At 45.6% G+C, this 70491-nt stretch overlaps 2 protein-coding genes and 1 non-coding gene across 3 annotated transcripts in view; all 3 read left to right on the top strand.

The window, feature by feature from the left end:
* CLSPN (claspin) overlaps nucleotides 1-22668 on the top strand; it is a 28044-nt gene extending 5376 nt beyond the window's left edge. Inside the window, exons 4-25 of the mRNA XM_055401988.2 lie at nucleotides 111-272; nucleotides 1502-1579; nucleotides 1914-1986; nucleotides 2615-2723; nucleotides 2911-3491; nucleotides 8355-8546; nucleotides 10224-10465; nucleotides 11389-11567; nucleotides 11677-11741; nucleotides 12460-12659; nucleotides 12991-13145; nucleotides 13929-14155; nucleotides 14731-14842; nucleotides 15825-15900; nucleotides 16123-16226; nucleotides 18354-18518; nucleotides 18626-18747; nucleotides 19138-19265; nucleotides 19593-19698; nucleotides 20475-20557; nucleotides 20816-20977; nucleotides 21304-22668. Of these exons, the coding sequence (XP_055257963.2) occupies nucleotides 111-272; nucleotides 1502-1579; nucleotides 1914-1986; nucleotides 2615-2723; nucleotides 2911-3491; nucleotides 8355-8546; nucleotides 10224-10465; nucleotides 11389-11567; nucleotides 11677-11741; nucleotides 12460-12659; nucleotides 12991-13145; nucleotides 13929-14155; nucleotides 14731-14842; nucleotides 15825-15900; nucleotides 16123-16226; nucleotides 18354-18518; nucleotides 18626-18747; nucleotides 19138-19265; nucleotides 19593-19698; nucleotides 20475-20557; nucleotides 20816-20977; nucleotides 21304-21414 (3432 nt within the window). The 3' untranslated portion in view covers nucleotides 21415-22668. The remainder of the gene's footprint in view (nucleotides 1-110; nucleotides 273-1501; nucleotides 1580-1913; nucleotides 1987-2614; nucleotides 2724-2910; nucleotides 3492-8354; nucleotides 8547-10223; nucleotides 10466-11388; nucleotides 11568-11676; nucleotides 11742-12459; nucleotides 12660-12990; nucleotides 13146-13928; nucleotides 14156-14730; nucleotides 14843-15824; nucleotides 15901-16122; nucleotides 16227-18353; nucleotides 18519-18625; nucleotides 18748-19137; nucleotides 19266-19592; nucleotides 19699-20474; nucleotides 20558-20815; nucleotides 20978-21303) is intronic.
* Nucleotides 11918-11990, top strand: TRNAE-UUC (transfer RNA glutamic acid (anticodon UUC)). The gene has a single exon. It is a non-coding gene; the product is annotated as a tRNA-Glu (tRNA).
* A 14836-nt stretch (nucleotides 22669-37504) lies between the features above and the next one.
* C4H1orf216 (chromosome 4 C1orf216 homolog) lies at nucleotides 37505-44655 on the top strand. The gene is made up of 2 exons (XM_055403484.2): nucleotides 37505-37714; nucleotides 39909-44655. The coding sequence occupies exon 2, from the start codon at nucleotides 39914-39916 to the stop codon at nucleotides 40595-40597; it is 684 nt and encodes a 227-aa protein (XP_055259459.2). The 5' UTR covers nucleotides 37505-37714; nucleotides 39909-39913; the 3' UTR covers nucleotides 40598-44655.
* Nucleotides 44656-70491: the final 25836 nt, after the last annotated feature.

Genomic DNA, 70491 nt, shown 5'->3' with positions numbered 1-70491 from the left:
GTCTGCTTATGAAGTGTGGACTTTTCTGTTCTGATGCAAATTTCTGTATGATGTGTAAAATGCTGGATTTAAAATGATTGCATCTTGTTTTTTCCTTATGTGTTATCCAGGAAGATGATGTGAAACAGCCACTTAACGACAGTGGCTGTCTACTTGTGGATAAAGACCTTTTTGAAACTGGATTGGAGGAGGAAAATCACTCTCCATTAGAAGATGAAGAGTCGTTAGAATCAATAAGGGCGGCTGTGAAAAACAAAGTAAAAAAGCACAAGGCAAGTAAACAATGATTGCAATAACAGCTAACCCACTGCTTCGAACCTTTGCTTTGTGTTCTGATTTACTGATGGAACCTTAAGTTTTTTAACTGAAGAAAAACACATGTCAATTGATATAAATTTTTCAGCTGTTAGTTTTGGAACCATGTAGTAAAATAGACATGCTAACTTGTTTGGAACCTAGTATTTTGATTGTCGTGATCAACTCAAAGCTATATTCTGAGTGCAGAAACAATCTCCAAGAACTGAAAGCAACTCTTTTTTCCTAAAACATTAATCTTCCTTGGAAACAGCAAATTATTCTTTCAAATGTACCTTATTTTTTTGTTTCCTTCTTTTTCAGCTGCATAATTTTTTCCATCTTTCGCTCTTCTTTCTCACGTTTTGGCTTTGATTTTACTTCTGCTTTTCTCCAATTCCTTGTTTATCACAAACTAGTATTTTCATTACTTTTTGAGACAAAAAGTAAGGTACTTTATTTATTTAGTTTGGCTGCGCTGGGTCTTCATTGCTGTGCGTGCGTTTTCTCTAATTGCGGTGACCGGGGGCTCCTCTAGTTGTGGTGCATGAGCTTCTCGTTGCGGTGGCTTCTCTTGTTGCGGAGCACAGGCTCTCGGCCTGAGGGCTTGGTAGTTGCTGCTCGCAGGCTCTGGAGCACAGGCTCAATAGTTGTGGTGTGTGGGTTAGTTGCTCTGTGGCACCAGACCAGGGATCAAACCCACGTCACCTGCGTTGGCAGGTGGATTCTTAACACGAGACCACCAAGGAAGTCCCATAAGACGCTTTATGTTGTACAAAAAACAGGTGAAAAAGGAGAAGAGATGTAAATTTTATAATTTAATGACCTCTTGGAAATGAACCTATAGGGTTTCAGGAAGGCTATGAAAGAGAAGCATCAGTCAAAGCATCCTTGTCCTGAGTGCTTGGAAGCATAATTGTTCTTCCTAAGATTATCTTTTTACCTCCCTGAGGGGTTATTGTCCCTCCTTAGGAAAATACAGAGGTGTAAGAAATGAGGCCCCAAGCTCCATTGGAGACATCTAATTTATTTTCTAGACATTATAGGATGTTGTGTGTCTAACATTTTGTGTTTAATAATTATTGATTTATTATTAATGTAGCATGATGTGATGTTGGAGTGCAAAAATAGTCTTTACATAAGCAACATCCTCTTGTGTCGGTTTAATTTTTGTCTCTATTACTCCATTTGCAACCTTCTCTTTTAGAAAAAAGAACTGTCTTTGGAGAGTGGGGTGTATTCATTTGAAGAAGAAACTGAGTTGTCAAAAGGCACCACGAGGAAGGTGAGGTAGACCCCTGTATGTTAATATTTGTCATGTTGAGCTCTTTTCCGAGGAGATTGTGGATTTCTCAGGCATTTTATTGTGTCTGTTGTATTTTCCTGATTCCCAGGATATTGCTTTGTACATAGTAGGAACACAGATACGAATTAGGTTGAATCAGTTCTAAGAGACTTGCAAATAAATAAGCTCTTGAAGTTTATATTGTATTGAGTTTATTTGAGATGACTATTTCTTCTCTATCCTCTTTTCTTGGGGAGAGTAGACTCTTAAGGGGTATCTATCTATCTTTCTTGGTAAAAGCGTTAATGTAGTCTCACTTTTTGTTTTCTTTAAGGAAAGAAAGGCAGCCAAGTTAAGTAAGGAAGCATTAAAAAAATTGCATAGTGAGACTCAGCGCCTTATTCGAGGTAAAGAAACCTATATGGTAAACATTGAAGTTTAGAATTTATCTTGATGAATGGCCTTGGTTCTAAAGCCTCTGGAACATTAATATAAACTAAGAAAATTTCCAGAATTAGTGGTGGTAAGAAGGGAATTTTTCATTTTTAAAATTTATTTAAAACCTTTTTAAAATGTTTTGGCCACGCAGCATTTGGGATCTTAGTTCCTCAACCAGGAATCGGACCCGAGCCCCCTGCCTTAGCAGTGCAGAGTTTTAACCAATGAACCACCAGGGAAGTCCTGGGAGGGGTTTTTTTAAAGGGTTATCTATGGTCTGGCTGCATCAGGATCTCTTTTACAAACCAAATTTATAAATTCTTAGGCCCCACAAAAATTCTGACTCAGTAGACCTGAAATGGGGTTCAAGAATTTGTATTTTTAAAAAACTTCTTGGATCAGTTGATTTCACAGATAGTTTTAAAAGCCACTGGTCTTCATGGAATTCTCTTGTACTTAGATCCTGTCTTATGTTAAAGGCAGGATTGTTTTCTATTTCTGGTGATGGTTTTGGTTGTACTGTTTAATTAACTGAATGTAAAGCAACATTTCAGACTATATAGTATATGCATTTGCTTGTTCTCTTCCGTTTTATAGAGTCTGCACTTAATCTTCCATATCACATGCCTGAGAATAAAACTGTTCATGAATTCTTCAAACGTAAACCCCGGCCCACTTGCCAGGGAAATGCCATGGCGCTCCTGAAGTAAGAACCTTCTTTCCATGTGATTATAATTTTCATAAACATTCAGTTTTAAGGCAAACACCTGGTGTAAAGAGTTCAGATTCCTTGCTCCTGTAAAACTGATCTAACCAATTCATTATGTGCAAAGGGTTGGGAATGTTTCTCTTATAGGAGAATGTTTAACTCCAGCTTGTTTTCTCTTCTCCAGGTCCACTAAGTATCAGGCAAGCCATCACAAAGAAACCATAGACACTGAAAATACAACTGAGATGAATGGTGACCACCACAGCAAAGACCCTGAGCAGACAACAGGTGCAGGATATGAAATGGAAATCAATGCGCTTCCTGCAGTTTCAAAGGAACCCCAGATCACTGCTGAATCCGCTGAGCCTTGTGGTGAAGATTTGACAGGAAATGAAGAGCTAGAAATTCCCAAGAAACAGGAGCAAAGTGATGCTAGACCTTCACCTGGGGACGTCTCGGTGGCACATCAAGAATGCAGTGTCTTGGGGAACAAGGACAGTGAAGAGCATCAGACTAAAGGGCTTGTGGCACCTGAACCTCATGCCCTCGAGAAAGAAAAAGGCCTGAGAAAAACAGAAGCAGCTGATGAGAAGGCGGAAGAGCCCAGCCAGCAAAATGAATCAGCAACAGTGGTGCCACCTGAAAAAGCAAGGAGGTTCACTGTGGATAGACTTAAGCAACTGGGAGTAGATGTTTTCGGTAAACCTCAGCTGGGTGCTGACAGAGATTCCTTTGTGATACTTGAAGAACCTGAAACCAACAGAGGTAATTCTTTGAGTTGTGGGGAGCTTCTCTAGAATGATTTGTTCTGGCAGCTTCTATTATTTGCCACTGTGGAGGACAGGGAACACAGGAGAAACAAATAACCACACATGGTCTTAATACTGATGTACCGGAAATGGATAAAAATCATTAGGTACATTTGGCAAGGTATCAGAACATCCTGAACCTCGTTTAAAAGGGAAACCTGTTGATAGTTAATGTACAAAGGAGGGTACATTGCTGTTGTTTTGTGGTATGACATTGATGAAAGCATTATTCAATTCAGTTTTTCACAGTTAGAAACATCAGCAAATTGCCTGCAAAACTGAATTTCTTTTTTTTTTTTTTCCACTCATTCAACAAATATTAAACTACCCACTTCATGCAAGATGCTGTAAGGCATACTTGAGAAATCTGACATTTATCCTATACTTAAGCTGCTTAGACTCTAGCAGGGGAGATAAGAAGTAGGCAAATAGCAGTAATACAGGAAAGTGGCATCTTCTATCAGGAACATGTGTCACTGATAATTGGAAAAAATTAACATGGGAAAAAAGGTAGCGTATTCTTTGCTGAAAGAAATATTTAGAATAAAGCATGGAAGTTCAGAGAAGGGATGTTTCTTACAATAGGTGGTTAAAGGAAGGCTTGAAGAATAATCAGATGTAATTACTTGTTCACTTTCTTCCCCTTTATACTTCAGTGAGGATCTTCTGGCTTGTTCATCCTCTGTCCCCTGTGCTTCCACAGATGATGACACATTAGGCAGCCATGTTTACTGAATGAATTAAGGAGTGAGTGAATGATTCTTCAAGAGAGAGCCCAAGGGACTTGCCTGGAGGTCCAGTGGTTAAGACTTCATACTTCCACCTTAGGGGGCACAGGTTCTATTTCTAGTCAGGGAACTAAAATCCCACATGCTGCATGGTGTGGCCAGAAATAAAGGGAACTTAGGTATTCCCCGCTTTGGGTAGATTTCCTGATTTGTAGGTAAAATTGGGTTTCCCTCCTCTACTTCGAGGCAGTGTCGTTTGATAAGTAAGAGCTTAGGCTTGGTAGCAGGATCAGAATTTGAATCTGGACGACATTACTCACTGTTTAAACTTGAGTATGCTATTTGATCTCTCCAAGGCAACTTTAAAAAAGAAATGAAATAACACTTCTGGTTCACAGTGCAGCACTCTAGTGAAGATATGTTAATAATGCCTAAAGAAACACTCAAATGGTAGCTGTTCTTTTTATTATTAGTGAAATTATTTACGTCGAGATGCTGCTTCATTAAATATCTTATGGTTGGCAGGTGCTCGGTCAGCCACAGTATCAGTTAAGTCATTGTTGGTTGAGTGGGTGGATTTTGTGGAAGTGGAGAGAAGGACATCCTTGGGAGGGACAGAAAGAGCTGTGTGTGGTACATATTGGGAGGACGTGTAAGCCAGTTTGACCAGAGCAGGTGGTGGGATGGAAGAGCTGTGCAACAGAACTAGCATAGCTCCATTAGCAAAGAAGCGTGGGAATAAGCTGGTGCCCAGAATGGGGAGAGAAAGTTTTATTGTGTGGGACTAGAAGTTACCTAAATAGCCTCAGACTAACAGGTGAGGAAGAAACTTTTTTTGAGTACTTATACTGGACACTATGAAATTTTGTTATATGGAAATAGAAGTTTTCTTTATCATCTCAGACTGAGAAACGGGAAAGGGAAGAAACCTCCTTTTTGCGTACATGGGGTTGCAAAGAGTCGAACACGACTGAGCGACTGAACTGAACTGAATGTATTAGATACTGGTTGGTTTTTTTTTTTTTTTTTAGTAGTTATCTTTCTTAATTCTCATAACCCCAAGTATTATTTTGCAAATGAAGAAAATGAGGTTTGGAGAGGTTGGGTAATTTTTCCAACATTGCATTTGGCTTATACAGGGAGCTAGCACAATGCCTGGCTGACAATAGGCACTTATTTTTAACTCAGGATATGTTTTCCTTCAGAACTAATATTTGACATGAATGTCGGGTTTCCAGATCACTCTGTTTCATAATATATATGACATTAGTTCATTTATGTAGTAAACTTTTACTTAGCATGGTGTTGCTTGCTGTATGTACCAGTAAGATGTAGTTCCTGCTCTCAAGGAATTTAAAATCTAATAGGAGTCACAGGCAGGAAAATTGGATATTAAGTGCTATGCATACTTTGTAGAGAAAGAGTTCCTCACATGGAGTCAGGGAAGCTTCTAGAAGGAGTTGATACCTGAGCTGAATCCCGAAGCCTGAGTAGGAGATACAAGACAGAGAGGTGAGGGAGGGCTTTCTTGGTGAAGGGGACAGACCTGCAAAAGACACAGGGACAAGAGAAAGCAGAGGATGCTCTGGTTAGCTGAAGTGAAGATTGCACAGTGGTTGGTGACCAGAGGCCAGAGGGTGCAGGGCTTTTAGGTGGAGACATGAGCTGGAGCGGAGACATTTCACTTAAAGAGGAGATGAAAACTGGGAGAAGACTGAAGGAGGGAGAGGAGCTTGAACAGGGGTTCTGTGATGAGGAGGGTGGTGATTGAGTTGCGTAGTAAAGGACAAGGGAAGTGGGTGCTTCACTGGGTTGGGGGATGAAGAGTTTTGAGGGGCCTGGCTTTCGCCAGAAGAATGAAAGCTACTCCTGCCTCACTCCTATTTTAGGTCCTGAGTAATCTTCCTCCCCGTCCACTTGTTTTATTCTCTTGGCACCAATGATGACCTTCCTACTTCTGTTCCCTTCCCACTGCCTGCTGTTTCCAACTTACTAAACTAATCAGAAATGGGATGCACACTTACAGCTTCTCTCCCTACTCTTTGGTTTACAGTGTAAACATGGCATCCCTTTGGAGTTGGATTTTTGCAGCTAAATAAATGATGTTGTTGTTGTTTAGTCACTTAAGTCATGTCTGACTCTTTGTGACCCCATGGACTGTAGCCCACCAGGCTCCTCTGTCCATGGGATTTTCCTGGCAAGAGTCCTGGAGTGGGTTGCCATTTCATTTATCCAGGGGCTCTTCCAGACCCAGGGATTGAACCCACTTCTGCATCTCCTCCATTACAGGTGGATTCTTTACCACTGTGCCACTTGGGAAGCCCAATAAATGATGTCAGGGACTCATTGAAAAAGGTTTCTTTCCAGTTCTTCTCTTTTTCTACTAAGACCCTGTTCAGTTCAGTTCAGTTCAATCACTCAGTCATGTCCGACTCTCCGCGACCCCATGAATCACAGCACGCCAGGCCTCCCTGTCCATCACCAACTCCCAGAGTTCACTCAAACTCATGTCCACAGAGTCGGTGATGCCATCCAGCCATCTCATTCTCTGTTGTCCCCTTCTCCTCCCGCCCCCAACCTTTCCCAGCATCAGAGTCTTTTCCAGGGAGTCAACTTTTTGCATGAGGTGGCCAAAGTATTGCAGTTTCAGCTTTAGCATCAGTCCTTCCAATGAACACCCAGGATTGATCTCCTTTAGAATGGACTGGTTGGATCTCCTTGCAGTCCAAGGAACTCTCAAGAGTCTTCTCCAACACCACAGTTCAAAAGCATCAATTCTTCGGCGATCAGCTTTCTTCACAGTCCAACTCTAGGGAGGGAAAAACCACGTCTGGATGCTAACCCCAAAACTACCGAAGTATGAGTTGAGTGAATTTTAGAAAAAAGAACCAAACTTGGAGTATCCTGGACATATTATCATGGAAGAGAAGGCACAGCGTATGAGAATAGCCAGCATCCCCGAACCCAAAGAAACTGTTCTTTTCCATTCTTTTCTCTTTATAACCGTCAGCTCTCTTACAACAGATCCCATTATGGTATGATTGGCTTGTTATACAGTGAGTAGGGAATGGTAGGTGACAGCTGGCTGAGGGAGAAAGGAAAGAAAGTTCTGAGCAAAGGCGGTGGGGAAGAAAGGAAAGGCCATATTGCGGTTAGACCACTGCACTCACACTACCTGTGTGTGTTCCCATTTGTATATAAGTTGGTGTGTGGTGAAAGTCGCTCAGTCATATCTGACTCTTTACAGCCACATGGACTGTAGCCCGCCAGGCTTCCCGGTCCATGGAATTCTCCAGGCAAGAACATGGGAGTGGGTAGCCATTCCCTTCTCCAGGTGATCTTCCCAACCCAGGGATCGAACCCAGGGCTCCCACATTGCAGTTGAATTCTTTACCACCTGAGCCACCAGGGAAGCCCAGGGACCACCTCTCAATGGGATTTCCTTTCTCATTGTACTGATTATATCCATGTAAAAGTTTCATGAACAAACTTCCAGCCCTGCCGCCAAATTACATCACTAATTGCATTGATTATTATTTTCTTGTTTTTGGCCACACCACATGGCTTTGGGATTTTAGTTCCCGCCCCCCCAGGGATTGAATCTGGGCCCTCAGCAATGAAAGCTCAGAGTCTTAACCAGTGGATTACCAGGGAGTTTCCTCTTTTTCCATTGTTTAAATAGACCTTGCTTGTATTTAGAGAGATTGCTAATAAACAGTGAGATGTTCAAAATACGGAATATTTTAAAAGGAGACTGAAACCTGTGACAAATTAAGCCCTTGCATAATTAAGGAGTATGGTATTTTTCTACCAGCTTAATGCTTTTTTAAAAAGAATTGCACATATTTAGAAACTTCAGTTGTAAATTTCTACCCTAAAATGAGTTTTAAGAAACTCATTGAGGAAGAACAGTTGCAGTAGAACATTAGTTTGGGTTAAGTTATATGAATTGAACACAGGTGTTGGTAGCAAAGGAGTTTTTGGTGTCTCTCTGCGTATTTTTTTTTCCTTACAAGTTTGTTGAACCTAGCTTGTACTTCTTAACTGGAATCTAAAAGACAAACTGACATACTGGTTGGTGCTTGGTTTAGAGCTGGAAGCCTTGAAGCAGCGTTTCTGGAAGCATGCTAATCCAGCAGCCAAACCCAGGACTGGTCAGAAGGTGAATGTGGACATCATAGTGAAAGATGTGGGCGCTGACGGGAAAGAAGAGCTCAGGGCAGACGTGGTGCCCGTGACTCTGGCAGCTGAGCAGTTGGATGGGGCCGGCCACACAAAACCAGGTATTTGAGTTCATGGCGTTGTTTTATTTGTATATTTCTTCTGACCATGCGTGGGGTGGGGTGCCTGGCTTTTGTACTCTGGCTGCCCTTTATGGCTGCTGAAGACCCTATAGTGAGAAGTTATAAAATCGTTTTCCTTGGAGACTCTGGAGATTGGATATGGCCTACTTGTATGGGGTGGGTAAGATGACTTTATTTCTTAAAATAGTTTTTGTCTTATTGTTTAAAAAAATACCCATTGTAGAAAATAAATGGAATGAACAACAAATTTCTGTAGTAAACAAAATTTCTGGAATAAACAAAAAGATTTTTCTGTCAGAGACATCTTCTGTAACCATGTTGTATGTCCCTTGAAACTTTTTGCGTGCATGTGCATGTCTGTTTGAAAAACAAAATAATAATGCAGTCATACATCATGCATTCTGCTTTGTAATCTGTATTAGGGACAGGTCTGTTGTTCCCACTTCCACTTTGAAAATACGAGCAATTTATCATGTAGAAAAAAATTAAACACTTAGGAAAAGGTATAAAATGAAACATTAGGGAGGGGACCTATGTACACCTATGGCTGATTAATGTTGATGTTTGACAGAAAACAACAAAATTTTGTAAAGCGATTATCCTTCAATTAAAAGATAAATTAAAAAAAATTAGTCTTCCCAGAGGCAGTTTAACAATTTCTTGTTTGTCCTAGGAAAATTCATATGCATATGCTTTTGTGTGAGTGTGTGCAAGACACACTGAACACTCCCTGTCTGCCAGACACTGCTCAGGTGCTTTACAGCAAATGATATTAGAAACTGACATACAAAGCATCGAAACAACTTGCTCAAACCTATATGACTAGTAAGTAAGAGAGCGAGTAGCCTGACCAGACCATCTAATTCAAGAGTTCAGATATACATGTTGCTTCTGAGGTGTTTTTTTAACATCACATGGTATTCCGTCGTACAGGTATAACATGATTTGTTTAACGATCCTTCTGTAAGGGACATCATGTTTGTTTCAGTTTTAGTATTTCACACAATACTGCACCCTAGTATCATATATGTGTTAGTAAATCTTGACGCAGAATTCCTTACGGTGGAATCAGTGAGTCCTAGTCACATTGTCCGTCAAAATAAGTTGCACTAATTTTCACTCTGAATCACAGTGTGTAAGAGTTCCTGTTTCTTCCTGTAATAATGGGTATTATCAAACCTTCAAATGTTTGCCAAATGTATAAAAAATGGTATCATTATTTTGATTTGTATTGCTAGCAAGAAGTGAAGTTAAGCATTATTTTTAATACCAGTTCATATTTTGCTTGTTTTTACTCTTGAGTTGTTTCTCTTTTTCTTCAGTGTGGGTACATTTATCAATATTTTCCTTCATGGCTTCTGAGCCAGAGATTTTTGAAGGTCCACTTACCCCCGTTCCTTCTTTTTTTTTTTTGGCTTTTTTAAATAATAATAATCTGTGTAATATCCCAGGGTATAGAACATAATTATGGGAGTTATCTCCTACACTCAATTCCTAATAGTCCCCATTTGTTAAGATAACAAAAGCCTAAAACACGAAGGTCTCTCATTTTCCTTTTGTGATGTGCCTGGAACACTTCTGGAGTTGCCTAAAATGGACACTTGTTGTGTGTAGTCGGTCATTGCATCTAAAGCATCTCTTCATACTTTTGTTCAGGGGAAAAGCTTCAGGTGCTGAAAGCTAAACTTCAAGAAGCAATGAAACTCCGAAGGTTGGAGGAGCGTCAAAAACGCCAGGCATTACTCAAGTTAGATAATGAGGATGGATTTGAGGAGGAAGAGGAGGAGGAGGAAGAGATGACAGATGAGTCTGAGGAAGATGGCGAAGAGGAGGGAGAGGAAGCCTTGGAGGAGGAAGAGGAGGAAGAAGAGGAAGAGGAGGAAGAAGGCAACGAGCAGGTTGCTGGCAATTACGTGCTTTTGTTACTAGGTCACGATGAGTAAGGGAAAGAGAAAATCAGGTCTGAGTAAGAGGATGATGAGCACGTTCGACTGTGGAAGAGCTCTCAGGGTCAGAGAGGAGGGTGGCTCAGGTGTACTAAATCTTAGTGCATTCACTTCTTTCAGCCCCATGGAACACCTGCAGTTCGGTCATGCCCTGGCTTCTACCTGTTGGTTCACATATTGTACTATAATGCTGATATCGAAATGGCTTTCTATTAAAGACTTTTATCTTTGTTGTTCATGTAGATTTCTCTATTTAGAAAAAAAAAAGCACTTTTAACCTTGGCCAGGTTGAGGTCTGGAATAAATTCTCAGGCCAAGACCTTCCCAAGTTAATTGTTGAAGAAGGTTTTTGTAGATGGGCCTCTTGCCCTTGTTCTAAGGTAGTTTTCCACCTAGAGAAGACAGGTGATGATAGGATTTTTGGTATTAGGAGAAAGAAAAGTGTCCTTGTTTGAACAGTGGAGTCATTTGAAAGAGCTGGTTAATGTTTAGCCCTGGGTAAAGGAAGAGGAAAGCCATGGCTGAACTGAGCAGGGTGTCACAGTTTGTGGTTGGAGGCCAGGAGTTGTCCTGCAACCTTAGGCTAATCATGCAGTCTCTCATTAACTCAGTTAAATGATAATCCAGTTCATTCAGAATCTTGTAGCAGTTTTGAAAGGGTGAAAGATAAAGTAACAAAGTATAAAAGAGCTCTGGAAGTGTCTACAACTAATAAATTGTGTTAATGATAATGGTTGTAGTGAGCTTCCTTCAGGTTTACCTTTTCAGGTTTAAGATGTGACTTGTAACTAAGCAGCCGTATTTCAGGCTAGTATGTTTGCTTTTAAAATTTTTGACTTGTACTATTTTGTTTTGGGGTGGCATGATTGGTAAAGACTGCAGAATTCCTTCTCCGTGGTGAAGAAATAGAAACCAAAGATGAGAAAGAAATAGACAAAGAAAACAATGATGATGGCAGTGGTGAAATTGGCAAGTCAGTTGGCCTCTCTGTCCCCAAGCCTCTCTCATCTGATTCTACCTTCCTTCTATTCAAGGATAGCTCTTCCAAGATGGGGTAAGTAATTCTCTCTAAGGAAAGATAAGATTCCCTGGTAAATACCAGGGAATTTGCCCCTCTTGGAAGAAGTAGAAACAGATATTTAATTTACCTACTTATTTTGTAGTTACTCTCCTACTGAAGAAAAATCAGAAATAGATGAAAACTCAGGCAAAAAACCTAGCAAATTAGGTAAGTAGTGACTCTTATGTGGAACTTGAAACTTGATTTTTCTCTAATCCTCCAGCTTTAACATTTAAGGACTACAATTCCATAAGGTTCCATTTTTCTGAACCTTGGTGAACTTTTCCCAGTCTTACCTGTGACAGTGATAGGAATTTAGGAACTGTATTGTTTTTCTTGGGAATTCCCTTGTGGTCCAGTGGTTAGGACTCCATGCTCTCACTGTTGAGGGCCCAGGTTCAATTCCTGGTCGGGGAACTAAGATCTCACAAGTTGCATGGTGCAGCCAATATAAGAAACAAAAAAAATCCCAAATATTTTTCTTGGTCCAGTTTTTGAAATCTTACATGCAGTTTCTTTACAGTTGACCCTGAGCATTTAATAGGTCGTTAGTGAATATGTGTTGATTGAGTGAAACATGAAACATTTCTATCATGTAGATCAAAGGAAGATACATAAGTGACTAGATAATGGAAAGGGTAATCATAGGCCTTAGGGAAGGTGAAAGAAAGACAGGAACTTTGAGGTGTCACTTAGCTCAGAGTGATAAACCCTGATTGTATGATGCTATCTTAGTACCATAGTTAACCTTTAATGTAATGTTTTGGAACATGTAACTTCAGAGGTTTACCAGTGGATCTTACCAGACAGTTTCATTCTCATCTCTTTCCTAAACAAGTCTGACTTATTTCTGGGAATCATGCACTTAAAAGTTGTCTTTCTTTAGATGAAGATGATTCATGCTCATTCCTGACAAAGGAGAGCAGCCACAATAGCAGCTTTGAGCTGATAGGCTCCACACTTCCATCCTATCAGCCTTGTAACAGACACACAGGCCGTGGGACCGGTCTTTTCCCTACAGCAGGAGGATTCAGATCTCCTTCCCCCGGGCTATTTCGAGCCAGTTTGGTCAGTTCAGCCTCTAAGGTGAGATGGTAATGGTTTTCTAATCTCCTCCCTCTTTTGCTTCCCACATTGCTAAATAAAGTGTGTCCAAGCCAAAAACTCCCACCACATTATGTATGTTCAGTTTAAAAAATCCACCCCCTTTATATTTTATTAAAAACAAACCTCATCCAGGGTTCTTTCTTTCTTGAGGATGTTTTTTTCATGCTTCCCTTGGCTATGCATTGTCCTCCCCAACTGCAATTGCCTGAGAGTAGATTAAATTTTACAAATAGCAGCTTCTGTTGTTGTCATGACAGTGAATGACATTTGTAAAATGTTTTGTTTTTGTTTGGTTTTGTTTTGGTGCCAGAGTTCAGGAAAGCTGTCTGAGCCTTCACTTCCCATAGAGGATTCCCAAGATCTGTATAACGCCTCCCCAGAACCTAAGACACTTTTCCTAGGAGCAGGAGACTTCCAGTTCTGCTTAGAAGATGACACTCAGAGCCAACTGTTGGATGCAGATGGGTAGGTAGTTTTATGTTTCTGTGGGTGGGATGGTGCTGGGTACTGCTTAATTTTGTTTAAAAATAAAGCGAGCTTCTGTCACTCCATCTGTGCTTTCTCTTCTGAGAAAGAGAGGTGTGCAGATCATTAGTATTATATCCTACAAGTTTGAAGAAAGTCTATCTAGAAAATAAAAAGTAAATAGCCTTGCTAGCATTCTGATCCTTTAATTTCTACCTTATTAGAACTGCATAACCCTTTTGAGGTCATCAAATTTCCCTGTATCCATATCCCTGGGGGCTCAAATGGTAAAGAATCTGCCTGCAGTGTGGGAGACCTGGGTTCAACCCCTGGGTCGGGAAGATCCCCTGGAGAAGGAAATGGCAACCCGCTCCAGTATTCTTGCCTGGAGAGTTCCATGGCCAGAGGAGCCTGGTGGGTCCCAGTCCACGGCATTGCAGAGAGTCGGACACGCCTGAGTGACTGACACTTTCACTTTCATCCCACTGTGTTAGGATTTTTGGGTGGCATTGAGAATTGACAGCTCTGTGGCACAGTACATGGCCATACCACCAGGCCCTACTCTAGCACCATCTGAAGCCCCAAATCAGCCTTTACCATTTGTCTTATTCTTTCATAAACATCCCCCTCCCTCTTAAGGTTATCACAGGCTAAAGTCTGACACTCTTATCTTCTGGTTCAGAATTCAGATTCCAACTTTGCTATTGGAAATGAGTTCAGGCTTTTCCCCCACTACTTTTTTTTTTCCTGGAGCATTTCTTACACTCTTCATTGGGCTTGTAGGTTCTTAAATGTTAGAAACCACAGGAATCAGTACCAAGATTTGAAGCCTCGGTTGCCATTGGCCAGTATGGATGAGAACGCCATGGATGCCAACATGGATGAATTGTTGGATTTGTGTACCGGAAAGTTTGCATCTCAGGCTGAAAAGCCTCTGCCTGGGAAGAGTGACAAGAAAGAGAACATGGAGGAACTTCTGGATCTTTGTTCAGGAAAATTTACTTCTCAGGGTAATTATCCAACAGAGCAGCAAGGCTCACCCACCCAAATATCTTAAGTCAGTGTCCATATGAAGAAGTCCTTTAGTCTCAGGTGAAAAGTTCACAGAAAACAGAGCCATGGTGGATTCTTGAACCTAGGTTGAATTCACTGCTTAGCTCCTAACGTTTAGAGCTCTTAGTTTTTTAGGATGGTGAAGTATCACCTTAAGACTGCTTTAACTTTGGCCATATGACTTGTCATTTATGGCTAGAATATGTGCAAAGCTTAGAACAGTGTCTGCTACATAGTAAATTTCATATAAATGCTAAGTTATTACTTCCACCTGCGCACCCCTTTCTCCTCACACCCCTGCTAGAATGTAAGCTCTTTGGGAGCTGGGATCTTTGTTTTATTCACTGCTGTCTCCCTGGTGCCTGGCACATAGTAAGCACTAAATAAGGATTTGTTGAATGAATGGATGGTGAGCTCTTTTTGGCAAGCTTACCTTAGAACTGTGCTGAGCCGGCATGTCTTCAGATGGCTGGGGAAAGAGGATAAAGCTATCAGTTCTTGGTGACAAATCTTTTTCTTTGTTGTAATGTAGATGTCTCTACTCTGGATCCATCAGAGTTAAATAAGCAGGAGAAGGATAGTAGCCTGGGTGATCCAATGGAAGAAGCCCTCGCTCTTTGTTCAGGCTCTTTCCCAACAGACCGGTGAGTCTCAGTGACCTGAGGGAATTTAGCAAGTTCCGTCTTCTGATGAACTACAGGGGTAGCTTCTCTGGGCTTAGCAGTAAATGGTCTTCATTTACTACTTCAATAAGTAGGGGCTTCGTATCCTGTCTGAGAGTCTTGCAGTGGGTTTGAGTCTCATATTTGCATAGTGAAGAAATTATTTATTATAATGCTTTCATTTAGTTGATTGGGAACAGGGTAAAAAAGGCAAGAAAAAGCACATGGAAGTTCTCAACATCACCAGTGATGAAGGAAATACAAATCAAAACCCCATTTTTTAAATACCTCCTCGCTCCCAGCAGTTATTCCACTTTTGGGTATATACACAAGAGAACTGAGAACACGATTTCTTAGTAGATATTTGTACACCCATGTTCATAGCAGCATTATCCATAATAGTCAAAAGGTGGAAGCATCCCAAGAGGATGCATACATAGTGGAATATTATTCAGCCTTTAAAAGGGAAGGAGATTGTGATACATGCTAAGACATGGATGAACTGTGAGGAGATTATGCTAAGTGAAGTGAGCCATTCATAAATATGCAAATACTATATGATTCCATTTATATGAGGTACTTAGTGTAGTCAAATTCATACAGACAGGAAGTAGGAAGGTGGTTGCCAGGGGCTGTGGGGCAGTAAAATTGGGGAGTTGGTATTGAAAGGGTATAGAGTTTTAGTTTTTTAAGATGAAAAGTGTTCTAGAGCTTGGTTGGATAACACTGTGAAAGTACTTAACACTAATGAACTGTACACTTAAAATGGTTAAGATAGTAAACTTTATGTTGTATGTATTTTATCACAATTTAAAAAAAAATTTTTGTTTTGAAAGGCAAGATATCTTGTTTCCTGTTTCTTAAAGAGATTGTTGGGGATATAAGATATTTGCAGTCCCTAAATTGGCTGACTGCTTATAGTTGGCTTTCAACTTGTTTATGGATTTGTTGATTTGCATCTTAGGGAAGAAGAAGGTGAAGAGGAGGAATTTGGAGACTTTCGACTTGTCCCAAATGATAATGAGTTTGATAGTGATGAGGTGAGTTTGAAGGGAACAAAGTAATCATAACTGAACTCCATGTACAGCTGCTGGGGATTTTGTTTATTCTGTAGTTTGAATTCTTGAGAAGTCTGTTTGGCATGTTATCAGAAGCAATTTCCTAGAATGAAAATGTTTGGGCAGAAGTTTCTGAATCCTGTCTTAGCTGAGGACACATTTTATTCTGATTAACTTGGCATGTGATACTGTATGATTTTGCAGGATAAACACAGTGATTCTGACAAGGAGGACCTGACACTGGAAGACCACAAAGATGATGATGAGGAAGACCTCCTGCAGCAATCGGAGAAGTTGAAAAGGCAAATGTAGGTGTTACATCCCTTCTTTCTGTTGCAAGAAATTTCTCCTGACAGTTGAGCTGTAGCTTGCCACCACCATTTTACCTACATTTACTGGTTCTGTTTTTGCTTTTTGTGGTTAACACAGATTGAATAACATCCATTTACATGATATCTTTTGAGTATTCAAAGATAGTCACATCCTCTTCAAGTGATTTCTGTACTAAACATCCCTAGTTCTTCAGCTGTTTCTCACGTGACATTGCTTCCAGACTCTTCACATATGTGGATTCTCTTTTTATCTTCAGGTGTGGTCTGACTACTGCCCTGTGTGGTGGTGCAACCACATCCCTTGCTCTGGTTGCCTACTACTTGTAAAGTAACCAATGAGCATAAGAACTGAGTCACTGGAGGGCCTGAGGATCTAGTAGATGATTAAATTCCACATGTCTTTTTTCCTTTGAATTACCATCATTCCAGGTCTTCCTCATCCTAGTGTCAGGCAAATGACCCCCCATTAATTTTTTTAATATTTTGTTGTTTTGGTTATGAAAGTAAGCCATTTATTTTAGAATATTTAAAAGAATACAGAAAGATATAGATAAGTCATCCATGTCCACCATGCAGAATATTTGTGAAAGTGGTGGTAGTGGTTATTATTGTCTCATAACCTTTGTCAGACATATATTTTCATATGGTTGAGATCTGTAAAGTTTTTTTATATATACAGTTTTACATCTTGCTTTTTTCCCCACTTACTGTATCTGTAAATATTTTTCCATGATATTGAAAATTGTATAAAAACTGTTTTAATAGATGTTTCACATTTTATTGTATGTGGATGACTTAGATTTCAAATATAGGACATCATATTGATCCATATTAGATTTATTTGTTGTGTTTAGCCCATCATTCCATTCTGTTGAGATCAGTTTTGGATTCTAATTTGTCACCTGTCAAATTAACCATCTCATACAGCTTTGGGTCATCTATAGATTTTTTTCTAAGGCAGTGGTTCTTAAACCTTATTTAACTATAGTGTCCTTTGTTCAAATGAAGTCTTATAAAGAATGGCAGCTAAAAGTTGAGCTGCTCAAAGAGGGTTAGATGGGAAGATTGAGGAGCTTGGTGGCTTTTGGCCCCTGAAGGAATTCCTCAGGAACCCTAGGATTTAGAGAAACTCAGCTTTAAAATAATAATGCAAGTCTTTGATAAAAATCACCTTTCAGAAAGCCATCAAGCTTCTGCCATTCTCAGCAAAAGATAACAGCAGTTTGAACTCAAGGTAACAGCAGATTTGTTTTCAGTATGACCCTAAGTCAGAAAAACTAACTTGTGGTGGTTTTATTACCACTAACTGAGCCTGAATAGTCACTGGAAGGACTGATGCTAAAGCTGAAGCTCCAATACTTAGGCCACCTGATGTGAGCAGCTGTCTCATTGAAAAAGACTGTGATGCTGGGAAAGATTGAAGGCAAGAAGAGGCGGGGACGACAGAGGATGAGATGGTTGGATGGCATCACTGACTCAGTGGACATGAATCTGAGCAATTCCCCGGAGACAGTAAAGAACAGGGAAGCCTGGTGCACTGCAGTCCATGGGGTCACAAAGAATTGGACATGACTGAGTGACTGAACAGCAACAAATGAGCCTCAGTCGTACCTGTAACTTGTGGGTCAAGATTTGGCAGGCTGTATAGGAAGACCTCAGTCTATTACCTTTCCATACAATACTATCTCTAGTCTATCTCCTGAAGCTGGTAAGCTTAAATACAAAACAAAATAGTATGAATCTTCAGACAGGTATGTCTCAAATATATAGAGGAAATTGAGAGTTCTGGCTTTAGAGTCACCAATCTAGGTTGAATCCAGACTCTGCTGCCTCCCAGCTGTGTGGCCATCAGTAAGTTGTTTACTCTCTGAGTTTCAGGTCCTTCAGCTATAAATCAAAGGGAACAATAATAATACCCCTTCCTGAGATAATGCAATAATGCCCCAAAGCACAGTTATTGGCAAAAAGTATATATTAAATAACAGGCTTATATTATTATTATTAATTTATGCTTGTTATTAGAGATGGCTGTGTGTTCTGCTTTTCTCATTACTGTGCGTATATTCATTGTTGTATTTTCCAGTTTTCAATATTGTTTTCCAGGAGATTAAAGAAATACCTGGAGGACGAGGCAGAGGTGTCAGGGAGTGACGTGGGAAGTGAAGATGAGTATGATGGGGAAGAGCTTGATGAATATGAAGAGGATGTAATTGATGAAGTACTTCCTTCTGATGAGGAACTGCAGAGTCAAGTCAAGAAAATACACATGTCAGTATCCCAACAAGCCCTTCTGAGCAGTGGGGTGCATCTTAAGGCAGGCCCTATAACCAGCCAGAGTGGTCCTGGTTTTGAACACCGTATTTCTCCTGTCGTAGGAAAACAATGTTAGATGATGATAAGCGCCAGCTGCGTTTGTACCAAGAAAGGTACCTTGCTGATGGGGACCTGCACAGCGATGGTCCTGGACGAATGAGGAGATTCCGATGGAAAAACATAGGTATCTTGATCATTGCCTTTAGAAGCAAATGGTACAAGGTCCATGTTTGTTCAGTTTAAGCCAGCAAGAGGAGTTCAAAAGTATAGCAGACAGTTGTGAAGGACCTAGGAGAAGGAAATGGCAACCCACTCCAGTGTTCTTGCCTGGAGAGTCCCAGGGACGGGGAAGCCTGGTGGGCTGCCGTCTATGGGGTCACACAGAGTCGGACACGACTGAAGTGACTCAGCAGCAGCAGCAGTGAAGGACCTGGCCTTGACCTTTATTTTCCATTAGTGGATGGGAAAAGTTTGTGTCAGTATATTGTAAATGAACAGGGTTCATTAGTGTCTGTCGAGACACCCTCTCTTGTGGGGACTGCAGAATGCTAATAGCCTTAACTCTTTGCTTTAGATGATGCTTCCCAGATGGACTTGTTCCACAGAGACTCTGATGACGATCAGATTGAAGAACAGCTTGACGAGACGGAAGCCAGATGGAGAAAGGAGCGAATTGAACGAGAGCAGTGGCTTCGGGACCATGTAGGAAGCCTGCAAGACATTCGCCTATTCCAACCCTAGATATGAGGGTCATCTCAGTCACCCAGCTTGTCATGATAGTTGTCAAAACCTTGGGCGGTGTATCCCTTTTAATCCTTAAATTTTCTTTTGTGCTTTGAAAAGATTACCACGGCCAATTCTATTCATGTTTTTGTCCAAAATACTTTTTTTTTTGTCTGAAGCAACAGAGGGTAGCAAAAAGGAAAACAAATGCTATCCCAAGTACTCTAGCTTCCAGGCTATGCTAATTCTTTGGGTCTTCGGGGGAACCGTGGGCTTCTGTTAATGCTGTCTGATTTTTATTTTCAGGCACAGCAGGGGAAGATTGCAGCTGAAGATGAAGAAGAGATTGGGGAAGACAGTCAGTTTATGATGCTGGCCAAGAAGGTTACAGCCAAAGCTCTGCAGAAGAACGGTGAGCTCTTAGTCCTTCACAGGGGCTGTCCCCCCGGATTGTTGGTGCTGGAGCTTTGGAGGTGACTGCAGCCTTCAGAGGCTGTTGCAGCTCAGTCATGGACCTGTGTCTAATATTATCTTAAAGGGGCCCCTCAGATGGGGAGAGACAGTATTCTTTCAATCTAATTCTATTGGACAGTAGCTATTGTAGTGGAGAGGGTATCTAGCTGGTTTTGCTTTATGTTCTAAGGCAGCTCCTGCATGTGTGTGTGCTCAGTTGCTTCATTCGTGTCTAGCTCTTTGTGACCCCGTGGACTGTAGCCCACCAGGCTCCTCTGTCCATGGGATTCTCCAGGCAAGAATACTGGAGTGGGTTCCTATGCCCTCCTCCAGAGGATCTTCCCAACGCAGGGATCAAACCCGCATCTCTTGTCTCCTGCATTGGCAGGCGGGTTCTTTACCACTAGCGCCACTTGGGAATCCCTGTAAGGCAGCTCAGAGGAGTGAATTCTGGCTTCTTTGTTTAGTCGCCCAAGATTATATACCTAAGTGTTAGAGCTGGAATTTGTCTTGCCACTGTTGTTTTTTCTTATTATTACTGTTAATTAGACAGTAAGTTTAACTGAATTGTCTGTCTTAACCACTTATTATACTTTCAAATCATGATTATAAAATAAGCAGAGTTCCTGTGGCCTCAGTTTATTAGTTTAGTTAAGGGCCTGTTAGTTTGTTTAGATTTAAAAGTAATTCTACCCAGTTTTGCCCAGAGCAGGCCTCTCTGTCTTTTCTTTTCAGTCACTCACACTGTGGTTATTCAAGAATCAAAGTCTTTATTCAGAAATCCTTTTGAAGCCATCAAACCAGGAAGTGACAACCAGGTTGGTTGGGGACCTTGTTCGCCTGAAGTCATGATTTGCAATGTTACAAAGGCCTCAGTCAGGTTAAGGGAATGCTCTGTCATTGCAGGAGGGAGGTGGCTGTGAGAAATGGAAGTAGGTGTCAGAGGAGCCTGCTGTTTCTTTTCCATTTGAGCAGGGTGGGAATGTGTCCCCTCCACACCTGGCAGGTGCAGGGAGGAGCTGGCTTCTCCTTTTTGGCGCTTGGAATTTGATACCAAATGACTCTTCTTTCCTCAGCTGAAGATAGGCTCACTGCTCAACCAGCCCAAAGCTGTGCTTCAGAAACTGGCTGCCCTCTCTGACCTCAACCCCAGTGCTCCCCGAAATTCTCGAAACTTTGTCTTCCATACACTTTCTCCTGTCAAGGCTGAGGCAGCAAAGGAATCATCTGAGCCTCGGGTAGGGAATTTGAGAGCTGATCTGGTGACTCTCCAAAGCAGAGTGAATGAATGAGTGAATTGAATTGGATTGAAAATATATATGTATTTCTGGCTTAAAGATTTATGCTGTAGTGTTAATCTTGCATTCCCAATAAGGTACAAGGGGAGTGCTATCCCCAGTAAGTATAATCAGCTGTGAGACTTGCCTGGAAATTTTCAGTTTCTTTTTCTCCTAATTATCCATGATTTAACTATGAGCTGCTTAAGAGCTAATTGAAGCTAAGTATGAGTGAACCACAGCCTGTACAAAGGTCTTGAGTTGATTCTTGTCTCTTTGCTCTGTAGGTACGGAGAAGGGGTCCATCTTTAGTGACATCCACTTCACCTAAGCGCCTCAAAACAGATGATAGTACTTCAGAATTGAAGCAAAGCATCTTCCGTTACTTGGAAAGCTAACACTGTGAGGGCGCCAGCACCTCTGTTGGGACTCCGTTGAGAAGTATCTGGCACTGAAGGCTGGAATTGATGCTCACGTGGAAGATCCCCACTTCCTGCACAATCAGTGCATTAAGATTGAGGACACAGATTCCAGTTCTTTCCACCATGTGGCTCTGGACATCTCTTTCCTTGTATTACTTTCTGGGTTGGCCACTAACAATTCTGTAGTGTTTACAACAGCAACTTATGGGATACCTGGGTGTCCTCCATTAAATATTTGACATTTTACCCTAGCAACTTCCTGGATTGATTCCTTTTGGTGAAAGGGGTAGTTGGAGGAAGAAAAGGTGTGACAGAACAGAAAATTACAGAAAGCAGTGAATATTGAAACTGAGATGATGCCTTCACACCCCTGCGATGTGCAGGATGGTGACCAGGACTCAGTGAAAGAGAGACTTCTTAGAGGACCTAAGAATCGACAGATGGGCTATTTTATAAGTCATGCCCCTTCCATTTTCCTTTCTGGCCCTTCCCAAGGCAGTCTCAAATTTCCAGTTCACCTTTGCTTCCTTTATAATAAGGACTCAAACTGGTACCCAAGTACCAGTATGGTATGAGGATGAAGATAGAAGGGTATACCTGGTGGCCACCCACATTAGTTATTCCCGTGGAGCAGAGACCTCTCTTCTAGGACCTAAATTTTCCATTTGAAACACTGTTGCTCAAGGACCTTCCTTCTCATTCTGACCGAAGAATTATATACAGTCCTTATTTATTGCATTCAACTGGGTTGAGTACGTTGCCCTGACCAGTCAGAGGACAATGAAGTAATAACTTCATTACTTAGTTTGAGAGAAGACCATCGTGGAGTTTCATCAAAATGTTGTTAGGATTGCCACCAGTCCCAGTTTTCTCCGAACCACCATGAGGCTCTCAGAATTTTAAACATATTTTTCCCCCCTCGGAACCAAATGTCACTGCTTCCTTGGAAAAACGTCCCATGTAAACACTGTGGTTTCACTGACATGAGCTGGACTTGGGAAGCTGGGTGAGCTGTGGCAGTTGTTTTTAACTGGCAGTTGAGGAATACCAATTTAACTGATGGAACTAGGATACAGGTTTTCTACAGTTGTTTTTAATATACAAGATGCTGACTTTGATGGAATTTGCATTTGTATATTTATAATCTTGTAACAGAGAAAATGTATATAAATATGTTTTAATATGTATGTAGTTTTTCAATAAATCCAGTGCCTTAAAGGCACCATTTGGTGTCCAGACTAAACGCTCGTTCTTAGGTCAGAACCTGTCTAATGTTGAGCATTTTGGTTTTTAGGGTATCTCTCTCCCAGGAAAGGCGTCTCTGGGCCTGGTGTGAGAGGCTACTGCTGTTGTCCCCTCAATGTCTTTTCAACGCCAGTGAATTGATCACGTTAGCTTACCAAGTGGTCTGGGTGTTCAGGGATGAGAGTTTACATATATATTACAGCCCTCTGATTGACAGCTGTGTGTCCAAGGTGATCATCATTGCCCCTCCCTTTGAGTGACAGCTGTGGGTCAAGGTGATCATCATTGCCCTGCCGTTGGATTGACAACTGTGGGTCCAAGGTGATCATCATTGCCCCTCCCTTTGAGTGCTCTAAACAGTGCCCAAGGCTTGGCAGCCCTTGCTGGGCAACACAGAACTAGGGGCACGGGCTGGATATTTCTCCCCTCTTCCTTTCCCATATCCTTTTCTGATGGGGAGAGATGGAGAAGAGGATTTTGGAGTTGACCACTAAGGATAAGAAAATCAGTGCCTGAGAAATCTAGGGAGCAAGGGGTTTCTATTCTAAGCTCCAAAAAGAAAGCACTCTTTGGAGACAGAAAAGTTGAAGCTTAAGTTCTCTGTTACTTTTCTCCATGCCAGTATAGCTGTCAAAAGGCAAGATAAGCTTTGACCCTGGTATGACTGAAGTAGAAAGTGGTGACCTGACCACATGCCCTGTGCCCGGAGCACTGAGCCATCAGCTTCAGCTCCCTTCTAATAAAACAGCACAGCCCAGGGCCTGTGCTGTGGCTCCTGCTAGGACTCATCTTCACTGGCTTGGAAATTGCATACTTGGAGAGATGAGAGCCTGTGCGTCTGGGAGATTGGGGTGCTCAGTGTCTTACTTCGTGTTGCACATCCTGGGATAGGAACAATGGTCCTTACTTGATTTAAACAGGTTCCTGATATTAATTCAGTCCACAGCCGCACAAACCATACTAGAGTCTCTTCCATAAAGCATCAGGTTATACTCACCCGAGTGCGGTGGAGACAAGGTGCTCAGAATTTCTTGGGCAAATTCTCAACTGCCTCTCTACAAACTTCACCCAGCTTTGAGACTAATGGCTCAGAGTGAGTGTCTTGGGGTTTTATCTCCCAGAGGTTTATCATAACTTTTGGGGCTTCCTCTCCTGAGGTTTGTACACTGAAGAACAGGGGAATGTATTTGGGGGAGGAATATGGGGGAGGGAGGAATATTGTGATCTTGGTGGCTCAGCTGGTAAATCCGCCTATAATGCAGCAGACCTGGGTTCAACCCCTGAGTTGGGAAGATCCCCAGGAGAAAGGAACGGTTACCCACTCCAGTATTCTGGCCTAGAGAATTCCATGGGGTCGCAAAGGGTCGGACACGACTGGGCGACTTTCACTTTATTGTGATAGTCTGATTATTGCATTCCTGAGACGGACTGTGTCTTCCAGCTTTGTGTCCTGCTCACTGCCTGGCATGGGACCTGGAATGCGGTATTGCCCAGTAAATGTTGAATGAAAAAGACTGTCCCTTTCAGAGCCACCATTTATGTCTGTCAAACAAAAATAGCCATTCATGCCTGTCTCAGAGTTGCTGTGGGGCTTGTTGGAAGATGTGTGTGGATGCATTATGTCCGGCGCTACTCTTCAAGCATATGGATTTGTCAATATCACAACTGCATCATGTTTTGTGGACCACTCCTCAAAGGCCTGTGGTCTCATAAGCATCTCAAACTTAACATCTTTAAAAATGTGATCTTCCTTCTCTAAAATCCTGCTCTTCCTCATGTGTTTTCCATTTCAGTAGAGGAGACCTCCACATACCCAGGCACTCAGGCTGGAAACCTGAAGGACGTTCTCGACCCCGCCTTCCTTACTCCCATAATCAAACCATCTCTAAGTCCTGTTATTTCTACTTTCACACTACATCTTGAATCACCTCTATAGCCAATGCCCTGACCCAAGATTCCATAATTTCTTATCAGCTGTTGGCAGCAGCCTCCTGATCTCCCCACTCACATTTTTGCCTCCTTTCCGTCCAATCTGCACAGCGGCCAAAGGGCAACATTTATATAATTAAATTAGAGGATGCCCATCCCTCACTGAAAACCTTTCTGTGTCTTCCAATGCATTCAGAATTAAGTTCAAGCTCCCCATGGCCTACAAGACCCTCCATGACATAACCGTGCCTCCCACCCTCCAGTCACATTACACTCAGCTTCAGGGGCTTCCTAAGTATCCTTCCATTTTCCTGGAATGATCTTTTCTCCACTGTCTTTTTTTTTTTTTAACTTTTTTCTTGCATTGGGGTATAGCTGATGAACAGTGTTGTGGTAGTTTCAGGTGAACAGTAAATGGACTCAGGTGGCAGTAGTGGTAAAGAACCCGCCTGCCAATACAGGAGACAAGAGACACCAATTTGATCCCTGGGTTGGGAAGGAGGACATGGCAACCCACTCCAGTATTCTTGCCTGGAGAATCCCCATGGACAGAAGAACCTGGCAGCTACGGTCCATGGGGTCGCAAAGAGCTGGACATGACTGAAGCGACTGCGCATACACGCACGCAAAGGGACTCGGCCAAACATATACATGTATCCATTCTCCCCTAGACTCCCTTCCCATCCAGGCTGCCACATAGCATTGAGCAGAGTTCCAGAGGCTGAAAAATAGGTCCTTGTTGCCACCCTCCTCTGTCTACTGCTGCTGCTGCTGCTGCTAAGTCACTTCAGTCGTGTCCAACTCTGTGTGACCCCACAGACGGAAGCCCACCAGGCTCCCCCGTCCCTGGGATTCTCCAGGCAAGAACACTGGAGTGGGTTGCCATTTCCTTCTCCAATGTGTGAAAGTGAAAGTGAAAGTGAAGTCGTTCAGTCGTGTCCGACCCTTAGCGACCCCACGGACTGCAGCCCACCAGGCTCCTCCATCCATGGGATTTTCTAGGCAACAGTACTGGAGTGGCTTGCCATTGCCTTCTCCGCTGTCTACTGCTAGCTTAACTCTAACTTCTTCAGAGATGCTTCCACTACCACCTCTTTCTTAATTAGGTTACCTCTGTTTCCTGTTTGTGGTTTTTTTTTTTCTTTTGGGTCTTTTTTCACAGTTTACCACTTGAATGTTTGTTTAGATCTGCTTTCCACATTAGACTAAATTCTGTGAAAGCAGAGATCATATATATTGTGTTTAAAAAAAATGTACGTTTCAGGTAGCACCATGCCTGGCACATAGCATTATTAATAAAAATGTGTTGAGCAATGAAGGATCTGAAGGCTGGAAGAGCTCATGGTGAAGAGCCAGGAGCTGAATGGCCCGCAAGGATGCTTTCTAATGTGGGATAGAATAGATAGAGGTGGTTGTTGTGTGAGATCTTAACTCCTTCCTCTGCAGCTTACACGTGGCATGACCCTGGAATAAGTCATTCTGAAATTTTCCTCAGCTGGAAAAGGAAGCTAAAGTGAACTGGCCTGGTTTAGCTCCCAGGATTATGGTTGGGATCATAGGTACAATTAACGTGAGGTGAGTGAGCCCGTTTAAGAGGCTGTGTTCATGCTGGCTGGCCCACTGTCGAGGGGGAGGTGGGGCTCCTTATGGTCTAGCTGAGTGGGAAGGAGAAGCCAAGTCTTGCCAAAGCTCCGCAACTGCCAGCCCACGGGCCTAGCCCAGGCCCAGCGCTGCCTCGCTCTGCGCTGGGCCTCCTGAGAGGGGTCAGGCTGGAGGTCTGCTTGTGTGCCTGGAGCCTCAGTGAGCTGGGGAAACAGGCGCGGCTTTGTGTACAGCCGGTGTCACCTCGGTGTACCTTTTGAGACCCAGATGCCAGATCCCTGACCCTCGTGGTTGTACCATCTTGGTCTGCACTACCCACGTCCTTCCCATCCCCTCTTTCTCCCCGCTCTTCTCTCACCTGAAAGGTTTTTCATTTTCAGTTTATTGATCCAGTTCTTCCCTGGGGTGGGATACATAATGGGAAAAGGGAGTTTGAAGGAGCTTCAGCCTAAGGGTGATTGGAGGAAGCGGTGGGGCTGGACACTGGGGTTCTTCCCCTTCGCTTTAGAAGGAACCGCGATCTGGTATTCTTGATGGCTGGTGGGGTAGAGGTGGGGGTGAAGAGGCAGCTCCCAGCTCCTGGCCGGAGACTCACTGGCCCCAGTCCGAGGGGTGGGGGGTGCTGCAGCAGGACTGGGAGAGTCCTGTAGCTTTTTCAGTCCTCCTCTCTTTTTCTTCTCAGAGGCTGAATGAAGGAAAAAACTGACTGCCCACCCCTCTCTTTGTTTGTCTTGTCTAATTTAACTTATGTTATTTATCAAAAAGACAGGTTATTTGGAAAACCAGATGGACCCAGGCAAAAATCATCTGGGTTTTCCAAACGTGAAAAATTAGGTTCTGAGGGCCCAGGAGGAAAGGCGTGTGAATGTGTGTGTGTGTGTGTGTTTGGGAGGGGGTGAGGAGTATTGAGAGTACTTTATGTCTCAGCAGTCAGACCCAGAAATTGCTCCATCACATCTAAGCTCTCCTCCTCCCTCTTTTTTTTCTTCAAGTTCTTTATGATTACAAACTAAATGAGAAAACTGAAACCTTGACGTTGGTGGCTGGGAGTGTGGAAAGGTTTAATTGGCCAAGGATGAGAACATGTCAGGGCTGTAGCAGAACAGCGGCTGACAGCTTTCTCTAGCTCTCCTGCCCTCGCCTCCTCCCACAGATCCACTGGGTTAGTCAGAATTTCAGGTACAGAGAGGTTTCTGGTCTACCTCTTGTCCCTTCAATGTTAGCATCCCAAAACGATCATAGCAGGGATGGAAGTTAGACATTAGGGGAAGAATTTACCCTTTCATAACTTTCTGATGATTATATGGCCAAAGAACACTAGAGGGGGGACTTCCCTGGTGGTCCAGTGGTTAAGACTCGGCGCTCCCAATTCAGGGGGCCTAGGTTTGATTCCTGGTCAAGGAACTAGATCCTACATATCCAAACTAAAAGCATGCCACAACTAAGACCCAGTGCAGCCAAATAAATACATATTGAAGAAAAAAAGGACACTGGGAGTTGAGGCTTGTCTGTCCATTGAATGTCTGGGGAGGGAATTAGTTCTGTAGTTGCAACTGCTGCTGCTGCTGCTGCTAAGTCACGTCAGTCGTGTCCGACTCTGTGCGACCCCATAGACGGCAGCCCACCAGGCTCCCGTCCCTGGGATTCTCCAGGCAAGAATACTGGAGTGGGTTGCCATTTCCTTCTCCAGTTGCACTAGGAATTTTTAAAGCTTTTTTTGTTATAAGCAGCAGTATAGGGCAACATTATCAGGGAGAAGCTGAAGTAGGAGGCTCTGGAGGCATGACTCTAGGCTGCAACAGAGGAGACGTTCTGTCTGAAAGCGTAGACTCCTCTTTTTGCAGGCACACGTGCACACGCACAACAGCCAAGATCCTTTCCGGCCTGAAGAATCTTTGGCAGCAGCAAGAGCACTTGTCCCATTGTAGCGGTCATTTTTCAAAGCGTCACTGGACTGTGAAAGCCACTTAATAACTTGATCTGTATAATCTGAGTTAATACTAGCTCCGCAGTTGTGAGGATTAAGATTTGAGAAATTTGTAAAGCGTCTGCCTCCAAGCCCAGCACCTAGGAAACCTCAATGAGTGCTTGTTGAATGAATGAATCCATGAAGCAGAGCATTAAGACTCCCTTGACCATTTCCAAAGGTCAGTGTGTAAGAGCTTGAATAACAGGCTTGGGGGCGGTCCTGTGGAGCCTGGAGCCTGAGGCACGATCTAACCCTGCCATTCATTCGACACGTGTTTATAGAGTTTCTGTAGTGTGTGGGGTAGACCCCATGATGTACCATCCCATCCCCTTTAATGAAGGCCTTGCTGGCCTGGCTGCAGACAGCCTTTCATCAGGAGAATGCCTCAGTTTCAGAAGACATCTCACCCAACACTCACATCCCTTTCCCGCACAGCCCACATCTAGCAATGACAAAAGTGTAAAGCCCTGGCCATGTTGGCTCATTTCAGGACAATTCTAAAGGGCCCATTCTTGCTTCAGAGCTCCCTGAGGGGTTGACTGAGCCTCTATCATGGACCTGTATGGCAGCTCAGCTGCTGGCCCCTCCCTTCCACAGACATTGATCCCAAGGGCACTTCCTAGTAACTACCTGCATCCTAAACTGTCTGAGTCTGTCTTCTGAGGAATCCAGCCCATGACTGTGCTAGTCCTGTGGCCAAGGCTTTAGGACAGGAAAGGACAGAGACGTCTTTGCAGTTTCCAGCGTTGGAGGTGTCCCTGCAGCCTTTTATGACTATATCCACCAGAGGGCAGCAGCAGCATAGCAACCTGTCCTGAGGCTCAGTGGAGTGGGCTTGGGGTCTTCCCTCATCCCCCTCCAACTACACCCCCTCCCCACCCCCCATTCAGTATAAGGCAAGATGACCTCCCTCCATATGCCCACCCTGCTAAGGGAAGACAACTTTGGGCAACTGTCTGAGCCTTACTTTTGTCAGTCTTGGCACGAGCCCCTCCCACCCCACTGCCAAGGCAAATTTGTCTTTACAGTGTGGATCCCTTCCCCCGCAGCTAGCAACCTCCTTGTCCAGGATCTCCCACCTCGCCACACTCACCATCCACAACAGATTTGTTTTCTGTGTGACAAGGTAATTATGAGCTTGGGGCCAGGGAGCCCAGGGGCCAGTCTGAAGATGGTCACTTCAATCTGGTTCTCCCTGTTCTGCTCACATTATTGATTTTTTTTGTTTTATTTATTATGATGATTTTTCTGTGTGAACTGACTCTGGTGACATGAGCTATGGAGGTGAGAGGGCAAAAGCAAATTTATTCTTGTCACAATTTAGCTTCTTGAAACCACCCACTTGACTTTTTTTTTTAAGCTGCTAGTTTTAGCATCTTTGCTTACCTGCCTTCATTCACTTCCCTATTTCCCAAAGTTCTTCCAAAGATTCTTCCAGGAATTGGAGCCAGATGTGGCTAGAGGGTGCCATTATACATCAGCAAGCTTTTATTGCATTCCCATTATTGGGCAGTTATTTTCCAGGCTGAGCTCCCCAACTTCTTTCTCAGCCCTTCCCCTGGGGCAGTTCTGAGACAGTCCAAGCTATGGTTTGTGTTTTTTTTTTTTCTTGCAAGAGATTTTCTGGCTGTGAAATGGGCATGAGGAAAACCTGATAAGGGAGCTATCCGAGAGTGAGATTGAGTGGAACCTATTCCAAAAGCACGGAGACCTTCAGGCTACTAACGGCCTCTTCAGGCTACTTCCAGACTTTAGACTGCAAGTGGGAGGGGGCACAGTGATTGCCTGACTGCAGTGGGAGTCAGCTGAGGCCAAGGGCGATTTGTGGGGCCACGTTTCCCCCAGCCTGTTTTCTCTGTGTGTGCCAGGAGAATGAATAAATCATTGTTCAGGGGCGGGATGCAGCTGCCGGGCTCCTCCCCTCGGCACATGCCCCGACTCCAGCCTCTCCATTGAGGGCTGCTGGAGCAGAGCGCTTTATACACCCAGCTCCCCAAATCCTATTGAGGCCTCCCCCTTTGCACGAGCCACCGGCTCCAGGCCCATTCAGCCTGGCCCTTTGTGCTGGAGGTTAAGTGGTTACATGTGGGGGACACCCAGAAAGGACCTGTCAGGCCCTGAAAGGCTGTGCTGATACTGTGCCCTCCTACTGATGAATGGGTGGGTGGAGGAGAGGTGGGCGGCCAGAGGCTGGGGTTGGGGAGAGGGCTGGGGATTATGGAGGCAGCTGCTGGAAGGAGGTGGAACAGATACTCCCTTCTCTCATTGCCCCTACAGATCAGCTTCTATTCCTCACTCTTTCTGCTGTGGGCTCTGGGACCTTGGGTTTGGCCTATCTGGGCTCCTGGTGGAAGAGAGGCAACTTACCACTTGGGTGGATAGAGGAGAAAGCATCTATACTACCTTTCATGCTTCCAGCACCTCCAAAACACCCCTAAGTTTCTCCTTTTTCCCTTCAGGGTCAGAAGAGAGGATGTGGGTGGTGGGGGTGGTCAACAAACCCATCTGCTAGGTTCCTGTGAAGCACTGGATTTGGAACTGCCCCACTGAGATCAACTCTGAATATTCACTGGAAGGACTGATGCTGAAGCTGAATCTCCAGTATTTTGGTCATCTAAATGACTTCACTCTCACTTTTCACTTTCATGCCCTGGAGAAGGAAATGGCAACTCACTCCAGTGTTCTTGCCTGGAGAATCCCAGGGACGGCGGAGCCTGGTGGGCTGCCGTCCATGAGGTCGTACAGAGTCGGACACGACTGAAGCGACTTAGCAGCAATGTGAACAGACGACTCATTGGAAAAGTCCCTGATGCTGGGAAAGATCAAGGGCAGAAGAAGAGGGCTTCAGATGATGAGACAGCTGGATGGCATCACCAATGCAATGAACATGAACTTGGGCAAACTCTGGGAGACAGTGGGGGACAGGGAGGCCTGGCGTGCTGCAGTCCATGGGGTTGTAAAGAGTCAGATACAACTGGTCAACTGAACAACACCACCAACGCTGAGCTTTAAAAGCTTCCTGGGAGGCCTGTCAGGAGCTGTGCAGGGTGGAGGGTTCAGGGTAGGAGAGTTCTCGAACTGGGTATATGACAAAGATTTTGTTAGAAAAGGATGATTCTAAGACTTTTTAAAAAAGCCTCAAAACTTCATATTCGATGTGCTCCCTCCTCATTGTGCAGCTGAGAAAACAGCCATGCGGGGCTGGAGACCGCACTTGTCTTGTGGTGCATGCTCAGGTGTTCAGTTGTATCTAGCTCTTTGCGACCCCACGGACCTCGTGGACCTCCTCTGTGCGTGGAATTCTCCAGGCAACAATACTGGAGTGGGTTGCCATTTCCTCCTTCAGGGGATCATCCCAACCCAGGATCACACCCACGTCTCCTGTGTCTTCTTTACCGACTGAGGCACCAGGGAAGCCCCTGGACATGTCTTACCTAAGGTGATCACACAGCAGTTTTTGGCTAGACTAGAATGGCACTTTGCCTTTAAGAGGTGGTGGAGAAATGAATGAAGAAAACAACTAGGTCACCGGCTTCCTAGGCCTTCCTTTCCTGAGATGAGCTAATTCTGAGGAACTGTTTTTCTACCCGCCTTAAGGGCTCTTTCGTACTTCAAAGGTCCTCCAGGGCTGTGCCTGGCCTTAGGAGCCCAAGTAACAATGTTCATAATCTTAATGTTATTTAACAGTGTTCAAGGCATCTTATCTTTATTTAGCCTAAAAAGGTTAAAATGCTTTGATTTGCCCAAGTTCCCAAAGCCATGTGGGAAGTTAACAGAGAATGTGCGCTCAGGAAAAAAGAAAACAGGTCACAGTGTATTGGGTTGGCCAGAAAGTTCGTTCAGGCTTTTCCACACAGTGTAATGGAAAACCCTGAACGAACTCATTGGCCAGCCTAATAGCTTATCCCCCAAGATTAGATGCCAGTGCTTTATATCGATGTGGAATCTTTGGAGCTTCCTCATCTACCTTCCTGCCATCCACAAGATGAAGCCCAAGGTCCCTGGAATGGTGGTCAAGGCCCTTCACAACTGGGCCAGATTTATCCTTCAGCCTCGTCTCCCGGCTCCATTCACCCCTCAAGCTCCAGCCACACTGACCTCCTCTGTGTTATCTGAACTCACACTCTGCATTCGGTTTCCTCTGCCTTCACTTACTTTCTCTTGGTGAGCTTCGATTTATCCTTCAAGGCCTTCAAATATTACCTCTGTGAAGCCTTTCCTTACCCTCTTTTGGGCTCATTAATTTTGTCTTCCAGCTCTGTTGCAGAATCTGTCACATTGGATAGCCCGCTCTTTTCTATTTCCCTTTCTAAACACAGTGCTGTCCGGGGCCACCACCAGTCCTGATTCTGCATTGATTCATTCCCTGGCACAAAGCAGGTAACTGGGTGCTGACTGTGAGTGAATGGATGGGAAGGGGCAAGGTCCTTGAGACTGAAACACTTTGATCCTATCCATCTCTTTCTTCCAGGAGTACTGACATTGAGAAAGTACCCACCTAGAGAGGAACTCATGTTGATTCTATTACCTGAAGTAGAAATTCCTCTCATGTTCCCTGTCTCCTTGGCTGACATCCCCGGCCCCTTGGGCCTGGATCTGGTTACTCCTTGCTAGACAATCTTAGCTCTGATATCTGTCTGCTCACCAAGATATCGGTTCACTGCCACTGCTGGATCTTCATGATGGGCTGGCCTGCTACAGAGCCCTGTTCAGGCTGGGTCTGTCCATCTCGGGTGATTTCTGTGTCCCTGCAGGTTAAGTCCCTGCAACCTCTGTAGCTGGGTGGACACAGCCACAGACACCCCTTCACCTGGGGAGACTGATTCCCTGGCAGCCTGACCAAGGAAGTCTCTGGTAACTGAAGAACAGACAACTGGTGGTGGTAGTTTAGACTCTCAGTCGTGTCCAACTCTTGCAGCCTCGTGGACTGTAGCCCACCAGGCTCCTCTGTCCATGGGATTTCCCAGGCAAGAATACTGGAGGGGGTTGCCATTTCCTTCTCTGGGGCATCCTCCCCACCCAGGGATTGAACCCACATCTCCTCTATTTCAGACGGATTCTTTACTGCTAAGCCACCAGGGAAGCCCATAACAGACGTCTATGTATCTGCTTTTCTGTAGTCATGGACTCCCCTTCCCTCCTGGAGGGGTTTTTGTTCTCCAGGCTTCCAACTGTCTGAAAATCCTGGAGTTGCCAGGACCACTGTCAGAGCACTTACTTCATTAATTATACACTGTTAGAGTATCCCACCCAACGTGATCCATGGCTAAGGAAAGAGATGCCCTTGGAATTCACTTGTCAGGTATTTTTATTTAGAAATAACCAACTTTATAGAACAATGGAGTGACCAACTGATGACTCAGCTCTGTCCGGTTACTGCATGCTGAGTGTAATAGAGGTCTTAAATAAACAATTGGTATATAATTATTATTTTTTTTGTAGTCAGAATACATAGGAAGAGGTAGAGGTAGGTGTGGCACATTATGTGATTGTACCTAACGACTTTCTCAGAGTCTGCCTCCTGTCTGCAGTTCGGGAGGTTTTAGCATCTAGGGAGGAATGTTTCTAACCAGGGAATGCAAAGATGATTCCTCTGCATTTTGGGCTCCTCATAATACTAGAGGAATAGGAGAAAGGAGGTCACACTGTAGGCTTGACTGATAAGGACTATTAAGGGGAAATAGAGTTGCTACTACTTAATGAAGGCTGAGAGGTACCTGAGTGGGACCCAGGGGACCACACTGTACTCTTGTATTAATCAAGATTCTTTCAATTGCCAGTCAGAGAAATTCCCCTCGAGTCAGGCTTGGAAAAATAAAGGCCTTGTTGCAAGGTATACCAAGGCCTCAGGAAACAAGGACAGGACTATTAACCAGGACTTCTGTCTTTCTGTGTCTGCATGTCACAGACATGCAGACTACTTTCTCCTACAAATAGACTGACTTCTATTTGGCAAGGAATGTGACTGTTGTGGCCCTAGGCTCACATTTTCCTTGCCTTGCCTTCCTTTAATTTTATTTCAGAAATTCCCAGAGAAGGACTCTGACTCACCTAGAGTGGGAGTCGTAATCCTAGGCTCCTCAAACTTCCATGAGATCCACCCAGTTAAAGCTGGAAGAGACCAGGCCCAAAGGAGAGGCAAGAGGAGATTTTCAGGACTCACCAAACAAATAATTAGATAAGGCTGTGACTGTATGACACGGGAGACCTGCATCACTGCAGACCACCAAAGCTCAGAGACTTTACAAGGGAGGATTTGGGTCACATCAGAAGGAAGAAAACTCCAACTGAAGGTAAGGGGAACTTGCAGTAGATAAGGGGAAAGGGTGGCTAGTTAGGCCTCAGTACCTGATGTGGAAATGGGGCTGAGGTCTCTGTGTGTATATTTTTAGCTGGAGGAGTGTCCAAAGATTAGTTACTTCTGCCTTTCCTTTTTATTTCCTCTTCCCTCTTAAAATAAGAATTTTCATAATTATATTTTTTTCTTTTGTATTTCCCTTATTTTGTATATAGGATTTGTTGGTGTGATTTAATTTGCTATTTACTCTCTGGTAACTCAGTTGCATCTGACTCTTTGCCAGCCCATGGACTATACAGCCTGCTAGGCTCCTCTGTCCATGGAATCCTCCAGGCAAGAATACTGGAGTGGGTTGCTATTTCCTTCTCCAGGAGATCTTCCTGATCCAGGGACTAAACCCAGATCTCCTGCATAGTAGGCAGATTCTTTACCATCTGAGCCACCAGAGAACTCTCTAGGCTGCAGAATTCCTCTTTAAAAAAAAAAGCAAAAGAAAGGGGAGCGGGAAAGACAAGGGTACTTTTTGGACTCCAGGGACAGCTTATGGGATTTCAGTTCTCCAACCAGGGATGGAATCTGAACCCTTGGCAGTGAAAGCACAGATCCTGACCACTGGCTGTTGTTGTTCAGTCACCCAGTTGTGTCTGACTCTTCGCGACTCCATGGACTGCAGCACGCCAGTCTTCCCTGTCCCTCACTATCTCCCAAAATTTGCCCAAGTTCATGTCCATTGCATCAGTGATGCCATCCAGCCATCTCATCCTCTGACACGCTCTTCCCCTTCTGCCTTCAATCTTTCCCAACATCAGGGACTTTTCCAATGAGTCTGATGCTGTTCACATCAGATGACCAAAATACTGGAGCTTCATCTTCAGCATCGGTTCTTCCAGTGAATATTCAGGGTTGGTTTCCCTTAAGATTGATTGGTTTGATCTCCTTGCTGTACAGGGACTTTCAAGAGTCTTCTCCAGCACCACAGTTCGAAGGCATCAATTCTTTGGAGCTCTGCCTTCTTTATGGTCCAGCTCTCAGAACCATACAAGACCACCAGGAAGACCACAGCCTTGACTATTCGAACCTTTGTTTGCAGAGTAATGTCTCTGCTTTTCGACACACTGTCTAGGTTTGTCAGAGCTTTCCTGCCAAGAAGCAATCATCTTCTGATTTCATGGCTGCGGTCACCATCCACAGTGACTTCAGAGCCCAAGAAGAGGAAATCTGTCACTGCTTCCACCTTTTCCCCTTCTATTTGCCATGAAGTGATGGGGCCGGATGCCATGATCTTAGTTTTTTAATATTTAGTTTTAAGCCGGCTCTTTCATTCTCCTCCTTTACTGTCCTCCAGAGGCTCCTCAGTTCCTCAACGCTTTCTGCCATTAGCATGGTATCATCCGTATATGTGAGGTTGTTGATATTTCTCCCACTTATCTTGATTTCAGCTCGTAACTCATCCAGCCCGGCATTTCTCATGATGTGCTCAGTATATAAATTAAACAAACAGTGATAGCAGACAGCCCTGCTGCACTGATTTCTCCATCTTGAGCCAATCAGTTGTTCCATACAGGGTTCTAACTGTCGCTTCTTGATGCACATAAGGTTTCTCAGGAGACAGTTAAGATGGTCTGATGTTTCCATCTCTTTAAGAGCTTTCCACAGTTTGTTACGATCCACACAGTCAAAGGCTTTAGCATAGTCAATGAAACAGAGGTAGGTAGATGTTTTTCTGGAATTCCTTTGCTTTCTCTATGATCCAGTGAATGCTGGCAATTTGATCTCTGGTTCCTCTGCCTTTCCAAGGTATTTTTAAACATATTGTGATTGAAAGATGAATCATATTTAATTGGTGGCATGGAGGGGGGAGCATGAGAAAGGTATAAGCAAATTGCTGGGTTTACTCAGTAAAGCTGTGGGTATGGAAGGGACCTCCTGGAAGCTCACTCGCCCTAAAGGCTAAATTTGTCACAAATGTCTTTCTGGGGCTGCCTCTCCCTAAGGGCAGCCAGTGTTTTTTGGTTTTATCATTCAGTTCAGTTCAGTCGCTCAGTCGTGTCCGACTCTTTGCGACCCCATGAATCACAGCACGCCAGGCCTCCCTGTCCATCACCAACTCCCGGAGTTCACTCAAACTCAGGCCCATCAGTTGGTGATGCCATCCAGCCATCTCATTCTTGGTTGTCCCCCTTCTCGTCTCGCCCCCAATCCCTCCCAGCATCAGTCTTTTCCAGTGAATCAACTCTTTGCATGAGGTGGCCAAAGTATTGGAATTTCAGCTTTAGCATCAGTCTAGTCAAGGCTTTGGTTTTTCCAGTGGTCATGTATGGATGTGAGAGTTGGACTGTCAAGAAAGCTGATATCCGAAGAATTGATGCTTTTGAACTGTGGTGTTGGAGAAGACTCTTGAGAGTCCCTTGGACTGCAAGGAGATCCAAACAGTCCATTCTAAAGGAGATCAGTCCTGGGTGTTCATTGGAAGGTTTTATCATTAGAGTCAGCAATTACTCTGTTCATTAAGTGACTTTAATGAAATAAGCACAAAACGAACATATAACTTCAAATTGTGAAGAAAAAAAAAAGCCGTGGGATAATATAATAAGGGAAACTATCTGGCCTAGGAGGTCAGAGAAGATTTACCTGAGAAGAGATCTGAGATATGAGAGGAGAGAGAATTTTAAGCAGAGGGAACAGTGCGGCAGAAAGGAGCGCGAGGCTGCTCAGTTGCAGAACCCAAGGGCAAAGGCTGAAGCCAGAGCGAGAGCAGGATGCTGAGCCCCGCGGCGGCTGCCTTAAGGATTTAAGCGGCAATGCGGAAGCCACTGATAGCTTTTAGGCTGGAGGGTGGTGGTGACACGATCAGATTTTCATTCTGAAAATGTCACTGTGAGGCAAACCGATCGGGGAGACCCAGTGAATGCAGTTGAGAAATTAAACAGGACCTGCAAGGCTGGGTCCGGGCTGCCGGAGGCACGGAGGCGGTTCCGGCGCTCGGACCCGCCAGCGGCTCGGCAGAAAACCGAACCGGCCCACGTGGGCCAGGCCGCCCCGCCCCGCCGCGCTGACGCCGCCCGACTCCGCAGTCCGGGCCTGGGCTGGGCGCAGCGCCCGGGAGCCCGCACCCCACGACCCGACCCGCGGGGACGCCCAGGCCGAGGACCACCCCCCCAGCCCCGAGGGAGCAGTTCCGGCCGCGGGACCTCGCCACCGGAGCCAGCCGGGCGGGGCGGCGCCTCCAGGCCGTGAGTCGGGGCCGGAGCGGGCGGGTTTGGACCCCAGCCGCGAGGGGCGGGGGTCGCTGCCTCTGCACAGCTGCCTTTTGCCGGTGGAAGAGGGGCGGGGATTAGGGGAGGATGGTCTGGATCCTCTGTCTCCTGGGGATGGCATCCCTCTCCCGCGAGTCTGGGCAGGAAGAGAAGCCGCCTCCGCTCATCTTACCACCCCCCGACCTTCACCATCCCCGCCCCACCGCACCCACCCCCGACACATTGCGGATTAGCTTGGAGAGAAGCCTGATGCCAGGGTGTCTCGGTTCCCATTCTACCTTCCCTGAGAACCCCTTGATCCTTAGCACCACCCCCACCTCTTTCCAGCTTGCTTCACGGCCCCGCCCAAGTTTAGAAAAAAGAAAACGTTTGGGCGGGGACGTTCTCCAGGCACCTTGCTTAACGGCGGGATGGAGTCTGTAGGTTACCAAGGGACTGCCCCTACACTGTTGCCCCCAGGACTTCTTCCCAGTACTGTACTGGATGTGGGGAGGGTCCCTGCCACATTCACTGACACTCCCCTTTACTCTTACCGATTCCGTTTTTCTAATCCTAGTAATTTATGGTCAGTAGAAACTTCTTGTCAATTTAAATCCAGATTTGGGGAGAAGTTGGTTATTGGGAAGGAAAGAATAATGTGGTGTGTCCTCTCTCCAGGGTCTCAGGATGGAGCAAGATAGAGGCAGGGACCCGGGATAGTAATAAACATGGAAGAAAGGGGTGAGGTCAGAAGAGAGGCTTGTCAGTGGGAGAAAGGCTTCCTCACTGGGCAGAGGAGGGAACCCAACCCAACTCTTCCAGGCCTGAGCTGTCAGCAGCCCAGATCCAACTGCCCTACTCACTCACTCAGCAAGCATGTACTGCCACCTGCTCTGCGCCAGGTTCTGTGCTGGCTCCTGAATATGGTGGAGATTTATAGAGAGGAATTCCATGTCCAGTAGGGGGGCCAGTAGGCTGCTATTACAAGATAGAGGAAATAAAAACAAGTTGAATAGACATTTACTGACCATCAGCTATGTGCCAGGGACAAGAAACAAACAGGCATAAGACAGCATGTATCCAAGCAGTGAGGATCCAGAGGAAGGCACAGTTAACTGTGTGTGTGTATAGGGGCAGTGGGGAGAATGCCAGGATGGTTTCAGGAAGGTGGGGATATTAGGGCCGAATCTTAGCATGCAAAGACTTCCCTTGTGGCTCAGCTGGTAAAGAATCTGCCTTCAGTGCAGGAGACCTGGGTTCAATCCCTGGGTTGGGAAGATCCCCTGGAGAAGGGAAAGGGTGCCCATTCCAGTATTCTGGCCAGGAGAATTCCATGGACTGTATAGTCCATAGGGTCACAAAGAGTCGGACAGGACTGAGCAGCTTTCACTTCACTTAGCATACGAAAAGGAATCTGCTGGTGGAGAAGGGAAGAGCTGGGAGGGAAGGGGAGAGGAAGGATATGTTGGGCCAAGGGGATTGTGGGAGGAGAATAATGGTGTGTTCTGAGATCTCTGAGCAGTTTGGGATGGTGGGAGGGGTTGAGAGTGGTAAGAGACAGGTCTGAAGCAGTGAGCAGGGGCCAGCCTCTTAGGCCAGGAAGAGATTTAGCAGAAGGTTAGGGCAGGAGCCATGACAAGTTTACATTTTTAATTAGAGGCAGAGAGGTCAGTGAAAAAGTCCTAGCAGTCAGTAATCCAGGTTAGAAATGGCCCAAACCAAGAGAAAGGGGAGATGTATGCACATGCGCACGTGTATGTGTGCGCCGCAGTTTCCAGTCGGTGTGACTGGAGAGTGTGCCTGCTTTGCTGAGGACACTGAATAGGGAGAGCAGGGCAGGCTCTGTAGAATCTGAGGAGCCTACGGTTGGTTGCAGGATTCGGTAGCAGTTGGATCTGACTCTGACAGATCCGAGAGTCACCAACACATGGTAGTTCTTGAACTTCCAGCAGAAGATGAGGTCATCTGGGGAGAAGTGCCTACAAGGAGAGGACAGCTTGCCTCAGGGCTGAGGGAGAACCCTGTGAGGAGGCTGAGAATCGGCAGTCAGGGAGGGAAGACGACGACCACCAAGGGAGGGGTTCACAGAGTCAAGGCAAAGGAGCAGCCTTGTGGCTGTTGCTAGGTTCTCTCGACTTCAGGCACCCCACCCTCACCTGCCCTGACTCATTCTTCTGCTTCCCCTTTACAGACCAGATGTTCGCCATCCAGCCAGGGGTAGCTGAGGGGGGTCAATTCCTGGGGGGCCCACCTCCTGGAGTATGTCCACCCGAACTTCAACCAGACAGCAACTCCAACTTCATGACGAGTGCCAAGGATGCCAATGAGAATTGGCACGGGATGCCAGGCCAAGTGGAGCCCGTACTAATGACGAGCTCCTCCGAGTTGCCCTCTGACAACCAGGATTTCCAGGCTCCTGGACTCCCTGAGGGAGAGATCCGCAGCCCACCGGAGGGGGCAGAGATTCCTGGAGCTGGGCCTGAGAAGACGGGTGGTGCCAGCACAGTCTGCTCCCCGCTGGAGGACAATGGCTATGCCAGCAGCTCCCTGAGCGTTGACAGCCCTAGCTGCAGCCCTGAGTCTGCCTGTGGGACCCCTCCCGGCCCTCCAAACCACCTTCTGCCCTCGGTGGCCCAGGCCGTGCAGCAGCTGCAGGCTCAAGAGCGCTACAAAGAGCAGGAGAAGGAGAAGCACCATGTGCACTTGGTGATGTACCGTCGCCTGGCCCTGCTCCAGTGGATCCGGGGCCTGCAGCACCAGTTGGTTGACCAGCAGGCCCGTCTGCAGGAGAGCTTTGACACCATTCTAGACAACCGGAAGGAGCTTATCCGCTGTCTCCAACAAAGGGCAGTACCATCCAGGCCCCAGGCCCAAGACTAAGGGTGTCTCTGTACAGAGGTGCAAGGGTTTATGTATATATTTGCAGACATGTGTGTGGTTATGCACAGGAAAGTACAGATCATTTGCTGGTATAAGTGCAGGGAAGCATATGTCAGTGCTAACATGTAGGCAGATGTGCACAGGCCACGTGTGAATCTGCACCTGTGCATCAGTATGTGTGGTGTTATGTGTGAGTATGTACATATGTGTATGTATAGTATGTATGTTGTTGTTTAGTTGCTAAGTCATGTCCTACTTTTTTGTGACCCTGTGGACTGTAGCATACCAGGCTCCTGTGTCCATGGGATTTCCCAGGTAAGAATATTGGAGTGGGTTGCATTTCCTTCTCCCAGGGATCTTCCTGACCCAGGGATTGAACCTATGTCTCCTGCATTGGCAGGTGGGTTCTGTACCATATGAGCCACCAGGGAAGCCCATGGTATATATGTAGGAGGAAGTAACTTTGTATATGCATGCATGGATGGGTACCCTATGGTGTGTATCTATGTGCATGAGTGAAGATAGATATGCAAAAGATATGTGTTTACATATGAGTGAGTTTGAGTGTGCAGATTTCTGGTGGGTATTTGTGAATGAGCCCTCGTGTGTACAGCCTATGTGTAGGGGTACATTGTGCATGGGATATGCATATTAGGAGCATGTATGTTCAATTGTATATGTAGGGCATCCATCCGTACCTTATGTTACCCGTGGTCTACACTAGCCTTTTGTCTCTACAGGGTCCCACTGCTCCCTGGAGAAAGGGCTAGCCTGCTCTCATTTATCTGAAGGTTGTGGTTGATCCATTCTCTTGGAATTTCTCAGGCTAACTCTCTTGATCCCTCACCTTCACTCCTCCCAGACCTTGCTCTGCTAAGGCTGTTGTCCCTGATGGTGGATTTGCTGCTCTGGCCTACCATGGCTTTTTGGCTGCTATTTTGCCAGGGCAATTGGTGGAGAAATGCTATCAGGGAAGAGAGCTAGGATGGTGATTGACACCATGGCAGGCATGGAGGAGAGATCAGAGAAGATAGGGGACCATCCTGCTTGAACTCTGCCATTGGGCACATGGGAGATGGAGATGGAAGATGACAATGGCAGAACCCTGAGAAGACTGGGAGAATAGGAATTCTAAAACACCAGTTCCAAACAAATCACACCCCTCTACTGTAGAGCAACTGTTGAAAGCCTTATTGACTTAAACTTCTGATGAAAAGGAATCTGTGTTGATATGTCATATGTCAATTATCCCTCAATAAAAAAAAAAAAGAAAAGGAATATGTGCTTTCTAAGCTTGCAAGGAATGGAAAGGTGTTATAAGGCTGTTGGGGAAAACCTTACTTCCTTCTCTGTGTTTCTACTTGCTGTGCCTTTCTGGTTTTCGCAACACTGGATGTCAAATTAATTTGGTCTGTGTCCCTGAAATCAGACTGTCTGGGCCAGGAGGAGTCACAGTTCAGCCTTCCAGAGTGGGCAGTGGGCAGTGTCAGTCCAGCTCCTGGAAGCTCTTAGGATGCTGGGCCATACCCCCTTATGTCACTGCATGGGGCTGATGGGCTCCAGCAGAGGCTCTGTGAGGTGGAGAGCAGGTGAGTTCTAGGGAGAATCAAGGCCTTGGTAGCTGAGCTCCCTGCTTTGCTTTTGTGAGCCAAGAGGATACAAGATCCTGATGGGTGAGCAGTGACCTGGAGATCACTGACGTTGCCTCTGGCCCTCGTCTCCCCATCTGCAAAATGTGTGGGTGAACAGGTGAAAGGTATAGGGAGTGAGGCTGAAGCTATGGCCCTGGGGACTCTTGTGTGGTAAGTGTGAACCTGGCCTCTGGACCAAAACCAGGACAAATAAACTGAGGCAAAGAAATGCATTTCTTGGGTTTGTGTTACCTGTTATCAGGTGGCCTCTTTTCCACACTGTCTGAGCTCCTCTTTTGAGCGGGGTTCTGGGCTTGGAGCCGGGGCGGGTGGATGGAAGGAAGACACTGGGAGGAGGAATTCAGTCTGCTCTGGCTGGCAGTCTCGAGGAGGGTTATGGAGAGGTGGGTGTGGAGGAATCTCTCCTCAGGGGCCTCTCAGTCCAACAGGGGAGACTTTTGCTTCTGCCCAAGAGATTGTCCTTGTCCTAAGGCACCTTTAGGCCTAAAAAGGAGGGGTGTCAATTGTGAGGGACACATGCATGCCCCACATTCATACAAGCATGCTCACATATTCAAATCTGCCCTAGGGACACCACTTCCCTGAAGGAGGTGGAAGCCTGACTGTAAAAGATTGAGTTAGGGTCCTTAGATGGTTCTGACACAGATGTAATTATAAAACACGTACATGATTTCAGATATTTGTGGATGCCAATCTAGATAAGATCTTCTATTTTACATGGGTTTGTATGATAAGTTATTAATTCATTTCTCTAAAATCCAGTACTTTTATAAAGTACTAAAAATTCAAAAATTCAGAAGTTATATAAAGAAAGTATATTGCAGTTGACCCTTGAACAATGCAGGGGTTGAGAGCACCAAACCCCCACAGTGTCGAAACTCTGTGTGTAACTTAGAGTCAGCCCTCCATATTTGCGGTCCCTCCATATTCATGGTTCTGCGTCCTTGGAGTCAACCAACTGTGAATCACGTAGTACAGTAATATTTATTACTGAAAAAAATCTACATTTAAGTGGATCCACACAGTTCAAACCTGTGTTGTTGAAGAGTCACCTGTAGTTATCTACTGCATAACAAATTACCCTAAAACTCAGTGACTTCAAACAATGCACATTTGTTGTCTCACCATTTCTGTAGGTCAGGACCCTCTCACCAGGCTACAGTCAAGATATCAGTCCAACGTCCACGGTCTACTTTGTTGGGAGCATTCAGTTCCGGGAAGATTGTTGCCTGGGGGTCGCCTTTAATTCCTGGCTGTGTGGGCCATGGCAGCTTGCTTCATCAAGGCGTGCAAGCCAAGAAAGAAACGAGTACTAGCAAGACAGAAGCCTCAATTTTCTGCAACCTAATCACCGAAGTGAAGTCCCTCAACGTTGCCAGATTCTATTGGTTAAAGACAAGTTGCTTAAGGGGGAATCTCACACAAGGCTCTGAGTACTGGGAGGTGGAGATCACCAGAACCATCTTACAGACTGTCTGCTTCCCAGGTGGCTCAGTGGTAAAGAACCTGCCTGCCAATACAGGAGGTGTGCATTTGATCTCTGGGTTGGGAAGATCTCCTGGAGAAGGGAATGGCAACCCACTCCAGTATTCTTGCCTAGAAATTTCCATGGTGAAAATTTCCATGGAGAGAAGCCTGGTGGGTTCTAGTCCATGAGGCTGCAAGAGTTGGACATGACTGAGCATATACACGACTCAAGCAAGGACTGTAACCCTCTGGGGATGTGTTGGCCTGTCTCTACAGGCCTCACCACAAACCCAGTGTTAGTGTTTCCTCCTAAACACAGTATAAACAGGAAGCAGAGACAGGAAAGCAATGACATCTCTGAACGTATGATCTAGGAAGACTTCCTGGAGGAAGAAGAGCCTAGCGAATGAGTGGAAGTTGAGACAACAGAGAATAGTGATTCCTAGGGCAGACTGGACCCAAATGTCTTGGATCCTCCAGTTACTAGCTCTGCCTCACTTTTTTCAACTGCGAAATGAGTCAATTCGGGCTTTTCTTATAGCATTATTTGAGAGTTCAGTAAGTTTACACATGTATAGCGCTTAGAACCGAGCCTGGCACAGAGGAACGAATCCATAAATGTTAGCCTTGTTCATGGACTGGGAGAGAATGAGGAGGCCATCGGAGCCAGGAGATGCAGCTGGGCAGTTATGTTGTGTGTTGTGGTTGTTTAGTCACTAAGTCATGTCTGACTCTTTGTGACCCAATGGACTATAGCCCCCAGGCTCCTCTGTCCATGATTTCCCAGGCAGGAATACTGCAGTGGGTTGCCATTTCCTTCTCCATGGGATCTTACCCACCCAGGGATCAAACCTACCTTTCCAGCTTTGACAGGTGGGTTCTTTACCACCGAGCCACCAGGGGCACTGCGTGTAGTGCTATATATTAAAAACCATTACTAAAGGGCCTTGAATTCCAGATTTATGAGTTTAATGGGATGCTGGTGGTGAGAGGAGGAGCATGAGATGGGAGTGTTGCAAACCAGACCTCAGATCCACACTCAAACACATGCCCACACCCACCAGGCACCCACAGACACAGGGGCACTAGACCCCAGGCCTATGCATGCGCACACACAGACACACGCACGCATGTACTCACTCACTCCTGGACACAGACCCACACGTGTCCTTCCTCCTCCTTCCCCCACCCTTCTGAAAAGAAAACTGCACCCAGCCTGGCGGGGAAGGGGTGAGTGCGGGAGGTGCGGGGTGGCGGAGTGAGGGGTGAGGAGGCGGGAATTCTGCACCGGTCAGACCTCTGACTCTCCCAGCCCCAGCACGGGGCAGCCAAAAACGTGTCTGCTCCTCTTCTCTAGGCCGAAGGCTTCCCTAGCCAAACCTTATCCTTCCCCGATTCTCCCCCAAAACCGCTAGGCTCAGAAGCAGTGGGTCCTTCAATAGCCCCATTCTCTTTGATCACCTGTAAATTTGAGATGAGACTTGCCAGCGGGAGGAGGGAGGAGGCTCTTGGAAAAGGGGGATCGTCGTACTAAGGTCAGGGCCAGGGGAGGGGCTAGGTCCCCGCGGATGAAAAAGGGTCTGGGCCGTGGGAGGGGGCGATCCCAGGGGCTCCTGCCCTGGGGGGCCGAGCCCCAGCCCTACCATGGGGCGCGAGGTGGAGCTCGCGAGCTCCGCGCTGGGGAGGAGGGTGAGGGCCGGAGGACTGCGTTCAGCGGGTGTTCAGCGGTCCCCGGGCGGGGCTCGGCCCCCGAAAGGCACAGACAAAGGGGCAGCCTCCCCGGACCCCCGCGCCGCCCCGAGCCGGGGACCCAGCACAAAGCGGGGGGCGGGAGGAGCCGAGTACACCCCACGCGCCGGCGCGCACGGGACTGTTGATCCGCACGATTGGGAGCGACGTTTCCTGCGCCTAATCCCAACAAGCATGAAAACGGCTCGAGCGGCCCGCCAGCAGGCCCTTTGTCCCGGCCCCTCGCGGGGCAGCTGCAGCCGGGCTCCCGCCCTGCTTTTGTGTCTCCTCCCCCGCGCCCCTCTCCGCCCTCCCCACCTCAGCTGCCCCAGGGCCGCAAGCCTCCCAGGGCTCTCGCCTCGGGCACTTGGGCTGCACAAAGAGGGGCAGCGCCCCTAATCTGGGGGAGGAGGAGGATTAACCCTAGGGTCTGCAGGGAGGGACTGTGGAGAGAAGAGAGGGGGCTGCAGTGCGCCGGTGATGTGGCCTGCCAGTGGGACTGGAGCCATGGCTGACACAGTTGAGCGAGTGCAAGTTAGCGGGCTGGAGGGGCGTTACTCCTGCTTCTTGGACTCCTCTGGTCCAACATTCAGCGTTCAGACAACTCTCAGGAAAGAAAATCCCTAGACCTTGATGGGTTGCCGTGGGACCTCCTCTCTCTACACTCCTCCCAGGATCGCCTCCACTCTGTGCCTTGGCCTCTGCCCTTCGTCTGGACTCCAGCAGGGCCTCTGCCTCCAACTGCCCCCTGGACAGCTCCACCCAGAGGACCCACAGCCCCTCAAACCTCCCATGTCCAAAACTGAGTTCATCTACCCCTTCCCACAAGCCTGCTCACCCCACTCAGTCGTCTGGGGTGTGAGCCTTGGCCCTCCTGGTCACTCCTGACACCCATCACCAGGTCCTGTCCCTTCCACCTCGCAAACACTTCTCCAGCCTATGCCTTCCTGTCCACTCCAACTTTCCCACCTTGGTTCAGGCCACCATCATCTCAGGTGGCGCTAATGGTAAAGAACCTGCTTGCCAATGCAAGAGATGTGGGTTCGATCCCTGGGTTTGGAATATCCCTTGGAGAAAGGCATGGCAACCCACTGCAGTTTCTTGCATGGAGAATCCCATGGACACAGGAGCCTGGTGGGCTACAGTCCATGGGGTCTTGCAGAGTCAGACACGACTGAAGCGACTTACCATGCATGCATGCAGGCATCTCTCACCTGGACAACTGGAAGGGCTCCTGGTCTTCTCCCTCTGTCCCCTTCACGATGCTCTAGTGTGGGGCTTCCATCTGATTCCTCAAACTTATGACTCTTCCAAGGCTCTCCAATGGCTCAGCTTGCTTAGCTGGAAATGCAAGACCTTCTCTGACTGCTTCCTGTATCCCCACTGGCCTGATCTTTCCCCAGGGTCTAGAGTTCTCACGTTACTGTCTAGTTCACAAAGACCTGCCTCAAGAGCCTTCCTGGAGATTTTCCCCATGAAATCTCTGAGTAGCCTTGCCCCTCACAGAACCATCCTTCAGAGCCCCAAGGTCCAGGGAACTATAGGGCAGTGGGAAGGCAGACCTTCCAGAGGCGGTGCGTGCTGGCCCAGCCTTGCCCACACTATGCCTCCCCAACACAGGACAGCAGATTTCCCTGGTGGATGTGGCCCCACCCTTCCACGGGCTTCCTCAGGTCTTTGAGGCCTCTGAGGCCACTCCAGGTGCATGAATCTTCACGGTTGCTAGCCACCTTTGTTCTAGATCTCTCAGGATGGACCACATACCCAAAGGGCTCAGAATCACACTTTGCAAGCATGTCTGAGTCACACTGTTCCTGTCTCCACTGTCACCAGACACCTCCTCCCAGGAATCTACTTCCAAGGTGCTCAAGTCCTCGTCTTAGTCATAGACAAGAAAACCCTATATCCAACAGATATTTGTTACTGTCTACCATGTACCAGACCTTCTGATAGGCAGTGGTGACCTAGATGAATCGGACACAGTCCCCGCCCACCGGAGCTTCACAGTCAATTTCTGGAGACCCAGACATGGGTAATAAGAGTGCAGTGTGATAAATGCTAATACAAGTCTGTCCATGGTTCTACGGAAGCACTTTCTAGAATATGTTCCAATGGGTAGGAAGTAAAAGATTTCCAAGTTCAAAGGGGATGATCAGGAGAGTGTTCAAGGAGGAGCTGATGTGGAGGATGTGACTGGGAGGATGAGTAAAAGCAGGCGAGGAAGACAGCATCCTAGGCAAAGTGAAAGAGGACTTGCCCTGGGGAGCCAAGAAGCAGGAGCCTCCGAGAGTTCAGAAGCCGGGCACTGTCCCAGAAACAGTCTCTCTGAGCCAGCAACCACAATGAGGAGTGAGGCTTTACCTATACAACTGTTGTGAATGCTTGCTGTCCTGGGGTTTGGCCTGAGACATCACATCACTTCCTGGGGTGCTGGGGAGTATAATAAAGTCAGTAAAGTATCCCACTTATCTGTGAACCACGCAAGCCTCTGTCTTCAGGTACACCCAGAACCTTCACAGTTTGAGAGAGTCTAAAGGAGGAATGAGTACAGGCTGGGAGTCCCAGAAGTCAGTCCTCTGAAGAAAGGGCTTCCGCTCCAGTTCATTGGGCTTCATTATGGGAGCCAACAAGACTTCCTTAAAAGACCCTCCCTAATTAATATCAACTAAACTTGTTTCTGCGGGAATCATGCAGCATTGGGTCAGTCCAGAACATGCAGGTGTACACAGATGTATATGTGTGTGTCAAAACCCTGTGAAGAAGACCAGATCTTCTTTCCTCTGGTGCATCTGGTGGGTTTCAATGCCATACTCCATTCCCCTCCCTTGATTTTATTCCTACTTGCATCTGTGTGCTATTCTTGTCCCTGTAGCCAGCTCTGCTTCTTCCCATTCTCAACATCATCTTTCCTAACTCACTTCTCTATTTCAGTACAAATGATCTTCCTAACAGCATCAGCAATAAGAGAAGGAAGAGGAGAAGGCAGAGGGTAGTCGGAGAAGAGTGCCCTCTCAGATCGCTACTTTTGCATCAGGGCAGCCACTGTTCTTGGTGCTTTATCTGTGTTAACTCACCTAATCCTTAGAAGAAAGATACTATGATCATCCTCAAATTTGTGGATGAAGAAACTGAGGCCCAAGTTGTTGTCCAACTTGCCTAAATTCACATAATTGGCAGGAGGCAGAGCCAGGATTCAAGCCTGGCAGTCTGGCTGCAGAATCAATTCTCTAACCACCTCAAAGTCCACAACTATTCCCTGCTGCTGCTGCTGCTGCTGCTAAGTCACTTCAGTCATGTCCGACTCTGTGCAACCCCAGAGACGGCAGCCCACCAGGCTCCCCCGTCCCTCGGATTCTCCAGGCAAGAACACTGGAGTGGGTTGTCATTTTCTTCCCTACCTGCCTTTATAAGCATCTTCATTTCCACCTACCCAACCCTATTCCATCCCAATCTCATTCTTATTACCATCCTTTCCTGCACATATTATCCCCCTCCCACTTACTCCATGCCCAATTTCACCCCCATTCGTTACCACCATCATCACCACCCAACCTTTGAATCTTCCCCATTCCTATGCCCTTCCTCTTCCTTCCACCCCTTATAAAATTGGCTTTAGAGTCTTTTTTTTTTTTTTAAATACTTATTTGGCTGTGTCAGGCCTTAGTTATGGCACACATCATATGGGACCTTTCGTTGTGGCATGCAGGCTCGGTATTTGCTCTCCAGCACATGGGCTCAGTGATCGAGGCTGGGGAATGAACCTGCCTCTCTGGCATTGCAAGGTGGATTCTTAACCACTGGACCACCAGGGAAGTCACTAGATTCTCCTTCAAGTTCACTAGCCTTGTGAACTGGAGAAGGCAATGGCACCCCACTCCAGTACTCTTGACTGGAAAATCCCATGGACGGAGGAGCCTGGTAGGCTGCAGTCCATGGGGTCGCTAAGAGTCGGACATGACTGAGCGACTTCACTTTCCCTTTTCCCTTTCATGCACTGGAGAAGGAAATGGCAACCCACTCCAGTGTTCTTGCCTGGAGAATCCCAGGGACATGGGAGCCTGGTGGGCTGCCATCTGTGGGGTCGCACAGAGTCGGACACGACTAAAGCGACTTAGCAGCAGCAGCAGCAGCAGCCTTGTGAACAAGAGATAAATTCACTTAAATTTTTGGAGCCTTAGTTTCCTCTTCTGTTCAAAAGGGGTAAGAAAGCAAGTACCATCTACTTTATAGGCTTGCTGTGAATATTAAATAATGCTCTTGAAGTTGCTTTGTAAATTGCAGAATATTTTATACCCCAGTGTGGTGGTGTTCTGTTAACTTGCTTTGGTATTATTTTTTGCCCCTTCTAGAAGCAAATGTTTTAATATCAGTAATTGACCATTTGTTTTCTAAAGAGTGAAATTTTTATGCTGTTTTGAAACTAATTTTAATGGAGGCTACTGAAATGGTAATCTTTATTGTTTGTGATTATTAATAATTTAAGAAAAATAGAAGTAAATGTTGCTTTATTAACCAGGTTGGGAATATGTTTCATGGGACGTCCTACAAATGAAATGGTTGTGAATGAGGGTGCTGTAGGACTCGATGGGAAGGAGGGCAGATGGGAATAAAGAATGGGAAAGAGGATGGGGAAGTGGATGTGAACAAGGTAGGATAAAGAGCCTGGAAGGGATACAGATGAGAAAAGGACGATTAAGCTGTACTGAGACTTCCTATGTGCCATTTTACTCTCAATATAACCCCAGGAAACAGTTTCTCTATTATCCTATTTTATAGGTGAAAAAAACAAAGTTTCTTCAGGTGGGTTCCATTTCTGGCAGGACAGATATAATTATTTCTCTTCTCACATTCCACCTCACAACTCGGGCCAGAAGGAAACATGGTTAGAGACTCCTTGCCTGAGAAACAGGTTTATCTGTGCCCACAAAGGGTCGACTAAGCTAGGGAGCATCCCCATGACCCACCTAAGAGTAAGTTCTGTGGAACTAAGCAAGAAGTGGGAATTTGCCACTGGGATGGAAAGGGGAGGAGACATGATAGCAGGTGTCTGCTTCAGGCTGCAGCTTTACAGGTAAAGCTCCAGATGTCTGCTTCCTCCTCCATATGGGAAAACCAAGGCAAGAGAAGGCTCTACTTCTTCTGATTCCTTGTGCCTAGAGTGCCTGAAATCCTCATACAGCCTGCCAGGACTCACAAATCCCCTCACCTCTGAATTCAATTCGTTCCTACTCCCAAAATTCACCCAGATAGGAGCAAAATCTTCTAGGTTGATTTCCTGATTTCCCACCCCAACTTGTCTCAGGTACAACCACCACCTTGATCTCCTTTTATATGAGACCCTCAGATACTCCCCTAATTATTACTGAGATCTAGTTTGTACGTGTGCATGTACATGTGTATTTTGGGAACAGGGGTCAGAATGGCTACAAGCTCATCTAACAGATGAGGAGCCTGAGGCAGGGAAAGAGAAGGGAGATGTTGCTGACTCACCTAGAGATGACAAATTATCTTGTGGAGTCTTCTAGTACCTTGTTTCTTCACAATAGTTAACATTTTTCAAATCAATTCCAGTTCTGTTATTTGGCTATGGAGTAAGTGCAGCCAACCCTACCTTTCAGTGCAGAGTGAAGTGAAGTCGCTCAGTCGTGTCCGACTCTTTGCGACCCCGTGGACTGTAGCCTACCAGGCTTCTCTGTCCATGGGATTCTCCAGGCAAGAATACTAGAGTGGGCTGCCGTTTCCTCCTCCAGGGGATCTTCCCGACCCAGGGATCGAACCCGGGTCTCCCGCATTGGAGGCAGACGCTTTAACCTCTGAGCCACCCGGGAAGCCCTTCAGTGCAGAAACTATAGTCAAAGTCAAGCAGCGTTAACTAACCTTGGGAGTTATCTGAGTACTTTACTTAGTGAGGCAAGAATGACTAGAGTTACCTTGCCTTATGAACTTTGCCCACAGAAGGATAATTACCCTCAGGAGTCCTTTACTAAATTTGCAACCTATGCCACTGCTCCCCACTGTAATACTATCCCCTTACATGTGATCAGAGTTTGATAGTTTACAGAACTTTTCCCTCTATTTTCCCATAGCTTTCTCATGACTACAGTGGGAGGTAAGCGATGGCAAGCCTTTTTATAGAAGAGGAAATAGGCACTCACAGAGGTTAAGTGACTTGCATAGAGTTGAAGAGCTTGCAATGGAGCCAGGACCCTACTCTTTCAACTAAAACTCAGCTGCCCAGCTCTTACCCAGGTCTGCTTTGATTCCCAGGGCAGCAATGTGGCAGGACTTCAAGAATGTGTGCAGGGAGGGTTGCTGCCTCAGTGGGAATGCCTTGGCATTTGGATAATTCTTTGAGTCAGACTGTCCTAGGCAATGCGGGGTCCCAATTTAGCATCCTTATTCCCGAGACAGGAGATACCAGTAGGACTGTTCTGTTCTGTTCTGTTGCTCAGTCGTGTCCGACTCTTTGCGACCCCGTGGACTGTAGCCTACCAGGCTTCTCCATCCATGGGATTCTCCAGGCAAGAATACTGGAGTGGGCTACCGTTTCCTTCTCCAGGGGATCTTCCCGACCCAGGGATCGAACCCCGGTCTCCCACATTGGAGGCAGACGCTTTATCCTCTGAGCCACCAGGGAAGCCCCTACCTAATTATTGGGTCAAATGTGGATCAGTGGTAAAAAATTCGCCTACCAATGCAGGAGATACAGGTTTGATCCCTGGGTCGAGAAGATCCCCTGGAGGAGGAAAAGGCAGCCCACTCTAGTATTCTTGCCTGGAAAATTCCATGGTCAGAGGAGCCTCACGGGCTACAGTCCATGGGGCTGTGAAGAGTCGGACACGACTGAGCACACACATACACATATTTCTAAAGGCCTCCCACTCCTCTCTCCTCCCTGCCGCTGGGAAACACAGGTCTGTGGCCTCAGCTTTCTCAGTTTTGGACACTGGTCCTCTTTCTATTGTCTAGCCCCTGCCGTTCTTCTTTTCTCCCAGGGCAGTTTCAGGACATGCTTCTCTTGGACCCTATCAGCTAGAAAGCATCAAGTTACTGAAACTTGAGCCCCCATGCCTCTGAGGCTTAAGGAGTGAACTGAAAGTCGCTCAGTCACCTCAGAGTCTTTGCGACCCCATGGACTGTAGGCCGCCACGCTCCTCTGTCCATGGGATTCTCCAGGCAAGAATACTGGAGTGGGTTGCCATTCCCTTCACCAAGGGATCTTCCCAACCCAGGCTTCAAACCCGTGTCTCCTGCATTGCAGGCAGACTCTTTAGGACTGAGACGCCAGGGAAGCTGATGCTTAAGGAGGCTGTTCCTTTAAGAAGGCTGGTTCTCAGGACTAACAGGGGAGCGGGTACTAGGAGGGATGTGGCGGATGGGGCAGGGCGGTTGGTAGAGTAGGGAGAGGACCCCATCCCCGCCCCCTGCAGGCCTCACCTAATCGCCACTCTCTGCGTTATTACCCGCCTAACGCAGCGTGCTTTTAAATAAAATATGCAAAGATTTCCCTCTCAAATTATCTCCCCGGGCAAGCTAGCTCAACTCTAGCTTGTTAATAGAAAAAATGCAAATAGGTTCTCCCACCTCGCTCCCTCAGCCCCTAGGCCCTGGACAGCTCGTGTGATTCCTTCTTTCGGGGAATTTCTGTTTCCATTGAAGCCAATCTTTAGGAGAATGGGAGAGCTTTTCCCAGGTGCCGTTCGAAGGGAGAATCTTGGAGCGGAGGGAACAGCTCAGGTAGGAGTCTGAGGAAATCACTGTGCTATGGGGCTTGCCTCTTTCTGAGCCTCCTTTACCTCATCTGCGATCTCAGTCAGTCCTTCACTGGGCTGCTGGTGAGGCTGAAAGGAGGCAAAGCCAGTGGGCTGGTGCAGGGTAGGTGCACCTTTCCAGTTTAAACCTGCTGTGCTTGGAGGATACCAGGGTGGAGAAGACAGGCCCAGCTTCTGTCCTCAAGAAGCTTACAGCATAGCAGGAAAAATAACCCAGACCACTTAAAATTCGAAAAGCAGTTATAAGACATCTTAATCAAGCAATCAAAATTAGCGTCAAAGTAGGGAGACAAATGGATATCCACCTCCTAATATGGACCCAATCCTAGGAAGCATTCCTGCCTAAGATGCAGGATCTGAGGGATGAAGAACCAAGGAGGAAACCATCAGACAGACCTAAATTCAAGGTCAGGCTCAGCTGGCAGGGACTTCTTAGAAATAGCAATGTTACGAAAGAAGAATGAACTGTTCCGGGTTAAATGGGCTAAAGAGACAAGCCAACTAAATGCAGAGCGTCATCCTGGATCATTTACTGGCTTTAGAGAAGGACAGTGTCTGTGAAGCACATCACTGGGACGTTTAGTAAAATGTGAATATGGATTGTCTTATGCACATTTTATTGTATCTATTTACATTTCCTGAAATGGTCATCAAATTAGGGTTTCATAAAAGAGTATCCTTGTTTGGGGGAAATATATGTAGAAATGTATATGGGTAAAAGCTTGTATTTACAACTTAATGTCAGATGGTTCAGCAACTACTGTGGCAAAATGTTAACAACTGGGGAATCAGGTGAGAAATTTAGGGTTGTTCATTGACTTATTCCTGCAAATTTTCTGTAGGTTTGAAAATTTTCAAAATAAAACACTGAAAAAAGAAAAAATATAATTGGCTTTTTAAAAGTATGATAATGATATTGTAGTTGTGATATTTAAAGTTCTTATCTTTTAGGGACACTTGATACATAAAACATTTTCAGATACAATAAAATGATTTGTACTATTTGCTTAACAATAATACAGGAGGAGGGATGTAGTGAGGAATTCAGGTGAAACCAGATCCGTGTGCACTGATGACTGAAGTTGCGTGATGGGAAAGTTCTCTCTTTTTTTCTTGCATCTGAATTTCTATAATTAAAAAAGTATTGTTTTTGAGAAAAGCAGTTACAAGAAATACGATGAGTGTCAGAAGGAAAGTATGGGTCTGGCAGGGGAGCCCAGTCCAGTTGGAGGGGTTTGAAAAGTGAAAGTTGCTTAGTCGTGTCTGATTCTTTGTGACCCCATGGAATTCTGGAGTGGGTAGCCATTCCCTTCTCCAGCGGATCTTCCCAACGCAGGGATCAAACCCAGGTCTCCCACATTGCAGGCAGATTCTTCACCAGCTAAGCCACCAGGGAAGCCCAGTTTGGAGAGGTTTAGAGCAGGTTTTCTAGAAGAGAAGAGTGTTTAAGCAGAGATTTAGAGCGAGTGGGGCCAAAGTAAGGAAGAGTTCTCTAGGCCAATGGTCCAAAAGGTAGGAGAGTGAGATGCAGTGCGGTGGAGTTCATAAGATCCAGGTGGAGATGAGAGGCCAGCTGGGGAGTGGAGATGGAGCTAATGAGGACCTTGCAGTCCACCTAACGCATTGGTATTTTATCCTGAGAGCAATGGAGAGCTTTCAGCAGGGAAGTGACAGGATCAGATCTGCATCTGGTGCTTTGTGGGCCAATAGGAAGGTACCAGGCTGGGGACCGCTGTAAACTCCTGTCCTGTGAATGGCATCCAAATCACTTCCCTCCCCCGAGCCTGCCTGACCCTCCCTTCCCAACTAAGGGATGGAACTTCTGTGCCAGGTTTCAAATCTGGGACTAGCCCATCCCCAAAGCCCTACAGCTCTCATCCCATCTCCAATTCCCATTTCCTCCATCATCATATGGAAGCTGTATGGCTGATGGTTAAGGGTTCAGATTCTGGAGCTGAATTGCCTGGAGTCAAATTCCACCTCTTCCCCTTACTAGCTGATGACCTTGGACAGACTTCTTTAACTTCCTCATGTATAAAATAGGGATGATAATATTATTACTTATGTCACAGGGAAGTTGTGAGGATTCAATGCATTGATACATACTAAGAGCTTAGAACAGTGCCTGACCTGTAAGAAGGACTCAATAAGTCTACTCTGAAATAGGTGAGGGAGATTAAGAGGCAGAAACTTCAAGTCATAAGATAAATGAGTCATGAGTATGAACTGTATATTGTGCAGAATACAGTCAATAATTATGTGATATCTTTGTACGGTAACAGATGGTAACTAGACTTATCATGGTGATCATTTTTGAAATGTATAGAAAGAGCAAATGACTATGTTATGTAGCAGCAGCCAACACTGTTGTAGGTCAATTATCCTTTAAAAACAAACTAACTAGTAGGAAAAGATCAGGTTTTTCGTTACCAGAGGAGAGAGAGTGAGAATTGAATGAAGGTAGTCAAAATGTAAAAGTTATGCGGTAAATAAATACCAGGGATGTAATGAACAACATGACAAATATAGTTAACACTGCTGTATGAAAGTTATTAAGAGAGTAAGGCCTAAGAGTTCTCATGACAAAGACATTTTTTTCTGTTTCTTTTATTTTGTATCTATGTGAGATGGTGGATCATGTGTGGATCATGACATACTGTGGAAAGCTCTTAGAGAGATGGGAATACCAGTCTTATCTGTTTCCTGAGAAACCTGTATGCGGGTCAAGAAGCAACAGTTAGAACGCTGTATGGAACCACTGATCAGTTCAAGATGGAGAAAGGAGTACGACAGGGCTGTCTGCTGTCACCCTGATTGTTTAATTCATATGCTGAGCATATCATGAGAAATGCCAGGCTGGATGAGTTACAAGCTGAAATCAAGATAGGTGGAAGAAACATCAACAACCTCAGATAGGTGGATGATACCTGCCACTCTAATGGCAGAAAGGCAACGAGGAACTAAAGAGCCTCTTGATGCAGGTGAGGAGGAGAGTGAAAGAGCTGGCTTAAGACTAAATATAAAAAAAAACAAAAACTAAGATCATGGCATCAGGTCCCATTATTTTATGGCAAATAGAAGGTTGAAATAGTGACAGATTTCCTCTTCTTGGGCTCTAAAGTCACCGCGGATGGTGACTGCAGCCATGAAATCAGAAGACAGTTGCTTCTTGGCAGGAAAGCTATGACAAACCTAGACTGTGCTGAAAAGCAGAGACATTACTCTGCCAACAAAGGTCTGCATAGTCAAGGCTGTGGTCTTCCCCGTGGTCGAGTATGGTTGTGAGAGCTGGACCATAAAGAAGGTAGAGTGCTGAAGAACTGATGCCCTTGAACTGTGGTGCTAGAGCAGACTCTTGAGAGTCGCTTGGACAGCAAAGAGATCAAACCAGTCAATCTTAAGGGAAATCAACCCTGAATATTCACTGGAAAGACTGATGCTGAAGCTGAAGCGCCAGTATTTTGGTCATTTGATACAAATAGCCTACTCACTGGAAAAGTCTGTGATGCTGGGATAGATTGAAGGCAGAAGGAGAAGAGGGTGTCAGAGGATGAGATGGCTGGATGGCATCACTGATGCAATGAACATGAACTTGGGTAAACTTCTGGAGGTGGGGAGGGACAGGGAGGCCTGGTGTGTTGCAGTCCATGGGGCCACAAAGAGTCGGATACAACTGGGCAACTGAACAACAGCAACGAGATGATGAATGTTCAATAAACTTATTGTGGTAATCATTTCGTGATGTCTATAAGCCAAATCATTGTGCTGTACACCTTAAACTTATACAGTGTTGTATGTCAATTATCTCTCAAAAGTCTGGAAGGAAAAAAAGTCTACTTTGTACCAAGTATTGTCCTGGAAGGATGTGGATGTGAAAGGGAAGAGAAGAAATGAAAGGGAAGAGAAAGATCTCAGCTTTACTGGACAGATGGAACACAGGTCAAAAAGAGCAGTATCAAAGCTCTCTCTCTCTCTTTTTTTTAAATTTTATGACATTAAATACACTTGGAAACAACCAAGGTCCATCAATGGGGGAATGGCTAAGGACATTGTAACATCTAGTAATGTTTAGGAAGAGGTTGGAAAAATTCCCATTTTATCATATTAGGTGAAAAAGTCAGAAGTAAAATTGCAAACATTATATGACTTTAACCATATTCTGGAAAGAATAGAAAAAGAAATTCAAAGGAAATACATTGAAATATTTACAGTAGTTACCTCTAGATGGTGCTATTTGGGTGTGGTTTAATTTTTCAAAAAATCTGTTTTTGAAATATCTAATAATGTGCATGAATTACTTTATAACACTGTATAATGGTAGGGTTTCAACCTTATTTTGTTGAAAATAAGAACACTGCTTTTGGTTACAAATGACTAATAATGAACATCATTAGCCAGTAGAAAAATGCAAATCAAACCACAATGAGATAATCACTTCACACCCACAAGGATGGTTATAACCAAAACAACAGATAAAAACAAGTGTTGATGAAGATGTGGAGAAATTGGAACTCCCAACACCAGCTGTTGGGAATGGAAAACAAGGTAGCCACTTGGAAAACAGTCTGGCAGTTCCTCAAAAGGGTAACATGGAGTCACCCACGTTTCTACAACCCAGTATAAATGGTATACTCATACAGTGGACTGCTGCTGCTAAGTCACTTTAGTCATGTCTGACTCTGTGTGACCCAATGGACCATAGCTGGCCAGGTTCCTCTGTCCATGGGATTCTCCAGGCAAGAATAATGGAGTGGACTGTCATGCCCTCCTCCAGGGGATCTTCCTGACTCAGGGATTGAACCCACGTCTCTAACGTCTCCTGCAATGGCAGCCAGGTTCTTTACCACTAGCACCACCTGGGAAGCCCACAGTGGACTATTACCTAGCAATAAAAATAAAGAGGTAGTACTGATGCATTTTTTATATTATAATTATATTTCATTATATATCATATTTTGAAAGTAATAAAGCCACCAACTACAAGTTAGAAAAGTAGGGTTGTGGAATTATAGCTGACTCCATATAGATGGCTTGAAATTGCATGTCTATGGCAACCCACTCCAGTATTTTTGCCTGGAGAATTCCATGGACAGGAGCCTGGCGAGTCACCATCCATGGGGTCACAAAAAGTCATATATGGCTGAGTGACTAACACTTTCTTATATACCAAGAAAACAATTTGTTCAATATCTAAGAATAAGGGGGAGATTATGGTGAGGGGAGAGGCGCTAAAGATATCAGGCATGATTTTTTCTGATACAAGAACTCTTAGCATGCTGGTGTATTTTCTTTCAGATTGTTTTCTCTGATCATATATATATATTTTTAACCAGCAATCATAATGCATATTCATGATGAACCTTAATTTTTTTACTTAACCTTTCAGTAATCATTTTCCATACTGTTATACAGGCTTTTTGACCATTATTTTTAATGATTACATGATGTTATGGGTTTCCCTGGTGGCTCAGACCTGTAAAGAATCTGCCTGCAATGCAGGAGACCAGGGTTCAATGGTCAGGAAGATACCCTAGAGAAGGGAATGGCAACCCACTCCAGATTCTTGCCTGGAGAATCCCATGGACAGAGAAGCCTGGTGGGCTACACTCCATGAAGTTCCAATGAGTTGGACACAACTGAGCAACTAACACACACACACACACATAATGTTACATATTACTACCTGGTGGCTCAGTGGTAAAGAATCCACCTGCCAATGCAGGAGACAGGTTCAGTCTCTGGGTCAGGAAGATCCCCTGGAGAAGGAAATGGCAATCCTCTCCAGTATTCTTGCTAGGGAAATCCTGTGGACAGAGGAGCTGGTGGGCTACAGTCCATGGGGTTGCAAAAGAGTCAGACATGACTTAGTGTCACAACAACAATAACAACATTACATAGAACAAACCACAACTGACTTAACTCATTTCCTATTAGATGTTGAAGTTGCTTCCAACTTTTTACTGTAATGAACAATGCTTATAATTAACATCTTTGTTCATATTTTCCATCATATTTTGGACTACAATTGACTGTTGAACAAAACAGATTTGAATTGCACAGGTGCACTGAAATGCAAATTTTTTTCAGTAATAAATGAATCCTTCCATGAGGAACTGCAGGGACGAACCATGAGCAGGAAGGTATGACTATAAGTTAGATGTGCGTCTTCTACTGCTCGGAGGGTCAGCACCTCCAAACCTCCCTGTGTCCTGGATCAAAGTACCTTTATTGTTCTTGAGAAACATTCTGAAGTCATTTCCTTTCTTCCTGATTCCTAATGAGGTTGAGTATCTCTCTCTTTTACAGTATCCCAGTGAGCCTTTCATGTAGCACCTATCGTGTGCTAAGTGGCTCTTTCCACCGAACCTGTTGTTGAAAGGTAATTGAAGCCATAAAAAGGTTGATGAGGGCCTGAGCTAGGCCAGTGGTAGTGGGAAAGGAGGAGATGGGGATGAATTCAAGAGACTTTCTGCTGCTGCTAAGTCACTTCAGTTGTGTCCGACTCTGTGTGACCCCATAGATGGAAACCCACCAGGCTCCCCCGTCCCTGGGATTCTCCAGGCAAGAACACTGGAGTGGGGTGCCATTTCCTTCTCCAATGCATGAAAGTGAAAAGTGAAAGTGAAGTCGCTCAGTCGTGTCCAACCCTCAGCGACCCCATGGACTGTAGCCCACCAGGCTCCTCCATCCATGGGATTCTCCAGGCAAGAGTACTGGAGTGGGCTGCCATTTCCTTCTCCGAGGCAAATGTTTATTTGTTGGACCCCTCCACAGTAGGCGAGAGCAGAGGGAAAGGCTTTGTCCCTAGGACCAGGAACTATGTGTGACACCCTTGGCTGTTAGAATGGTGTTTGTACAACTCCCATAGATTAGGGAGTTGTACAACAGTGTACAACACTCTTCCACAACAGATGTGAATGACTGTGGGCTGTGAGGGTTGGAACTGGATCCTGAGAAGCTGACCTCAGAGGCAGATGAGCCCCGCCCTTGTGCAGTGGTTTAGCTTGGTCCTGTCCCCACTGTTGCAGTTTCAGGCGGGCCCAGAGCAGGAGTTAAGGGCTCTGGGATCTGTAGGTGCCCTGGGTTTCCTTGTGTGCTGGGGTTGGGGGGGCACTGAGGAGCCTTCTCGGGCTGTAGTTAGGCCTTCTCTGAGGTGCTGAGCTTGGGTCCAGAGGCTTGGGTTCTGGCCAAATGCCTGCTCCAGTGCTGAGAGCAGTCAGCCTCAGTACCAGTCAGCCTCCCAGCCTGGTTCTTGGTTCTCTAACCCTCCCCTACCCCACCCCAGCTCTCCAGAGACCTGTCTCGCTAGGTCTTTCCCAGGCAGGTGCATAGACTGGCAAAACCCAGTGGAGGAAGCAGCTCCATTCCCTCCCCATGACCCTCTTTGCCCCTTTTTACAGCCTCTTTCCCAGGGGGTCCTTTGTGGAAATGGAGTGAGAATAGAGTAAGCCTCTGGCTCTTTATTAAAGGTGTATGTGTGTCTGTGCGTGTGTGTCTGTGTGTAAGGAGAGGGAGAGAAGGCCGCTGAAAAATGAACGTGTCCCTTTTCCAATTTCCCCCCAGCTCCCACCTCCCAGCCCCACTCATCTGTGCAGGTGGACCTCGGGCTTGTCATTAAGTCTCATCTCTGACACTTCAGCAGCTTCCATGCCAGGGGCACCTCTGTCTCCCTTTCCCCTCCCCCGCCCCATTTCAGCTGCCTCTGCCGTCCAGCGTCCCTGAAGCTGCTCCCTCCCCCCAAAGTGCTGGCCCTGAGAACCAGCCCTTCACAAAGTAGCTCCCCAGCCCCACTCCAGTCTTGGTGCTGAGCTCCTGGAGAGTAGGAGGAGACAGGAGGGAAACAGAAGAGGCGTGCAGAGAGTATAACTGAGTCTAGAAAGATCAAGTTTAGGGAGGAGACAGTCTGTCCAGCTAGTTGATACTCATCTACTCTCTCAGCCACTTGCCTGTCTGTGTGTGTGTGTGTGTGTGTGTGTTTTCCTTTGATTTATTATTTTTCATTCATCCACTCATTCTTCATTTACTGATCAAACCCCAGTCAAACAGACCTGCAAAACAATTTACATCTGGTTTTGGGAACTTCAACTTTCAGCTAATACTCTCATTCTTGTTTCCATTCTCTGTCCAGGGATGGTTTATACCATCTGCTTGACTAACACCCACACCAAGCTGTCCACTAATTGTGGGAGGGAGTCCCATGGCCTCTCTGCTCTTGAGGGGCCCTCAGTGATGCTTCCTTTCCTGTTCCCACACCATCCACATGCTCAGACCTTCCCCACTTTCCTCCCCTAAGCTCCTCCCTATTCTGCTCCTCCTCATCGCCAGACCCCCCCAGTCAACCAAGCTCCTACTCCACCCAACCCCTCCCCACTTCCGCCCCCCCCCCCCCAAATGATCTTTGTGCTCTCCTCATCCTTCCTTCCCTCTGGATTCTGATTTCTCCTTCCCAGAAAGGCCACCAACAACTTTGGATCTGACCCCTGCCTTCTCTAGCCTAAATGGGCTTCTCTCTCTTCTGCATCTTCCGTCTCTTCTGCTTCCATCATCTCCTTCCCTTAGCCCACAGACACCTTCCCTACTCCCGCTCGTCCCACCCCTTCCAGCGCAGGCTCCTCTCTGCAAAGCCCCATTTCAGAAGGAGGATCTCTTTTCTCCCTCTCTCTACGCCTCCCTTTCACTTCCTGCGTGCGTGAAGTTACTCCCGTCATGATTCTTTGCTACCCTGTGGACTGGAGCCTGCTGGGCTCCTCCGTCCATGGGATTGTCTAGGCAGGAATACTGGAGTGGGATGGCCATTTTCTCCTCCAGATCTTCCCGACCCAAGCATCGAACTCGCATCTCCTAAGTCTCCTAGTACCCGTACGTGTTAAGTAGCTTCAGTCGTGTCCGATTCTGTGCGACACTGTGGACTGTAGCCCATCAGGTTCCTTTGTCCATAGGATTCTCCAGGCAAGAATACTGGAATGGATTGCCATGCCCTCTTCCAGGGGAATCTTCCCAGCCCAGGGATCAAACCTGCATCTCTTACGTCTCCTGCATTGGCGGGAGGGTTCTTTACCACTAGCGCCACCTGTTGGCAGGCAGGTTTTTGCCACTAGCGCCACCTTTAACTTGCTGCTGTTGCTGCTGCTGAAGTGAAATGAAGTCGCTCAGTCATGTCTGACTCTTTGCGACCCCATGGACAGTAGCCTGCACCAGGCTCCTCCGTCCATGGGATTTTCTAGGCAAGAGTACTGGAGTGGGTTGCCATTTCCTTCTTCAGGGAATCTTCCCGACCCAGGTATCGAACCCAGGTCTCCCTCTACAGACACTTCACCATCTGAGCCATCACTACAATTAATTAGGATTTTGTCTCCCCCTATTCCATGAAATGGTTCTTACTAGGGTAATCAATGAACTTTATGTCTTCAAATTTAATGGTTTTCATTCAGCTCTTATTTCATTTGTCTACAATGCAATATTTGATATGATACACTTGATTCCCTTTCTTGAAACCTGTTTAATGGTTTTCATTCAGCTCTTATTTCATTTGTCTACAATGCAATATTTGATATAATACACTTGATTCCCTTTCTTGAAACCTGTTTATTGTCTTTGAGACATCTTTGTCTCTATGTTCTTATACATTTGTAATAATGTATTCCTGGCATTTCTACTTAAGAAGTCAGATTGAGCTGGCATTTTGCTCTAAAAACATAGAAATATAGGCTAGAAGGCTTTAGGTTTTTTTTTCCTTCCAATTATAAAAAAGTGTGTAGCTGAGCTTGAAAGAAACAAAGATAAATTTTCAAATATCAAAACAACACTACAAAGTATTTCAGTGGTGAGTTGGAGTCAAAGTTCTGTTGCCCATGAAAATGTTGAAATCTAGGGGCTGGGCTTACAACATTAGATGTTGGGGCAAGAGTTAAGACCACAGGCTGGGATTGGGCTGGCTGCATAAAGCTGAAGGAAAGAAAGAGCTATATTGTCTGGCAATTTGGGTTTACAGAGCTCTACCTGCCCGTTGCCTGGAGGATACGGACAGAAGTGGAAATGGGCCACTTAGTTCAGCTTAGGAGAAATATTCATGTCAACTGTGAGAAATCTGAAACCCTGGCCTGAGCAATATGTGCTTCAGTTCAGTTCAGTTCAGTCACTCAGTCATGTCCGACTCTTTGCGACCCCATGAATCACAGCACACCAGGCCTCCCTGTCCATTACCAACTCCCAGAGTTCACTCAAACTCACGTCCATCGAGTCGGTGATACCATCCAGCCATCTCATTCTCTGTCGTCCCCGTCTCCTCCCGCCCCCAATCCCTCCCAGCATCAGAGTCTTTTCTAGTGAGTCAGCTCGTCGCATGAGGTGGCCAAAGTATTGGAATTTCAGCTTTAGCATCAGTCCTTCCAATGGACACTCAGGATTGATCTCCTTTTGAATGGACTGGTTGGATCTCCTTGCAGTCCAAGGGACCCTCAAGAGTCTTCTCCAACACCACAGTTCAAAAGCATCAATCCTTCGGCGCTCAGCTTTCTTCATAGTCCAACTCTCACATCCATACATGACCACAGGAAAAACCATAGCCTTGACTAGATGGACCTTGGTTGGCAAAGTAATGTCTCTGCTTTTTAATATGCTGTCTAGGTTGGTCATAACTTTCCTTCCAAGGAGTAAGCGTCTTCTAATTTCATGGCTGCAATCAGCATCCGCAGTGATTTTGGAGCCCAAAAAATAAAGTCTGACACTGTTTCCACTGTTTTTCCATCTATTTCCCATGAAGTGATGGGACCAGACGCCATGATCTTTGTTTTCTGAATGTTGAGCTTCAAGCCAACCTTTTCACTCTGCTGTTTCACTTTCATCAAGAGGCCTTTGAGTTCCTCTTCACTTTCTGCCATAAGGGTGGTGTCATCTGCATATCTGAGGTTATTGATATTTCTCCCGGCAATCTTGATTCCAGCTTGTGCTTCTTCCAGCCCAGCATTCCTCATGATGTACTCTGCATATAAGCTAAATAAGCAGGGTGACAATATACAACCTTGACATACTCCTTTTCCTATTTGGAACCAGTCTGTTGTTCCATGTCCAGTTCTAACTGTTGCTTCCTGACCTGCGTACAGGTTTCTCAAGAGGCAGGTCAGGTGGTCTGGTATTCCCATCTCTTTCAGAATTTTCCACAGTTTATTGCAATATGTGCTTGCTGCTAAGTCACTTCAGTCGTGTCCAACTCTGTGTGACCCCCTAGACGGAAGCCCACCAGGCTTCCCCGTCCCTGGGACTCTCCAGGCAAGAACACTGGAGTGGGTTGCCATTTCCTTCTCCAATGTGTGAAAGTGAAAAGTGAAAGTGAATTCGCTCAGTCGTGTCCGACGCTTAGCGACCCCACGGACTGCAGCCTACCAGGCTGCTCCATCCATGGGATTTTCTAGGCAAGAGTACTGGAGTGGCTTGCCATTGCCTTCTCCGGCAATGTGTGCTTAGAGGACCAAAATTCAGCGTTAACTCTCTGATACAGAAACCCTAATGTCAAAATAGCCTCAGCCTAAGAAAAAAAATTGATCCAGATCCAATGGACCACAGTGGTCATAGGCAATCTGCAACATGGTGCATAACCCAGGTTGTTTATAGACACCTACGAGAGAAAATGTCCCAGAAGATGTCACAAATAAAAATCACAAAGCAAGTAAGGGAATCAAATATCATACGAGACAGTCTTACATGCTTCTTGCTCTCAGTTGCTCAGTAGCGTCGAACTCTTTGCAAACCCCTGGACTGCAGCCTGCCAGGCTCCTCTGTCCATGGAATTTTCCAGGTAAGACTACTAGAGCAGGTTACCATTTCCTACTCCAAAGGATCTTCTTGACCCAGGGATTGGATTCACATCTCCTGCTTGACAGGCAGATTCTTTATCATTGTGCCACTTGGAAAGCCCAATATATACACTATTATGTATAAAATAGATAACTAATGAGAACTGACTGTATAGCACAGGGAACTCTACTCAGTGTTCTGTGGTGACCTAAATGGGAAGGAAATCCAAAAAGAAGGGATATATGTATATGTGTAGCTGATTCACTTTGCTGTACAGCAGCAACTAACATGCACTGTAAAGCATCTCTACTCCACCAAAAAGAGAAAGAGAGGAAGGGATTTTGCAAAGTAGAGATGACAGAATAATCAAATAGGATTTTTAAATGCATAAAGAGAGAAAAAAACTCAAATACATGAGGCATAAGTAAGACATTATTTAAAAATTAACTGTGGATTTAAATTAAGTTCTAAAACTAGAAATTGTAGTCTTTGAAAAAAATAATTCAGTAGGTGAGTTAAACAGTTGGCTAGATATAACTGAAGAGAGAATTGTTGAATTCTAACACATAACATGGGCTTCCCTTGTGGCTCAGCTGGTAAAGAATCCACCCTCCATGCGGGAGATCTGGGTTTGATCCCTGGGTTGGGAAGATCCCCTGGAGAAGGGAAAGGCTACCCACTCCAGTGAAAGAGGAGAGTGAAAAAGTTGGCTTAAAGTTCAACATTCAGAAAACTAAGATCATGGCATCACATCCCATCACTTCATGGCAAACAGATGGGGAAACAGTGGAAACAGTGGCTGAGTTTATTTTTTTGGGCTCCAAGATCACTGCACATGGTGATTGCAGCCATGAAATTAAAAGACGCTTACTCCTTGGAAGGAAAGTTATGACCAACCTAGACAGCATATTAAAAAGCAGAGACATTACTTTGTCAACAAAAGTCCATCTAGTCAAGGCTATGGTTTTTCCAATAGTCATGTATGGATGTGAGAGTTGAACTATAAAGAAAGCTGAGCTCTGAAGAATTGATGCTTTTGAACTGTGGTGTTGGAGAAGACTCCTGAGAGTCCCTTGGACTGCATGGAGATCCAACCAGTCCATCCTGAAGGAGATCAGTCCTGGGTGTTCATTGGAAGGACTGATGTTGAAGCTGAAACTCCAATACTTTGGCCACCTGATGCGAAGAGCTGACTCACTGGAAAAGACCCTGATGCTGGGAAAGATTGAGGAGGAGGAGAAGGGGACGACAGAGGATGAAATTGTTGGATGGCATCACCCGACTCAATGGTCATGGTTTTGGGTGGACTCCAGAAGTTGGTGATGGACAGGTAGGCCTGGTGTGCTGCAGTTCATGGGGTTGCAAAGAGTCAGACACGACTAAGTGACTAAACTGAACTGAACTGAACACATAACACATAGATCAGTGGGGAAAAAGAAACAATATTTAGGACAACAAAATAAGTATCTGGAAAAAAAAGTTAAAGGACTCAGGTAATAGGATGGTAAGCTTCAAAATCCATCTAATAAGAATTCCAGAAGAAGAGGACAGAGAGAATGAGGGGAAGACAATATCAGGCTAATAATTCTCAGAACTGGGTGAATGATATGAATTCTCAGATTGAAGTTAAATATTGTGTCTCAAGCAAGATAAACTAATAGAATCACACTCAATACATCACAGTGAAACTAGAGAACATGAAGGAAAAATGGAAAATCTTAAAAGCTACCAAAAAGAGAAGATAAGATATATCAGAAGGAATGGCAATTAGACCAACAGTAGACTTTTCAACAGGGTTTCGCTGGTGGCTCAGATGGTAAAGAATCTGCCTGCAACGTGGGAGACCCAGATTCGATCCCTGGGTCGGGAAGATCCCCTGGAGAAAAGCATGGCTACCCATTCCAGTATTCTTGCCTGGAGAATTCCATGAACAGAAGAGATTGGTGGGCTACAGTCCATGGGATCACAAAGAGTCAGACACGACTAAGCAACTAACACAAACTTCTCAACAGCAACAGTAGATGCTAGAAGGCAATGGAATAATATCAAAATGCTAAGAGAAAATAACTGTCTACTTAGAGTTCTATAGCTGGCTGACCCATCACAAAAAGGTGAGAGCAAAATAAAGTTATTTCAGTCACATGAAGGCAAAAACAGCTCTTGCTAAAATAATTATTAAAGGATGTTCATTAGCAAGAAAGACATTAAAGCTAGAAACTGTAGGATATAAGAAACAATAAAGTTAAAAATGTTTCCAAATATTAAAAAAATTTCTTTCATCTCTTGACAAACTGTACCTTCATTTACCTCTCAGATATTGTTCAGTTCAGTTCAGTGCAGTTGCTCAGTCGCGTCCGACTCTTTGCGGTCCCATGGACTGCAGCACGCCAGGCTTCCCTGTCCATCACCAACTCCTGGAGCTTACTCACACTCAGTCCATTGAGTCGGTGATGCCATCCAATCATCTCATCCTCTGTCGTCCCGTTCTCCTCCTGCCTTCAAATACTGTGGTCCCTTCTAATTCTGTCTCCTTCTTCATCATCGTCTTTTTTGATTCTACTTGGGAAGTCATCTACACAAATGGTTTCAACTATCATCTATAAACTGATGCTTCAAAGAGCTTTATTTCTATTCTTGACCTGGACCCATATATACAACTGTCTGAAGGAATCTCTATTTGCATGTCCCAAATACTCCTTCAATGTACCATGCTCAAAGAGAATTCACTACCAGCTCCAGACCTGCTCCTCCTCCAGGTTCTTTCTCACAATAACGGGCACCAGTATCTATTCAGGGGCCCAAGCTACATATCTGGACATCATGATCAATTCCCTGTCCTTAAATCCAATAAGTTACTTACTTATAAAATGTTTTTTATTTTTTATTATTATTATTTTTTAGTTTTAGGTGTTTTATATTTGCTTTTATTTTTAATTGGAGGATAATTGCTTTACAGTGTTATGTTGGTTTCTGCCATACATCAACATGAATCACCCATAGATATATATCCATAGGTATACATCCTTAGGTATACATATGGCTCTTCCTTCTTGAACAAAATGTTTTTTAAATCCATCTTTCCTTCCCCAAATCATTCTTTGCTTCAGGCCAACATCTTCTTCAGCTTTGACCGTAAAGGCAAAGGAATTATTATTTGTAAGCCTTGACTTTAAAAAAGGCGAAACAATTGGCATAGTGCCTGGCATATAGTAACTACTTCATAAATGATAGGTATTGACTTTTTAAATTAAAGATTACAAACACTTTATGAAGTAGGTCCTACTATTCTGCTTTTTGAGTTAAGAGAGCTGATGCTCGTGGAAACTAATGTCACTAACCCCAAGTCACACAGCTTTCTGATTGAAGACTTCAAGCTCTTAACCACTGTGCTACACTGCTTCACTTACTAACAGCTACTGTAATCATAGGCAGAGATGTCTAATTCTTCCAAAAGACCAAGAGCTGTTCAAGGTCAGGGACTGGGTTGGAATTGTTTCTATGTTATCAGTAAATATTTGCTGCATTGAATCTGATTGAGAGTTTTAAGGATAGAGTTGATACTGGATGGGTGCCCACAAGGATTAATAGAATTAGTGAAGAAATTAGCAGGAAGGGCAGTGCTTGTGGGCAAGAGGTAGATCTGTGGGCTTATAGAAAGAGGAACTTGATGAGTCGGGTACCTGAAGGACACTGTCTGTGAGTTTTAGCCTCTGACCGTGGAGCTGTTCCTCCTTGAATGGTCTGTCTTTTTTTTTCTGGGGGTGGTGGTGGTGGTTTGGCCAGAGTAGGGATGCGGGAGAACTATGGTGTCACTGAAGAGGCCAATTGCAAGCATCCCTTGGACTGCAGGGAGATCCAACCTGTCCATCCTAAAGGAAATTAGTCCTGAATGTTCTTTGGAAGGACTGATGCTGAAGCTGAAACTCCAGTACTTTGATGCGAAGAGCTGACTCATTGGAAAAGACCCTGATGCTGGGAAAGATTGAAGGCGGGAGGAGAAGGGGATGACAGAAAATGAGATGGTTGGATGGCATCACTGACTCGATGGACATGAGTTTGAGTAATCTCTGGGAGTTGGTGATGGACAGGGAGGCCTGGTGTGCTGCAGGCCATGGGGTTGCAAAGAGTTGGACAAAACTGAGGGAACTGAACAGAACATTCTTCACTGGATCTCTGGATAGAGATGAGAGAAATTTAGAGTTCATCTCTAAGGGAGATTTTTTTTTAAAGCCTGATTAAAGCTAGGTACACAGCATCAGTTTCTTTGTTTTGACAGATACAGCATGGCAATATAAAATGTAATAATGGGGAAACTGAGTAAGGGGTATACAGGAATGCCCAGTACTATCTTTTGTAACTGTTCTGTAATTCTAAAGTTATTAAAAATAAAGTTTGTTAAAAAAATTAAAACAGAAAAGCAAGATATAGCTGAACCGATGGCCGAAATCCCAGAAAAGTGAAGCCTTTGAACGAAGAAAGGAAAACTTCTCTTGCCCTTGGACAGCTACTTTGCTACTTTGCACTTCATCTATGTAATGGAGAAATATTCTTTTGCAGTGTACTTTATGGGAATATGGTGATAATGAAATGGGAGAAAGGAGAGGAAGGAGGTCAGGACCCCAGAGCAGTGAGATTCAGGACCAGGCTGTAGGTTCCATAGAGAAGCATGCCCAAACCCTGGGCAGAGGCAGTGGTGAGAATGGGTTTAGTTCTTTCCAATACAGGGTATACAGAAGCAGGCTGACTCAAGACCCCTGCCCTGGGCGATAAGGCAGTGGTCAGCTTGATGGGGCTGCTGCTGCTGCTGCTGCGTCACTTCAGTCGTGTCCGACTCTGTGTGACCCCATAGACAGAAGCCCACCAGGGTCCCCCGTCCCCGGGATTCTCCAGGCAAGAACACTGGAGTGGGTTGCCATTTCCTTCTCCAATGTGTGAAAGTGAAAAGTAAAAGTGAAGTCGCTCAGTCGTGTCCGACCCTTAGTGACCCCACGGACTGCAGCCTACCAGGCTCCTCCATCCATGGGATTTTCTAGGCAAGAGTACTGGAGTGGCTCACCATTGCCTTCTCCGGCTTGATGGGGCAGGGCCGGGCAAAGACTAATACTTCCTCACAGATGATGCGCCAAACTCCTAGGCTGTGGATGGCTTATCTCTGACTCGTCCTGGCTTCTGGATCTCCTGGAGACATGGACAGTTAAGAGGAGGTTGACAGACTTCCCTGGTGGTCCAGTGGTTAAGAATCTGCCTGGCAATGCAGGAGACCCTAGAGACTTGGGTTCGATCCCTGGGTTGGGAAGATTCCCTTTAGGAGGAAATGGCAACCCAGTCCAGTATTCTTGCCTGGAAAATTCCATGGACAAAGGAGCTGGCTGGCTACTTTTAAGAGTTGGGGTTGCAAAGAGTCAGACACGACTGAGCATACGTACATGCCCTAGAGCAACTAAGCCCATGCACAACCGCAACTCAAGAGCCCACGGGCTGC

This window comes from Moschus berezovskii, chromosome 4, assembly GCF_049115385.1.
Source record: "Moschus berezovskii isolate FMDL1 chromosome 4, NW_MosBer_1.0, whole genome shotgun sequence".
Classification (NCBI taxonomy): Eukaryota; Metazoa; Chordata; class Mammalia; order Artiodactyla; family Moschidae; genus Moschus; species Moschus berezovskii.
This window is presented reverse-complemented; position numbering and strand designations above follow the sequence as displayed.

Bases quoted from the DNA above. Each gene is read 5' to 3' on its own strand.
- C4H1orf216 (XM_055403484.2), top strand. From the start codon at position 39,914: ATGTTCGCCATCCAGCCAGGGGTAGCTGAGGGGGGTCAATTCCTGGGG.